Source organism: Primulina eburnea, chromosome 13, assembly GCF_022965805.1.
Source record: "Primulina eburnea isolate SZY01 chromosome 13, ASM2296580v1, whole genome shotgun sequence".
Classification (NCBI taxonomy): Eukaryota; Viridiplantae; Streptophyta; class Magnoliopsida; order Lamiales; family Gesneriaceae; genus Primulina; species Primulina eburnea.
In genome coordinates, this window is record NC_133113.1 from 394,882 (window position 1) to 458,338 (window position 63,457).

The 63,457-nt window shown below is 34.4% G+C and overlaps 5 protein-coding genes across 6 annotated transcripts; 3 read left to right on the forward strand and 2 right to left on the reverse strand.

Annotated features, from left to right (window-relative positions):
• Positions 1-4,034: 4,034 nt before the first annotated feature.
• Positions 4,035-4,697, forward strand: LOC140809805 (dirigent protein 22-like). Its single transcript, XM_073167536.1, has one exon. It carries the CDS (start codon positions 4,039-4,041, stop codon positions 4,621-4,623), a length of 585 nt encoding a protein of 194 aa, XP_073023637.1. The 5' UTR covers positions 4,035-4,038; the 3' UTR covers positions 4,624-4,697.
• A 12,178-nt stretch (positions 4,698-16,875) lies between these two features.
• On the reverse strand, positions 16,876-21,243 carry LOC140809579 (phytochromobilin:ferredoxin oxidoreductase, chloroplastic). The gene is made up of 9 exons (XM_073167257.1): positions 21,184-21,243; positions 20,092-20,280; positions 19,891-20,010; positions 19,613-19,707; positions 18,799-18,892; positions 18,556-18,687; positions 18,167-18,271; positions 17,290-17,340; positions 16,876-17,198 (listed from the first exon to the last, which is right to left on the reverse strand). The coding sequence occupies exons 2-9, from the start codon at positions 20,248-20,250 to the stop codon at positions 17,013-17,015; spliced, it is 942 nt and encodes a 313-aa protein (XP_073023358.1). The 5' UTR covers positions 20,251-20,280; positions 21,184-21,243; the 3' UTR covers positions 16,876-17,012.
• Positions 21,244-22,413: 1,170 nt separating this feature from the next.
• On the reverse strand, positions 22,414-25,920 carry LOC140809687 (PR5-like receptor kinase). 2 transcript variants are annotated; one of them, XR_012113154.1, is made up of 7 exons: positions 25,626-25,920; positions 25,120-25,360; positions 24,901-25,042; positions 24,696-24,817; positions 24,489-24,600; positions 23,547-23,912; positions 22,414-22,518 (listed from the first exon to the last, which is right to left on the reverse strand). XR_012113154.1 is itself a non-coding variant. In XM_073167389.1 (7 exons), exons 1-6 carry the CDS (start codon positions 25,895-25,897, stop codon positions 23,608-23,610), a joined length of 1,194 nt encoding a protein of 397 aa, XP_073023490.1. In that variant the 5' UTR covers positions 25,898-25,920; the 3' UTR covers positions 22,414-22,518; positions 23,564-23,607. The 2 variants fall into 2 exon arrangements, 1 of the variants encoding a protein (XP_073023490.1); XM_073167389.1 differs by having other exon boundaries at positions 23,564-23,912.
• A 2,385-nt stretch (positions 25,921-28,305) lies between these two features.
• Positions 28,306-29,311, forward strand: LOC140809102 (uncharacterized). Its single transcript, XM_073166585.1, has 3 exons — positions 28,306-28,483; positions 28,529-28,635; positions 28,733-29,311. Exons 1-3 carry the CDS (start codon positions 28,306-28,308, stop codon positions 29,309-29,311), a joined length of 864 nt encoding a protein of 287 aa, XP_073022686.1.
• A 9,809-nt stretch (positions 29,312-39,120) lies between these two features.
• Positions 39,121-44,708, forward strand: LOC140810785 (uncharacterized). The gene is made up of 2 exons (XM_073168676.1): positions 39,121-39,959; positions 44,327-44,708. The coding sequence occupies exons 1-2, from the start codon at positions 39,373-39,375 to the stop codon at positions 44,697-44,699; spliced, it is 960 nt and encodes a 319-aa protein (XP_073024777.1). The 5' UTR covers positions 39,121-39,372; the 3' UTR covers positions 44,700-44,708.
• The last annotated feature ends 18,749 nt before the right edge of the window (positions 44,709-63,457 follow it).

The following is a 63,457-nucleotide window of genomic DNA, read 5'->3' on the forward strand; positions in this document are numbered from 1 at the left end:
GCCTCTATAAATAGAGCTCCTCCGTTCATTCTGAAATCATCCCTTCTTCGAGTTTTCTCTCATTCTATAGCATTTGAGTACTTAGTTCTATAATATTTGTTAGATGTTTGTTCTCCTGTATTAAGAGAGTGTGTATTCTCTTTGGAAATACAGTGAGTGAGTTGTACACCACAAAATATTATAGTGGAATTCTTTTCATCTTGCCAGTGATTTTTACTCTAATAATTTTTAGGGGTTTTCCACGTAAATCTCGGTTTCCAGTTTATTCATTATTTTCGGATTTATTATCTCAAATTACCGTAAGTGGGACCAACAAATGGTATCAGAGCCTTGGTTTAAAATTTTCTTAAAATTCTGAGTATGCTATGTGGTTGCAGCCTAGACTGATCTTCCACATCAGAAAATTTTTTTGAGATTTTTTATTTAAGACGGGATTATTTTTTCCAGTCTACTAAAATTGTTATAGACATAATAGCGGGCATGTACGAGATAGCAAAGTTCAATGGAATCAATTTTATGGTGTGGAAAATAAAGATACAAGCAGTTTTAAGAAAGGAGAATTGATTGGCGGCTCTTGGAGATAGACCGGTGGAAATTACGGACGATGGAAAGTGGAATGAGATGAATGATAATGTTGTTGCCAATTTACACTTGACTATAACAGACGAAGTTTTGTCAAGTATCTCTGAGATAAAAACAGCCAAAGTTATCTAGGATACTCTGACAAACATGTACGAGGTCAAATCGCTACACAACATGATTTTCCTAAAGAGAATGCTTTATACTCTTCGGATGGCGGAATCCTCAGTCATTTAACTTATTCTTATCATTTTGGGCTGTCTAAACCATTTTGTTTGATCATTGACTTTAAAAAAGATTTACAAACTACTTTTTTTATTATTAACATATTCTAATTTATAATCATTCATTTTCAAATTGAAATCAATAAGAGCTTATTTAATCTATTGATTTCGTGTTTGAGCTACCGTTGTTTCATATATTATTATCTATTTTTTGGAAATAACTTAGAAACGTTCATGCATGTAAGAAATGGCCGAAAGACCTCATGAACAACCACAACGTACCAGCAATATGCTATTTGCAATAACAATCGCAATGACAATATCAACAACGTGGAGGAAGTATCACCACCTCCACCAACATTAAACCTGAATCAAGCGGATTTAATCACTATAGACATCATTGTGGAAACCATGCTCCAAGGATTGATACCCCAAACACAAATCAGCCACCACCTCGACTCTCGACTCAAAATTGGGATCAAGTATAACTACAAATCCCTAAGTAAGAACCGAGTCCCAGCATTCAGTGGCACCCGAGGACGACACTTCTAATAAGGGAGGAGAGATGTGAAAACCTGAACCAACAAGTATACCATTCGAAATTATCATTACCAAGGGCCAAAGCAAAGTGAAATATTTCAACTACCTTGCAGCTGTGAAATTCGAAAAGTTGGAATACAATTAACAATCTTTTTATTCCTCCCTCATTTATCAGCATTTGATAACACTAAAAGGGCTATTTTGACAGCACAAGTAACAATCATTTTAAGGCTATTCAAGGCCTTAAAGAAGGACTGTAACGGACATGAAAGGCAACCTCTTCATCTCATCTCTCTTAGGCTATATATACATCACTTGATTATACCACGAAGATACATCAAAAGCCACAAATACTCTGAAAGTTCCAGCACTGATTAGATTAATTTCGGCAAAGAAATTCTGCTCATTTTCTAGCCGAATCTCTGTCCTTTTCGGAACCCTCAACATCATCAAAATCGATCACTTGTTGCAAGTTATCGAAGAAATAAAGCTACATTAGTCTACCCAAAAATCGAGCAGCCTTTTCCTCCTCAAAGTTTTGATCAAAGTTCGGTTCCAACTCGAGCAAAACTTCTCCCAAGTTCGAGAAGAGTTTTGCCCAAGTTCGTATTAAGAACAATATCAAGTAAGGGGATTTTCTGTTTTAAAATTGAAATATATGTTTTAATACCGACCAACATATATATATTATATGTGTTTAAAATTTGATTTCTGAAATCTGTATTTCCGAAACACTGGAAATTTGTGAACTAATGATAGGAATATATTCTGAACATTTATGATTTTAGTAGGTCTCATGTGAGACCGTCTCACGGATCTCAATCTGTGAGACGGGTCAACCCCGCCCATATTCACGATAAAAGTAATACTCTTAGCATAAAAAGTAGTACTTTTTCATGGATTATCCAAATAAAGATCCGTCTAACAAAATATGACCCGTGAGACCGTCTCACACAAGTTTTTGCCTTATGATTTATGACCTCACCCCTTAGAGGAGAGAACATATAGATGACTGATATCAGTTAGTCTTGGAATTCATAATTTGTTCAGTGCATAATTCTGATACATTTTATTCATGAAAAATAAAAATATTTCTGTATATGTCTGTTATTATTGTTTTTGTTATAAAAAAAAAATTGATTTTAAATGATATGAGGAATTCTCTTACTTATTTAGTGATGACCATAACATCCATTCACTCTCAGTTATGAGGATAATAAGGAAAGAGAAAATCACTATCAATATTTAATTCGTTATCAGTTTATTTCAAGTTGTATGCTTCCGCATCATAGTTAATATTTTACATTTCGTAGCTTTAAAATATTATGTGATTATTTCGGAGTTGTAAAGATAATATTTTCTATTTACTAGATTGGTTTGAAAATTCCGTACTTCTGAGGTTTGTTGTTTTGCAGTTATGTGATTGCGAGATAACACCAGCGTCATTCACCTCGGTATCAAGGCGTGACATGAGCTACAGCCTAGGACGGGCCTTATGTAGATATATCCCGGATAATATTCATATATATATGTATGTATGTATGTATGTATGTATGCCTTTAGCATTGGAAAAAACTCTTGGTAATGTAAGTGCCCTCAATTTTATGTTGCATAGTCTTAAAAATTCTGAATGTTGACGATATTCATCAAGTTATATGGTCGGAAAAATAAGCAGTGGATAAAGAGTATGGAAAAGTTTTAAGCATGAGATAAAGGCTGGAAAATCCATAATGAGATCAAGCTGATTATTGTATTTTGAAAAGCATGGTGGTGCTATGGAAACGTGTGGCTGCTTTATTTGCATGCGTTTCTTAGCATGTTGGTTGGAGGGGATACATCGATCGATAGTGGCAAAGTGATGACAAAACTCAACCACTACACTACGATCTTCCCCCGATCTAGCCTTTCCATTATAAGTTAATTATGATAAATAGAAACAAGAGCATTCAGATCATAATACCATATCATAATTAGAATTGTATTACATAAACATACACTCCAATAGATATAGAGAAGCCAATTACCCTATTTTTCATTCTTTACTTCATTGCAATGGCAATAAATATATATATTTTAGAAGCTGAAAGAGAGAATATAGAGACCCAAATTTTGTGTAGCAAATTAAATTCATATTTTCCAAGTCCATTATAATATGATTGGGAGACAATAACTCTTGAATTGAACCACTTTATCTATTTGTTTATTTAATTTCCTTTCTTTTTGCGTTTCTTGTTGGGAAAAATTTAGGGAAAGTGATTATCAAGAGTCAACATGTCTTTAAAAATTGTTAGTTTGTTATATGTCACGTCGGAAATTGAATCAAAATAGCCGAAGATTAAAATTTAATGTTTCAAAACCAAACTTTGAAAACTTCATTGATCAAAACTCAAAATTTGAAAGAGTAGGTCTCATTTGAGATCGTCTCACGGATCTCAATCTGTGAGACGGGTCAACCCTACCCATATTCACCATAAAAAGTAATACTCTTAGCATAAAAAGCAATACTTTTTCATGGATTATCCAAATAAAGATCCGTCTCACAAAATATGACCCGTGAGACCGTCTCACACAAGTTTTTGCCAATTTGAAAAGCCAATGGGCATTTTCCTTTAAATAATGGTAAGTTGGTGACATAATTGAGCATTCAGTTTACTATATATATCACAGTATGGTATGTGTAACACACTCGACAAATATGGAGAAGTTTACCACATATTTTATGATGTACTTGATGGCGATGGCCGTAGCCGTGCCCACAGTTTACAGCATGGATACTCCAATAGATCCCCAATCAGTGCAAAAATGGTTCGAAAAACTTGCTAATTCGAAAGAAAAATTAACAAAACTTCACTTCTTCTTCCACGATATAGCAACTGGCAAGAACGAAACTGCTTTTGATGTAGCTCGACTCAACACCTCTCTCCAATCGCCCACGTTTTTCGGTGTAGTCCGAGTGGCGGATGATGCATTGAGAGTGGGCTCACAACCCGATTCCAAGATCATCGGACGAGCCGAAGGAATGTACGGGGCGGCCTCGTTGGAGGAGACTGCTTTGCTGATGACTCTCAACTTAGTGTTCACAGATGGTGACTATAATGGCAGCACGCTTAGTTTATTTGGCCACAATCCCATCGCTCACAAGTATCGCGAGCTAGCCATTGTTGGTGGATCAGGTGTTTTCCGATTGGCGCGGGGGATCGCTACCGTTCGTACCATCTGGTTTAATCTTACCACCTTGTATTTTATAATGGAGTATCATGTCATGGTGTTGCATTATTAATTGAGTAAAACTCTATGTTCTGCAAAGTCATTGTACTAATTAATGCAAGGCAATTGGCGTACCTTTGGCATTTCAAAGAAACGAGAATAAATAGCCCGCATGGGCTTAGCTCAGTTGGTCAGCAGCAGTAAATCTTGGAGCAATGACCAGGGATCGAGTCTCGCAAGCGACAGTGTGGGAGTTAAATTCCCTCCAATGAGGGGGAGCTCCTTGTACGCGGCGTAGCATAAGGTCTAGCTGTTGCTGGTTGGCTGAGTCACCATGATTTACCTCCTCTCACATTCCTGTCGAGCCGGGAGTGAGGAGCGCTTAAGGTGAGCGATTTCACCTTTTAGAGCAAAGAAACGAGAATAAATGTCATCTTTGTAATCATTGCATGTCATGCATAGTTACGGTCTTACGGAAGATACAGTACTTTAATTAGAAACTGAAACTATTATATTGAAATATAAGAAATTAAAATTATTATTATAAAAATTAATAAGCATTTAGTTAAACACAAACCTATTTATTTTATTAGTTGTAACAGAATAAAAAAATCCTCATGATAAAATGTAAAAATGAGAAATTTGTGCGATAAATTCTTTTAAAATTATAGAAATTACAAAAATGTACTCAACTATATCAAAATTTTTCCGTCAATCCTCCTTTTTGTTAATCGGTGTGTTTCATATAAGCATTCCGTGAAAAAACTAGACATGAGAAAAAAAAAAAGCGTAAGTTGGTCGACTAAAATCGTGAATTGACTAATAACGAGATAAAAAAAAATTTAAATATGTAAGTTACAGGATCAAAAATATTATTTACTCTCAAATTTTGTGTAGTAAACTCGGGAAATATTTTTTCTCTTTTATTATTTTAGTCATTTGTATTATCAAATTTCAATTTGATCAGATATTTATCTTTAATTTTTTGGCAAATTTAATCAATTTTCATCGGTATTTGGTAATAATATGGTAATATACGAGTCAGTGTTATATCAACACCACGCCAGCATGGCATAGATGATACATCAACGTCACGTCAAATAAAAATAAAATTTCTAAAAAAATAGATCAAAAGTAGCAAACTAAGTCATGTTGGACAAGTACACGGGAAAGAAAATGGAAAAGTTTTAAGTGGTGAGAAGTAATTATGGCTTAGATTCACTAATTATGTGCATTATAGAATATATATGGATGGGATAACAAGATTGATTGCTCTATGGATGAAACATTTTATAAATATTCAAACACCAAGAAATTAATTCATCTCAAGATATAGTATATTATATATGTCAAGAAATAACAATCAACTATTGAATTTTTTGTAGGAAAAATTGTATTATAGTAACTAAAATCATTAATTCGACTCAGAAATGAATCAATTATGCTTTAAATTATTTTTGTATCTATATTTAATCGTATATAACAATATGCTATAAAATTTACAAATTGAACTCGCCAAAATCCATATATATTTTACAATCTAAAAAATTAATCCATTAAAATATGTATTGGAGACAACAAATTGAAAACTGGATCTACATACTAATTACTTTAATTCAACATAATATTGAAAATTCTATTAAGCTTTCGTGCATGTTTGTTGCTTTAATTGGTATCTTTTAGGCCATTTTCAACTACAAAATCTATTTTTGTGCAAATTTTACATTAAAATAATGCGATTTTTGCACCAAATACAACATCCATCTCTAACTATTTATTTCAAATCTTACATCAAAAAGAATATTCTCGAAATATTCTTCTTATTTTACATATATTAATTATTATATTTTTAATTATGAATAATATTTATATTATACGATCAATATTATATTATTAATAAATTGAAATAATATTTATAGTTTTTAATATAACTATTTGTAATAAAAAAATAAAAAAATTAAATTTATAATTAAAAAAACAAAAAAAAAATGCATACCTCTTCGCCAAATTTGGCGCAGAGGAAGGATGCTGCACTATTTTCCTCCATTGGATGACAAAATATTGCACCAAAATGGTGAATGGTGTTTTACACCATTTTGACGCAGTATTGGAGATGTTCTTAGAGTTTCTTGTTGGTTAAATCAACGTGAGAAAGTGATAGCAATACTCAACTGCATCCGTTAAATCAACAAACCGGGTATTTTAATCCAATGTTTTTATATGGTACAAGAAAATGTGATGTAGCGCAAAATATTTCTTACATGACATTGAAAATTATTGGTTTGTCAGATGTCACTTCAATAATTATATCAAAATAATCAAAAATTAAAAATTAATGTATCAAAACCGAAGTTTTGAAATTTAATTAAACAAATCCAAAATTGAAAAATATAATGGAATTTTTTTTTTCGTTTTTGTTATATAAAGTAGATTTGTTAATTCTTGAGTCTTCCAATTTTCAAAGATATTTTAAATGGTAACATGAGCATTCAATTTACTATATATACCACAACATTGTGTACGTAATACAATGGAAGAAATATGGAGAGGTTTACCATATTTTTAGTGATGTACTTCATGGCGATGGGTGTAGCCTTGCCCACAGTTTTCGGTATGGATCATACTCCAAAAGATCCTCGATCAGTACAAAATTGGTTCGAAAAACATGCTGATTCAAATGAAAAATTAACAAAACTTCACTTCTTCTATCACGATATTGCGATTGGGAGGAATGAAACTGCTGGGGCACCATTTTCTCATACTCAAAAGGCAACGGAAGTTTAAAATTTTAGTTTCGACACTCGAAACTGTCATTGGGCGCCATATGTTTTGTTTAAACATATATAGGATATTTAGTCTGCAGTGTACCTTGTTTGGATTTCACTAAAAATCATTAACAAATTTACATTGAGACTGTGACGTCCGGATATTCAAAATCCGGAGTCGGTGCAGCGTCGGAGGGACACGACGATGGAAGAAGCTTATGGCCGAAATTTTCGACCAATATTTTGTGAAGTGGCCGAGAAATTCTTAGGGAGTGGAAAGGATTTGGTTGAATTATGTGTGCAAAAATTCTCTTGTATATTATGCCTCTTTAGGGTGTATATTTATTGAGTATAATTCCTGATCCCATCAAGAGTCTCCCTCCCACCAAAATTCCTAATCATGGTCTCACGAAGACTCTATTATTTCATTAATTAAATTCTCATATTATTATTATATAATGTGTTTATCAACTTTTGATAATCCATGATATATTAATATTATACATACACATATCCATATAAAATATGTGTGTATATATATATACATGTACATTCAATACATACATAGAAATATTAATTAAATTATATTTAATTTATGTAATTAACTCATTAGTTAATTAATTCTTGGCCCCTCTAAAACATTTTACGAGAATTTGTACATATCAGTAATCACCACTACTAGTACAATCATTTAATCAATAATTTCTCAATCCACTAAATAAATTATTCCGAACTCATTATGACCTCGATCGATGATCCGACAGCATAGATGTGTCGAAGATACAATTTTTGTTCATATAATGAAAATAAAAAATTTTAAACAAACATTTTGAAGGCCAAAATTTTCACTTACCAAATTGGGCAGCTGCTAGTTTAGTGCACTCTTTCACCGAAATAGACTGTTTCACTCTCCTTCTTAAATTAGCAATTAAGCAAACATCCATTTCTTTCATTCTATGGAATCAACTTATAAATTCATTTATAAGTATCATGTTTGATCTCCATCAAATTATAGTCGCTAAATTCAACTCCTTGAACTTTGAGTTTCTCAATGGAAACACAGAATCAGATACTTTGTGACCCTCAAAGGTTCAGAAATACAGCCGTAGGTTCACATCTCCATGTGATTCATAATAATATTTATTCTTATTAGGGCTTACCCTAATTAGCCTAATTCTTTTCATAAACTCTTTGATCAAGAATGTCAGAACTCATTTACGATTGTACCAATCGGATCATGGTAAAAGCGTCTAGTAGCATCGCCCCATGATCCCCTAGGTATCGCTGATAGTGCCTGTAAGAACCTTAAGTCATGGTTAGCGTAAAGTACGGTCCCGTCAACACATATATCTCGATCGAATCTGCAACCATTGGTATATCGAGAGTTGCATATGAATTCGATGACAATATGATTTATCTTTGAGTACTAATAGTGACTTTGTATGTGAAACTAGGAAAACATCTTTTCCTAAAGTACATTTCATGCTCTGGTCAGATACTCATTGTACTATTAACTCATCAGATCACATAGTATATCTTCACTCATAGACAAACAGTGAATCCCTTGCATTTGCTCCTCCTTATTTTGAAACTATACCCAACCTCGCCACCTGATGACCCTCAATAAAATTGGTAAAAGAATCAAAGTGCATGTTACTATGTATAGCCCCTACATTGTCTCGGGTCAAAGGATTAATAAATAGTGTACAACCATAACCACAGACTATTCCACTCGATAAGTGAAAACCAATTGGACAGTCCGATTGAAGGTTGTTCAATACATCATCATATGATCACCTATCTGTATAAATAAACATCTACATGCCACTACCAATGAAATATGACATTTATGTCACATCTGCTAGTCTAAAGTTCAAGAGATTTTTATCCTTATTTTAGGCAACTGATTCGACTATGAACATGTTTAAAATATATGGTGAAATATCTAAATGAGTTTCATGATCTTACGTAGCAAGACATACCTCATGAAACCAATTGTATATTCAAGGACTTTATCTATACAGCTTGCATGAGTATACAGATAAGTGTAATGTCACAATTGAATAATATCGTAAAATATTATTAAAATAAATATCGTTTTACATTAGAGTCAATAAAAACTCAAAACACAAGTTGGCTTTCTGAGCACCTACTCTAACAATCTCTCACTTGCCCTATAGCCAACTACCCATAGATTTTAGATAGGTTGCTTCACGATGCTTCACAAACAATGGTCCTGGCAGGGGCTTCTTCAGTGAGTCAGAAACGTTGTCTGTTGCGACGACTCCCTCTATCGATATGTCTCTTCTTCCCACAATCTCTCGGATTATGTGGAACTTCTTCAGTATATGTTTGGATAGTTGATGAGACCTCGGTTCCTTTGCTTGCACAACGGCAGCGATGTTGTCACAATAAACCGGTACTGGATCAACTATTTGAGGAATGAGACCCAACTCTTGAACGAAATTCATCATCCAAACACCCTCCCTTGCTGCAGCCGATGCAGCTATGTATTTGGCTTTAGTTGTTGAATCCAATGTTGTGTCTTACTTGGAACTCTTCCAAGAGAAAATGCTTCCATTGAGCTTGAATACAAATCCAGAGATTTATTCCGAATCATCCACATCTTATTGGAAGCTAGAATCAGTATAGTCTTCAAATTTTAATTCTCGACTCTCGTAAACCAGGAACAAATTCTTAGTTCTTCTCAAGTACTTAAGAATAACCTTCGCGGCTTTCCAATGCAATGGCCCTGGATTCGACCAATAACTGCTTGCAACACTCAGTGAAAATGCAATAACGAGTTAAGTAGATATCATGTCATACATAATACTGCCTATAGCATATGTATATGGAATGCAAATCATAGTTTCTATCTCTTCATTAGTCTTAGAGCACATAGACTTGGATAGAGTCACACCATGAGACACTTAGAGGTATCCTTTCTTGGACTCCTCCATAGAAAATATCCTCAATATGGTATCAATATATGTGGATTGGGTGAGCCCTAACATCTTTTTCGTTCTATCCCTGTATATGTATTCCTAATATATAAGATGATTCACTCATATCCTTCATGGATTGAAACGTCTACTAATTTAAAATAAGGAATTTTTTTTATAAAGCTCACTTTTAGAAAACAAACATCTAAATGTTTTATAGGCAAGCAACACTACTGAAAAATATATCATTTAAAAATAATCGTAAATAGTTGGCAAGTTAAAATAGTGCAGTTTAAAATGGTCAAGCTACCCTAACAGAATAAACGTAAACATAAAAGAGTAAAAATCATAGTAATCATCAACGTATCAAAACCAGTGTATTAAAATGCTCATGTCCTTTCTAATCTCAAAAATCTTAATGTGCGGAAGAAATGTGGTACTCGGGTCGTGCGCTCACATCCAATCCTGCCTACTCAAAATTCGGCACCTCCAGTCCCCTCGTCGACATGCTCAACTGCATCATTCACATCTAGTGAGTTTAAAAACTCAACACACCTGTACCGGAATAACAAGTACATATACATAGCACACAGCAATGAAAAATATATTGTTATCAACTTACCTTTCATGAACTTAAAAAGTGTAAATGTAAACGTGTCATATGAAATCATAACATGTCAAAACAGCTCATCGTATCATCATATTCTTAAACATTGACTTTAATTGAATCCAGTTCCTTAGTTGTGACCTTCTTATCAGCTTTATCGTTTCATCATTATACGATGTATCCATCAACATAAAACCATGGTATCCGGAGGCTGTCGGACATCAGCGACAGTATCAGTGTATCACTCATCCACTGTGCCTAGACCTCATCATTAGCATTTACATATACATCATAAGCATTTACATATACATTGTTAGTCACAACTAATTCTCATACTTCAAAACATCATCATTTTAATTACTTATCAAAATCATGCACATACGTAAATTTTTCATGGCCCAAATTCTGATTCCATGTATCTAGTTCACTTACCTTCGTGTCTGCAAGCATTTTCTTCTCCCAATTGATATCAGTTATCAGCTGATCTTGTACTTATCATATATTTTTCATGGCCCAACTTCTGATTCCATATATTTTTGTCAAGCTTAACTTGCAAGTCATCATCACATAATTGACCAATGCTTATTAAGTTCAAGTAGTCCTTCGAAATGAAGCACATTGCGAAGCTCGGAGATTCCATCCTCGTTCAGTGTTTCTTTTCCATCAATCATCCCTTTTGCACCACATCCAAGATCCTTCGGCAACCCTTTCATTCAACATAATCAAAGAAGTGGTCTTTCATACTTATCATGTGGTGTGAGCATCCACAATCAAAATATCAGATATCTGCTGAAGGACCTTGTGCGGGGCCGGGCACCTTGAGGTGCTTCAAACACAATATTCTCAATGAGCTGCAATAGCTCGTGTTCTAAGAATATAAACACCGATTAATTAAATCGAGTTTGTTTTTAAACTAAGCGAAAAATACTCGAAATAATATTTCGTTAAGAAGACTGATCGGTTTTATATCTTGTGCAACTGAATAACTGAAATATGGAGAATCGGTTCTGGCTTATATCAGTTTAGTTATGGTAAAATTGAACTGGTATCAGCTGAACTGATCAAATCACTTTAAAACACAGTTATGCAGTTAATACACAAGATATGTTTATGGATGTTCGGAGACTTTAACTTCTCTTACGTCACCCCTTCTACCACCTCGGATAGGATCCACTAGAAGACTTTGATTTATACAAACTCTTGTGCAAACCCACTCAACTTATGACTTACTCTACTGCCTAACTGTACTTCTAGTCTAGACTAAAGACAACACCTTACAGCCAACACTTGTTTAACGTCTATGTGTCAAAGACTACATACACAACTTTTATGTCTTTGTGCAAGACTCACTCACCTTATTTTTTTAAGCTTTATTCTCTGTATATGTGAGTGATTGTGTGTGCGTGTGTGAGAACTGAACAATGAATACAACAAGAATGTGTGCTCTCTCTTGTTCTTCCGCACTTGATCTGTATATATCGGTCTTCACTAATCTTCTATTTATAGGCGCGAGAGCTTGATCGTACAGTGACACTCAATTATTGTATATGTTCAATTTGAATCTATTCTTCGAAATTTGTCTTATACTTTCCGTCAATCATTCTAGAATGTTTTGTCTTTAAGCTCTCATTCAACGTTCATTATTATCCTTTGACTTGAAAAATTTCTTTTGTACCTTTGTGCACAGTTGAAATTCATTTGGATAAGCTTGTCTTGATCTGCAACTGATTGGTTCTAACTGATGTTTTGAACTGTACATCTAAACTGATCTTCAGTTGGGCTGATAAAATCAATTGACTCGTCAATTGAACTGTTTTCACTCTTTCAGTTGAACTGGTCAGCTAGGCTCTTCATCAGATGAACTCTTCATCAGATGGTCAGGCTTCTGAAGGTCTTCTGCTGAACCATCTAACAGCTTGACAATCAGTTGAACTGTTTGTTGACATTTCAGTTCGACTGGTTCAACTGTTCGTTGACATTTCAGTTCGACTGGTTCAGTTGTGCGATCAGTTTGACGTCTTCAGTTTGCGATTTTGACACCTCGTAACTTATATCATCTTTGCGCACATAGGTTAATTTATCTGTAACAAAATAACAAGTTTTGTTAACATCAAAATCAAGATTGCGAACATGAAATGTTCAAACATCTGCAATATTAGTTTTTAAAGAAATATCAATAATAGTGCAATGAATTTCAGTCTTAGGTACTCAAATCTTCTTTATAGAAGTTTTATTGTTGGTGGCATTGCATTTGGTGTTGTGTGACAATTTGTGCAACGTCCGATTAGTCTCCAAGTTCATGTAGTCTTCTCTAAGCTTGAAACATGAAGGCTTGATATAACCAGGTTTAAAACAATTGTGACATACAAAATGACAGTCTCATTCGTTTAGGCTTTTGAGCAGCATCTTCCCTCATGATTTGTAAACTTTTAACAAAAAGAGTGACTTTGGGTGGAATGACAGTATCGACACTTCATTTCATATAGATAGTTGGTTGTGATTTAGAGTTGGATGTGAAACCCAAGATTTGAGCTCAACTCATCCTTTGGCCCAAAAGCCATATCAATATACAAGCTCAATTATATTATTATAAATACTATTATATCAGCTTTCCATATTCACTGTCTACGTACAAAAATGTTTCTACCACAAAAACTCTCTCTAGGAAGATCATGAAGGTTCTTGAGGCGCTCTTGGAATCAACCCTCCATTCAAATTTCATAGTTGATTAAGTAAGTATAACGTGTATTTTTATGACATTTTCACAAAGTTATTTTCGTAGTATCTTAAATTTAAAAACCATGTTGTTCTATTGCATGAAAATGTTTAATAACAAATATTTTTGGTGATTTCATGATCTTGTTTGTGACATTTTCTAGTAGGATAAAACTAGAAAATTATTATCTAGTATGGGGAGGTAAGTGAGACATTCATGATCCAGTCTTGAGAGTTAATCTAGATACTATGATCCAATATCGGAAGTAAAACCATGTATTATAATCTAGTCTGGGGAGTTAAGCTAGACATTCATGATCCAATTTGGGGAGTTAAGCTAGATACTATTATCCAATCTAGGAAGTTATGCCAGATACTTATGATTCAGTCTGAGAGTTAAGACATATATTTGATGTTTATTATTTTTTTAAAGATCTACTTGTGAATAATTTTAATAATATGATCTAGTGATATATAAAATATTATGATGTTTTTAATTTATAATGTATGAAATAAGTGTCATAATATATTGATTTAGTAATGTGAGATTTCTAAATAATTAACGATTTTTAAAAAATAAAATATGACATATTTTTGTCATAAAAAGTCAAAATGATTTGAAATTTGGAGATGACGTAGAAAATTAAAAAATATAGAAGTTTCATATTTTTTTGTTTTGAAAAATTTGATCGTTTGACTGGTCCAAATGGATATATCGGTCTTGAAAATGTTAAATATTATATATTATATTATTTATTAATATAATATTAAAAAAAATTACACATAACAGATAGAGAGTTAAGAGACATAGAAGAGATAATAGAGTTTTGATTTTCTTTTCGATTTTGCAACTTATCGGTTTATCCAATATACCAACCGACTTCAGTTTTGGGATCGTTAACATAAGGTTTTCGATTTGAGGTATAAATTTTATATTTTTTGTGACGTTTGAAATTCTGGAATAAACATTATAAATTGTTAAATCATACCGAAATTGGAAATTGTTGGAGAGTGTATGATTTTACGAAGAAGAGAAGATTATAGTGATGTTATTTTGAATTATTTCTAATTTACTATAATTAGATATTTAATCATTTAATTAAACTTCAGAGTTTTTTGTTGTTTGTTATTAGTTCTAATTATATATTCGGAGTCTTCGAAGCATAATCTATATGTTGATATGAAGTTTTTGTAGTTTGATAGGGATTTTTATATAGCCTATTAATTGTTTAATTTATTAGGATGTATTTAATGTTAGTATTGCTAACTAAATACACCGGAATATTAATTGTTGAACAATGAAGATGTATGATTGATTTTTATATTTTTGTTGAGTTAATTGTTGTTGGCTGGTTGTCCAGAAACAGAAATAGTGAAGGAAGTATTCATGTTATGATTTCAGTTATATCTTATGCAGTTGTTGATATCACTGTTATGTATTACGATGATAATTGTTGTGTATGCTCAGACTTTGGAGACTGTTTTTATTGGACATGTTACATGACTAGTGCTGAGAGATGATATAGGTGAAGGATCAGGCGTGTCTAGTTAAAGAGATCTTGTAGTTGATAGTAGATAGAGACAATATATTTTGTTATCTTATTTGAGTTGTGTGTGTACTTATTATGATGTTTCTGCTACATTAATGTAATGGTGTGGTGGTTGCGTATATCTATTATATTATTACGTCTTCTAAAAAAAATTATGCATATGACGTCACATATTGTATGATTACGTGGCGAGAATTGGTGCACCAAACTTGAAGATATGCTTCCTACAATTACTGAATGACGACCATATCACCCACACCTTACATTTCTTTTCAGATTAGAATGAGATAGAAGATCAAGAACGGGCTGAATTTTGGTGATGGTGATTTGTCTAGGAAAATATTATTTCTTTTGTAGTTTTGACATTTATTTTGAATAAGTTGACCATCTTGTTTGGTTTTTATTGTTGGGTTGTAAGACAATGAATTTATTGAATTAAATTTATTTTAACTTTAAAATATTTGTTAAGGCTTACTGTTTTTGGTTAATTTAATTATTGAATTCCAAGAAAATTGTCGATGTTCACGCCATGCACATCGGGACGTGACATTTTAAGTATATCAGAGCATAAGCTCATGATCTTGACGGGGATATAAGATTTAGCATTTAGCACAAAAAATGTTAAGTATGAATTGACATTTGAGATTTGTTGAAATCTGGATTTACATTTTAGATAATGATTGGATTGACTAGGCCTGAATTTTTGGATTTTATAGTTAGACAAGGATTCATTTCTTTTTAAAAAAAAAAAACAACGAAAATAAAATGGCATGAATTGTAATCTAATGGCAGTTGTAAATATATGATTTTGTATAATTTGTGCTGGATTAGGATAGAGACGTAGGAAAAAATAATAATAAATAAATAAATAAAATGAAATAATATTATAAAATAACAAAGACAAAGTTATGATTTTCTATAATTTGTGCTGGATTAAATCCACCCTAATCTGTATATGTAATAAAAAAATTTAAATATAAATAATCCACCTTTAACTTGTTTCCATAAAATAAATTAACATAGAGGAGCCGCCGTGATCCAAACAGGTTGGCATGGTTCGGCCCGACTTCAAACAGACCACTAAAATCATAACCCAATCCGTCTATCTTTTCATGGCAGACGGACGCAACCCAACCCGTTTTGATGACTCTGAATAGCATTCGGAACTACTTTGAGTGCTCTATAATTTCTTTGAAGGCAAATGAATATTTTACAGTAATCGACAAGGAACAACTTGAAATCCAATTCTTGAATTTTTCAATCACACAAATATTGATCAGCTGTTGCTCTTCAAAAATCCCATCGCTAGTAAAAACTCACGTAAAGCATGCCCACAAATCAAGCTCTTCATATACCCGACAATTTTTCGAAGACACGAAGGAAAAAAAAAAGAACACACGCTACAGTGCATGAATTATTTTCGAGCCCCTAAACCTGATTTTTTGAGAGGAAAACAGAAGGTACAAACGGTTTTGTCGGCCACAACAGATATTTCGAACACAGCTGCGCAATGCAGGAGGCTTTGAAGGCTGTGGAAGCCAAACAAGGAGGCAGAGAGGATTATTGTGTCAGTGGAACAAAGGATTTGGAGGGGAGAGAAAATATAACATGGGGCTTAGAACATGAATACTATCAAGTCCGTTAAATTTAAAGCACGGCTAACGGAAGGGAAGAATTTTGGGTCATAAATCAAAAGTATAAGGATGATTTTGGCACAATGAATACATTGGGGACTAAATCGGGACATCAAGCAAACAATAGGGATGATTTTGTGCATTATCCCTAGCATATATGTACAAACTAACAGTACAAATATTTGTAACATCAACATTACTAGGCAGACACACCGAAGTCTTATATGTCGAAGATGTGTAAAACAAACTTTATCTTAAGGTGTTATTGATGAACTCTCCTCTTGCATCCCATGGACGAATTTCAAATGACTTTCCAATCATACTGCGCTTCTGATTTACTGTCCCATCATCACACTTGTACTCTGGGAAATAATCAAGAAACGTTTTGTTTCCCATGTCATCTACTCCATTGAAGAGAAAACTCCTGATAATTTCCTAAACAGTAAAGTGACTAAGCAAGTTAAGATGTCTCATCTACTAAATAAAAAACATGGAGAATTTGATGCTAATGATCATAAGTTGATACCTTAGCAAGAGTCTCCCCGATTAATCTTCTCAGAACTTGATGACCTGGATCCTGAATTTTCAGAAAGTCATCAGAGTTTCCTTCAAAAAGCACCATCGAACACACATGTTTTGCTTATTTGTTTAAATAATATCGTAAACTTAGGAATTGACACTTTTGTTACAAAACAAATTCAGATGCGTTCTTCACATCTAAGAGCTCATAAAATTTGGGTTGAAAAGTGTCTACAGGCGGTAAAATTATAGGATTTCACGTGCGACTAATCAGGAAATACTCGGCTTTGACTCGTAAGTAAAGGCTTGAAACATTAAATTTATTTTTCCCACAACGTAATGGCAGCCATATATACCATCGACAAAATCTCCCATGCTGGTGAATTTTGAAGTACAGCTGAAGATATTTACTAATAAAGTCTGTTTTTTTCCTTCAGAAAACATCTATTGGAGATTGAGAGTCGAAGTTCATGCATAAAAGTTTCAAATTAACTTAGCCGAATCTAGACGGCATTACAACTGAATCTCTCAACGACACATTTTCTATGCTAACTGAAAAAACTATTCTATCAAAAGCAGTATAAAAATTGATAGCAGATAATAACAATGTAATGACACATTTTCTTTGGTAACTGGAAAAATGATTCTATCAAAAGTAGTACAAAAACTGATAGCTGATAAAAACAATGTAAATCAAATCCTTTAAGTCGTATAGTACAACAAGCGATGAGTTTTGATTGCTTTGCCATATTAACAGCCACAAAAGATAGTGGGGCGATTATTAATGATCAACATGCAACCATCAAACACAATCAACTTTGTCCAAGTCTACAAAAATGGCTAGGAAAAACACGATCGCCTGCAGAAATAACTGTTACACAGACCTTTTCTGCTCTCCAGGTAAGATATCTATGTTGCCATTCAAGATTGATAATAATTTGAGGGATTTCGGTTTCCCCAGATGCCCGCTCCATGAGTTTCAGCCATGACTACGAGGCAAGAAGGAAATAATCACAAAGGCCAACACTTTAAACATCCAAAATTTCAGTTTAACAATGTATACATATATCGTCGTCGTCGTTATCATCAAAACACATTCCCGCTAGTTACAGGATCGGCTATACGGATATTAGTTCTCCAAACTAAGCGATTTTCCCACGTGTCATCGTTCAAACCAAGATCTATGGCATCCTCCTTAACCACCATTATCCAAGTTTTCAATTATATATATATATATATGTCACAAAAATTATTTAAAAACATCGAGAAGTACCGTGAGATAATCCTTGAAAGCGGAATATAAAGCATGGTGCTTGTCTTGGCAATGAGAAAATTTGGTCCATATGACAATTGGTGAGAAAAATTTCAAAGATTCAGGCGTAATCTTTCCTCCCCAGGGTAGTAGCTGCATGAAAACAGTGCTAAATCACCATATTTCATTTTAGGTGGCTGAAAAATATAATACACAAGGAACTTTGCAACTGAATCGTAGCTAGTAAATGTTGAACTTGCCCACCTCAGAATACTCAAGACCAAGAGTAATTAAATTTTTATAGTACTTCTCCTTGTAATCTTTTTGACTAATAACATCATGTAATGGGTTGAGGTCCCTGAAAATGGCCAAGGAATTTGCTAATGCAACAAGATTTTGTCTGATATTCAGAATAAAACTAAATTATCAAACACGTGCAGTCAACATAAACTGAAATTATTTGTTTCTTAAAAAGACCAAAAAACTGCATGTGAAACATATAACATTCTATAATTGCATATATCGCCCATGAAATGAAATCAATTTTGCATAAAATTGCATTCTCTAATTGCATATAATTGAAACATATAATTGCATTCTCTAATTGCAAAAAACTGCATGCGAAACATATAACATTCTCTAAATAAAGCAAGATTTCAGGAATCATTATATGCTTGCCTCTCAGAAAGGTAATTTGATAATTTAAAGAAACTATTCAGACTTCTTACTTTGGGAGTCAGATATTTATGATCCTACTTTCAATTTTGAATCTAGTCGTAGGAAATGCCATATCATAGTGATGAATTAGTTTAATTTAATTAAAGAGCAATAAATTTTACTAGATTTTCAACTTGTAGCAGAGCAGCTCTATTTTTCTACAGATTCAGTAGTACATGATCTAACAAAGTGTCAGTGCGAGTAAATTCCATAATCTCGAAAGCTATAGAGAAAAATATGAATATTAAAATCGAACAAATAAAGCCTTTTGTAGGGATAAAGACAACGAGAGGATGTCTGAAACTTACCGAGAGCATATTGTTATCAATTAAAAAACCACATTTTAAAAAGGACTGCTTACAATACAACTATATTTGTGGTAGCAGTGGTGAAAAAGTTGGCACAAAAAATTGGAAGATCGAACTCTGGTCTGGGGAACACAGCAAAATCCAAGACCTGAAACATTGTTTCAGACAAAACTCAATCATCATCACGAAGGGAGAAATTAATCTTTGAAAACTTAGGAAATGTTTCGGGAATGCAAATGGTAATTTATTTTAACTACCACTCTTCTAATAAAGGAAACTTGCAAAGTGTTGGCTTCAAAGTCCTTGTAAAAATAAAAGCGTTTGAATAAACCTGCAACCCGTCACTGCCTTCAATTGATAAACTCCGGAGTAGTCTAATTTTAGGTGACTCAAATGCGTGCATTTGAAGCTGGGCTTTCCCGTCCACAGCTGTCAACCAATTGAAGTTCTCCTGTAGTAATTAGAATAGACACAGACATAACTCGTAGCCAGAAACTAGAAAAATTTAATCAGCAAAGGGGGTCATCCGCACCTGTAGAATTGAGGGCTTCAAATCGGTGTACTTGTTGGTTTCTTCCAAAGCAAAGTGGATGAATTTCTTGTAAGAAAAAGACTCTCCTGGTCGAACCATACTGTGAACACCCGTGCATTTACGGAAAGCAGAGGTACTTGTACAACTGAAACTTGCCATTTTTTTGCGGTTTTTAGGGTTGATACCGCCCTTAAAAAAGAAGAAAGAATCAGGCGCTCAAGTGTGTGCGGCTGGAAAATGGGGATCGCTTGCTTTTCTGAAAAAACAGAATTCTTGGTTCCGGTTTGGAATCACGGCCCCCGTCAATATATACACCAAAGTTAACCGATCATTTTTGAAAAACATTCCAGCTCACACATTTTATTAAAATTAAAATTTAATGTTGAAATATGTGTTCTATCTTCCAAAAAAATGAGGACAAAAACAAAACACGAAGCCATGATTACCGAAATTGTTCTAGCTCCATATACTTCAAAGAACGGTAATTTTTAAATTAAAACGTAAAATAAAAAAAAGTCAGAAAACCTTTCCTCGACGATTCTCATTCAAAAAACATTGTCACCGAACTTGATCCTTTACAACTTCAAACTTTGTACGTAGCCACCCGTGACAAAAAATGGCTGATGCATTGGGGAACAAAAATTTAGACATTTATCGCAAACCCGAAGTAGAATATCATATTATATTTGTGAAGAAACAACTTTATCAAAAACACCAAATAAATTAAGACAAAACAGCAGGAATTAATTTGATAAAAAAAATATTTATTTTACCTAATTATTTGTTACTTAACAGAGATAAGTGTGGAAAGGGAGAATTTAAATTGACTAACAGAAAGCTCGGTCACACTCCTACTGCTGCAAACCACCGTAATTTTGGTCAAACCCTTTATTTATTATCATAATCTACAAATTTGAAATATTTTCCAATTAAAAAAAATTAATACATGCAATAAAATAAATTAAACTATATATCATAATCTACAAATCTGAAATATTTTCAACACTTAATTAATTGATCTGCGATATAAAAAATAGTAATCTGAACAAGATATATAATAAGATTCAAAATATGAAATCTCGAGTTTGATACCTCAAAAACGGGAAGATGGTAGTCGGAGAAGACACAAACACGGCAAGATAGAAGCGTGACAAGAAATCGTGGCGAAAAAATGAGCAAGAAGTCGTGGATAATAAAGGCATGTCGCGACGATTTCTGACAGAACCGTCGCTACTAGCGACAGATAATAAATACCGGCGCTATTTAGCGACAGCTATGTTGCGACCATTTTTTAAATCGTCGCCGATCTAATTCGCGACGGTTTATTATATCGGTTTAATTTAGTACAAACTTAATCTTTTATTTAGCATGTTATTCAGTTATTAGTATTTTTATTAACCTAATTAACTCCCCTAATTATATCCCTAATCAATACACACACCTACACGTTTCTACCCCCACTCTACCTCACACCACACACTTTGCGTTCTCTTTTCTTTTGAAAAGAAGTAGGGTTCTTAGAGTGCTCCAGCAGCCACCTTTTCCCCATCAAATTATTTCAGCAACCACACGTTGATTTTAGTAGCAAAATCGTGTCTCAAGTCGTCCGGATCGCTTCCCGCACCGCGTAGCTTCGTTGTTCGCCGTATCCTGAGTTTTAAAGATCAAAGACATGTATATTCTTTTGTTTTCGTATCGATCTTGTCATAGTAATTATTTTGATATATATTATATGAAAAACATGTGCATGTTATACAAATGTTTGAGCAAAAATATTTGAAACGATTTTGAATCAAAATTTTGGATCTCAAAAACCGAGTCTGCTGTCTTTTCGAATACTGTGAATTTTCGGTCAATTTATGGAAAAACTTTCAAAATATAAAACGTAGAACTTTTCAATATCTTCGATTTGACAGTAAATTCGTAATTTTCTGATAAGAAACGATGAAGATATGATTTTTATCTTAAAATCGCACAAGCCGTGAAATTTCTGTGTCACAAAATCCGTCACCCTTTCTCAAGTGAGAGATCGAATTCTACAAGATTCGTTGATGTGTCGTAAGGATATTGTGTAGTTTACACAAGGTAAAGTGAATGTAAACAACTATTCTTTATTCCTACATCATATTTGAATTATTTTTTATTTCCATATTTAATACGCCAAGTTGAAGAAGAATTTAGATTTTACCCTCCCGTAGGTGACCTTAACATATATAAACGGTCATATTTTAACCATATTAAATTTAAAAAGACATAAAACACCACCACCAATAAATCAATAACACCGTATCATTAAAAATAAAATCCAAGACACGCCTCGACATAATATAGACTTCCAAAATGACCTAATAGACACGATCCATCATCCACAAGATGCAACAACATACAACACCCACACTCGGCTAGTCTCTCCAGGATGCTGAGTACCTGTTAAAATCCACACATGAATAGCCAAATTAGGATTTTCGAACTGTGACTGTCAGCCAATATCTCCCTGAACACCACCTCGATCTAGAGAAGGAATAATGTAAAAGGCCATAAAGGACCAACTCTCTACGTATTTCAACCCATGCTTCGATGCAACGATTATATATAAAAGAAAGTGCAAACAAAATGTTCTATGGAAGACGCAGCGAGATGCATGCAGCAACCAATTTCACAAAGTCAGTCACATACAAGACACCTAACCAAGCAATCACGGACTGCAACGAATGCCACGACAACTCACTATGAAAATGAAATAAACAAAAAAAAAAATGACTGGTCAAATCGTTTTAGGACTAAAAGTTTCATGCCTCGGAAGTCGGACCAATGAAAGAAATGTTGGAAACCTTGTCATCTTTCTTTATCTCTAATTTATTGTGTTGGACATGAGTATATTCACCTTTTGCAACCATACAAATCAAACAAAGCCTTATCAAAAATAATTAATAATAAAAGTTAGCAGGAATACAAACGGGTCCATGCAAGGTCTTTGCTTGGGTCCATTCTTAATCTAAAATCCAGAAATAATAAAAACAAGTGTCCATGATCGAGCCCGTGTTAGCTCAACGAAAGTTTCGGCAATTCACAGTCCTATCCTGATTTAAAAATATTTGTCATACTAACTTGACAACCTATGGGCTCTTAACAAATGTGAACATATGAACATAAAAGGGTCCTGGGTCACCTTTCTTTAATTTTTCGAAATTTTTTACTTTACAATCCATTTCAAAAGATTTCCAAAAAGAGTTTAAACACGATATTTTAAACGAGGACTTCGGGGATTTACATAACTTAAGATTTAAGGCATGTAAAATTCTATATCAACTTAGAATAATCATTTTCGTATTCCCCGGAATAAGATATAAACAGATTTAGACGATAAAATAATCATTTATAGAAGATTTTGAAAAGGAATCGAACAACCGCAGCTAAAAAGGAAGAACAGCATAAAAAGGGGATAATATGGGCACCTGCAATGCATGCTTACCTCGGTAAAACATACTGATATGATCAACCAGAGATCTTCTGCCATTATTTTGCTGGGCACCGCAGCTTCAAGTCTTTTAACACCCTAATGATGCATTGCATAGTTGGTTGCTCATCCGAATTGACTCCCAAACAATCTACAGCCAACTTAGTGAATTCCATTGCAGTGTCCTCGTCAACACAAAAAGAGTCATCCACGGCTGATGTTTTGGGATCGCTAAGGTTGCAGTTAAAAAATTCTTCTTCCATCAATGTGGACAACTTAAACACAGCGTACAGGTTTTTGTTGATGAGCTCCAGAAGTAGAATACCATAAGCAAATATATCATGCTTCATCGACCAAGGAGGGCCTACAACAATGCCAAATATATTGCAATTGAAACTTTGGTGGATTAACTTGGAAACAACATAAATGTTCATAAATTATCATTTCAATGCTTTAAAAAGTTACAATAATTGTGGACAAATGGAACACGGGTCACAAAGATTAACATGATTTTCCTTGTCAAGAATTATTCCACGGAGGAAATGACGATTACTCTAATAGTCATAAAAAATAAATCAGCAGGAAAAATGCTTCATGCTCAACCTCATCATATTCTCTTACATGCTTTAGTGTCGAGGTCAACTATAATTATGGATCAAAGGCAAGCCAAGAACTCAAGGTTAAAAAACAGAAGACGACGTTTGTGAGTTCAGAATTTGGAATATAACAAACAAAATGTTAGAGCTGACAATAAGGACGAGTGTTCAAAAACACATAACACAACAGGCCATACCTATGTTTCTTTATAAGGCTTGGCATATGCTTCTAAGACTTGACCTTTACATTCCAAAATTTATTGGACATGCAAGGAATATCAACAGAAGATAATCAGCTAGATTCATATATACAGCAAGCATAGAACACAAAAATAGATGCAGACCATCCAGATGTTTGCAATGAAAAGCATAAAGCTTCCCAACATGCTGTTCATATTCCTCCCGGTTTTCGCAATATGAGAGTAACCTAAAGTCAAACACCACCGGACATTTCTCCTACAAAAAGACAAAAACGACCAGAATCATAACAAGACTGACCGGTGTACAAGAGCATTCGTAGAGGAAAAAAGAAATGATAAAAGTAATACAACCTTATCCACCATGATATATTTAGAATTGACACCACCATGGACAAGTCCCTTGTCATGAAATGCTCCCAACATTCTTGCGATATCAGTTGCCACCTTCATTCTATCATCCCAACTAAAGGTATCTAGTAGAAAGCCATGAGGAAACGTGTTATCATAAAAAAATGAACAGATACAGACAATTAGGAATTAGGATTAGCTGGCAGACCAGTAGGAATAATATTTTGCAGAATCTCATCGTGTCTATCCTCATATATGACAGCCAAACGTCTTGCACAATGGAATCCGATCAACTTCACTACATTCCGATGTGATCTGATCTCAGGATCCCTCAATAGGTTGAGTTCATCCTGTGACGAGAAGCAATAGTCAGATATCAAAGACAAAGTTGAAAAAGGTATCATATAGGAAGCCGACAATGTCATACATGGATTCGATGTGTATGATGCAAGACTTGATAATCGCAAAGGATGGGGTAAAAATATTCCCATGTTTTGACAAGCACGTCCAGAGATCCCGATTCTGTCTGGATGGTCCCTCGGTGCAGGGTTCCAAACATGGTATAGCATATACGAGTGCACCGGAAATGACGAGTCATCTGCATTAACTCATCGAAGCTGTAATGTTTGACCCCACCATCCAGATCCCGAGGTTGAACGATTGGATAACTACATTTATGCTCAAAATCAGTTATAAATAGCGGAAGAAAATTAACATTGATTAGCAGTAACAGTAGCGGTTATAGCAATGAGCAAACATTCTTTTTTAAGCAAAAAAAAAAAAAAGGCAAAGCAAAGTGATGGGTCTCATTGGTTTCAGACCTGAAAACTGGTTTCAGACCTGAAAACTCCATATCCATAAAAACAATTATACGGTAGTTGTAGACACAGACACAGGCAAGAGAAAGGATCGATGGGTATCGACAAGTCTAACCTTTGGTTTTCGTAGGAATCGTACTTTCTATGGAACACGTTGTAAACAATACTAGAGCTACAAAAAGGCGGTCGACATCGGATCATATCTTTCTGATAGCAATAGCGCTCCCAATCAGCGGAATACAACTTCTTCATAAACGACAACTCGTCTTCATCCTCCTCGCTTTCGGTCTTGACCATCAGTGTATCGCTACTATCAAACATCCCGCCGCCGCCGCCGGCCGTGAATGGGTCTGAGTTGGGATTTGAATGAGCGGGCGACGATTGCATTTCCGCAATTCCAACTGAATTTTTTGGGATTGCATTTATGTATTGTCGGATTCTATAAACACTCGGTATCACCAATTCATGATACACTTTTGTTTTACACAGAGTGACATTACAACGTTTGAGAATAAAAATGGGTGATTTTTGAGCTGACGTCAACAAAATAATAATAACAATGATGGCTGATTCGCCATTCAATGTGTTTGTTTTCAATTATTTTTTTTCTTCTACTTTTCTCCGTGGCATTACGATTTGCTCTATCTCCAAGATATGTTGACTTTATTGGATCTTCGGAATATAGACCTTAGAAGTCAAAGGATATTGCTTACCCATACATGGGCAGAATTGGGGTCTATCTAAGGTAATTAATGATTTCAATGATTTTATAAAATATTGATTTTCTCTAATCTAAATTTTTTTTTTCCTTCCTCTACATATCTTTTTTTAGGCACTTTCTTTCCTATTCTCTATCATAATCTCTTTTCTCATATTCTAGATTATTTTCTTTCTTATGCTTTCTTCTACATATTTTTTATAACGAAAAAAAAAACAGTCTGATATCATTTACTTATCTCGGGTAACGATTATATGTATAATTTCTGTTATTTGTTTACTTTTGATCATTTATGTTATTTCTGTTCATTTATCTGCAAACTATGTGAAAAAGCGAAAAAAAAGTAGAAGAATGTGAATTGTTTTTTTTTTAAGAATAAGACAAGTAGAGATGTTATAGTAATGAAGGTTCTTGAATTTTAATATTCTATTGATTTAAGACAAATTATTGATTTTTTGACGCCCTCCTTTATTATCATGGCTTATTTGATAATCACTTTCTAACGAAACAGATTTTGGGTGTGGATACGTAATATTCTCTTTGGTTATAATATAATTCAGCTAAATTTTTCTATCATATACTAGAGTTTTTATAAAATGATCCTGGAGTTATACGTGCCTCATTTTTCTATGGAAGTCTGTATTTTTAGTCATATCTATTATAGACATGCTGTAAGAAAAAATTGTAGTGCCGGTCGAATTTTGTGATGAATTTTCAAGAATTGTTCTCAGCAAAATTGCTTCACAAACTACATTAATAGCTGTAAGACGTACAGTAGTCCTTGTTATCGTAAAATTTTTTAAGATATTTTTTTTCAAAATTATCAAATAATAAAATAAATTTTGTATTAGTTTTTTTTTTTAGAAAAAAAATTTCATACATGAAATGCATAGATATTTTTAATTTTGATTTTCACTTTTTTTTATTTTGAGTGATGCATTTTTTTTACTTAATAATATACTTCTTTCTTTTTTTCTACAAGAAAATGACGCAAGTCATTGTATTGTTCCGATATGATGGAAAATGGAAAAATAATGAGCGAGAAGAACATGAATGGAGCTCGGGGTTGAATGGTGGATATGGAGCTATAAATTTTGATGACGCTGAAGTAACCATGTCAATCCTGAAAGATCAAGTATACGTGAATTGTGGCTTGAACAAAAGTGAGCTTGAATTAAAATTCAGTTACACCACACATATTTTTGATCATATTCTTGGTCCGATATATTTAAGAAGTGAAAAGTGTCTATTGACCTATCTATTGCTTGGTGATACACATCATAGGCCTTTACTTCACGTTGAAATTGAGAAGAAAGTTCAAGTTATTTGTGACAATAATGTTGATAATGACTATTCACATGGTTATGATGATTCTGGTGGTTCTAAATTTCATATACACATCGATAACAATTGTCGTGATGATTTTTTTGATTCTGAATTCAGTATACGTCGAGATAATGATCGTGGTAGTAATATTTGTGATGATCTCGGTGATTATGCTAATGGTGAAGAACTTTATAGAGATGAAGACTTTGATGGCGTTTTTATAGTAAGTAATGATGGAAGTGACCATAAAAAAACTGATGATGTGGAAAATATGAACGAGAATGTGAATTGTAGAGTAACACAACGTGTTGAATTGGAGTCTGACAATGATGAACAAGTGGCCAATGATAGCCAAAAATTTATATGACTTGGTTCTAGTAGTGAGCAGGTATATAGTTTTACCGATGAGTCTGATTTGTCAGTTGGTAAAGAGTTCGACAGTAAAATAGATGTTCAAAGAGAATTGTATAGTATTGCGGTGAAAGCTTCATTTGAGATGCGAGTTTTAAAATCCACCACGACTCTGTATTCAGTAATATGTGTATATGATAATTGCAGCTGGAGGGTGCGTGTAGCACAAAAAAAGGGATCATCACGGTTTTCGGTTCGAACTTATTGCAATAAGCATACTTGTGGTCTGACTAATCGAAAAACGAGGCACCGACAAGCAAGTGCAGCTATAGTATCAGATATGTTGGTGGAAAATTTCAGAGGACAACAAAAAATGTCTGCCTTGAAATCAATACAAACAATGATGCAAAATAAGGGCGTCGAGATTAACTACTTTAAAGCTTGGAAGGGGAAGCAACTTGCCAAAAATCAACTGAGGGGAGATCCTGTCAAAAGTTTCAAATTACTTCCTGCATATTTGTACATGATTGAACAAGTGAATCCAGGGTCAACAACACATTTGAAGGTCAACGAAGATGGTAGCTTCAAATATATGTTTTTGGCCTATCGTGCCTGTATTGCAGGATTTAGATATATGAGGAAGGTGATATCAGTTGATGGTACGTATTTGACAAGAAAATATAAAGGTGTTTTACTGATAGCCACAGCACAAGATGGAAACCACCACAGAGTATCCTATTGCTTGGGCAGTTGTTGATTCAGAATGTGAAGAATCTTGGACTTGGTTTTTTGAAAAGTTGCATGAATTGATATCTGATGATGTTTAGTTAGTATTTATTCCTGACAGACATAAAGGAATCATCAATGGTCTTGCCTCTGTATACAAGCAAGCACGACATGGGCATTGCATTTGGCATCTTGGACAAAACATCAAGTTAGGGCCAAAGTCCAAGGTAGGTGGAATTGCGTTGTTTATGCGAGCTGCTAAAGCTTACAAACAGGTTGAGTTTGATGAATTGTATGAAGAGATGAAAAAAAGCTATCCATGTATCACAAAATATCCCGAGGGCAGTATTGATAGAGAAAAATGGGCAAGAGCATACTTTCCTGGTTCTCGGTATAATATTATGACAACAAATGGATCAGAATCAATCAATGCAAAATTGGTGTTTGCACGAGAGCTACCAATGATCGCTTTGTTGGATGCAATTCAAAGTCTTATCTCATCGTGGTTTAATAATCACCGCAAAGCTGTCGTTGCTTCAACACGACATCTTACTCCATGGGCTGAGACGACCTTGCGATCAAGATTTATTGAGTCACAGAAAATGGAAGTTATTCAGATGAATACTTTTGAATATCACGTCACTGGAGTTGGTCATTATGCTTGTCGTAGAGTTAAATAGAAGAACATGTTATTGTCGAGTTTTCGATATTGATAGACTTCCGTGTGCACTTGCTATTGCTGCTGCTGGTCAACATGGTATAGACATATATGAATTGTGCTCACATTATTATACCACGAATGTGTGGGTTTTGGCATATACGGAAACTATTTATCCTATCCCCCCCCCCCCCCCTTGAAGAATGGAACATACCTGCTGGCATTGATTCTCTGATTGTACTCCCTCATAAGGTTAGAGTTAACAAAGGGAGAACAAAGAAAAAGAGGATTCCTTCCGTTGGTGAATTTAAAAGTAGAAAGAAGAAATCAATAGTTTAATATATGTATTTAATTTTTTAATTATTTTTAAGTTGGTATTTTGGAACTTACACGTTCATATTTTTCCTTTGTTTCAATGACATGTTCCTTTGACATTTGAGCTAATGGGGAAGAACATACATGCTGGAAGTTGTTATTTTTTTCAATTTCTTTGGTATTTTTGGCATCTAATTAATAAGTCAACCAAATACTTCATTGCATCCTAATTTTTTTTCTTTTTTTCTCAATTTAAATGAAAACTTGAAAATGAAAATTATCTTATACGTTTTGTATGGCGTAAACAAAAGAACAAAACATCATTTGTGATTATAGTCCGTTTCTTTTCAAAACATATCTGCTGACATTTGTAATTTTTTTAAAATTTTAAACAGAAGCATTCGTTTCTTGTTAGATTTATGTCAAAATGATTTTTTTATTGCATTTATGTGAAAATGGTAAAGAAGTAACAATAACTTAATTAAAAAAAATAAAATCATATATCTTTATTTGGATTTATGTGAAAGGGTAAAGAAGTAACAGACACCTAATTAAAAAAATAAGGTAATATATCTAAGTGAGAATCAAATGGAAGTTATATTTTTAAATATCTCATTTGTATTTTCTCATTGTTGTTCTTAAGTGTCAAATATTTGATCGAAGTTGTTATCTTCGTAAACTTGTTCTGATGAAGGTTGTGAAATTTCATTCTCTGCTCTTTCAGAATGCTACATCATCTTATCTCTTTCATTAATTAAGCATAACTCATGTTTCAACAAAATTTTACATCCTGAGCTTATTTAGCACAAGTACTAATAAATTAACAATTCAAGGTACTTACTAGAATTCAGAGGTACGGAGGAATCGCAGCTAGATCGAAATGGTGGAGAAGAGTTAGAAGCTTCACTTCATTGAAAATTTGAGAGCAATTCGACCCAATCAGTACAGCAAACCACGTAATATACGAAATTGAGGCGGTGCACTAATCCTCAGTCTTGGTTAGTACCAATTCCATCTCCATCTGTCTGTACTTGAGGGAATGCGCCAACTTGATTTCTTTTCAAAACCACCATTTTACCATCATTCATTTAATGTAATATTTTTCCATTTATTTACAAGTTTGCCATCAAATACATAATGTTTCAAATAATTGTGTCGTATTTTTAACTTGTATAGTTTATTTCCATTTGCATAGACTATGTCAACTCCATTTCCAATTACAATTATCTTATGAGTTGATTTACTACTCATAATCTACATAATCAGATCATGGAGTCTCACAAATTGCATAATTAATTATGGTGTGCATGTTAACATGTTTAAAATATATTTTTCTACATGGTTGCATTAAAATCTATTTTTAAAGGTTATTACAGTTACGATCGAGGAGCGGAGATCGAAGGCTGAAAAATAGAAAATGTTTTAATTAAATAATTATTTTTAATTATTTGAAATATGATTGATGCTTTTTTATTTTTGAAAATAATGGGTTTTGAGATGATTTTATACGCCGGGACTTAACTTTCACCGGTGTTGGATTTTCAACAAAAATACAAATGTGTTGGCAAATCCGACTAATAAATTCACAAATTTTTCTACTCAATAAATTTTAATATTTTAATTATACACTAGTGGGCTATATGGGCCTAATTACTATTGTTAATGGGCCTAAGTTAACAATTAGAGTTTGATTATGATTTTGATTAATATTTAAAACTAAAAACATACCCTTAACCATACCAAACCCACGCCCCACTCTCCTAACACCATCAAAACTCTTCTCTCAATTTACAAGACACCGTACACACCAAATATTGAAGGGAAAAAGCATCAAACTTCTTCAAGGTTTTCAAGGGTTCTTCAAGCCGTCATTCTTCGATTCGCCAACATTTATTCGTGCGTAAAATACGCAAAGGCACGCCATATTCTTCCTTCACTCATCATCACACCATATTATGTATTTAATTATGTTTTGCATGAAAACAAGTGAAGCTTTCAAATAATTTCGTTTATGCATCAAAGGTGAATTTTTTTAAAGCATGTTGTTGATCCAAAAATCATGAATTTTATGTCGATAAGGGGCTTCCATGATTAAGAATTGTTATAGGAAGTTTGTACACATTTTTAAAGGGTCCGAGAACACATGAACATGATGCACAAAATTAAAATTAAAAGCTGGTACCACCTTTCTGTTGCTTGTGTTCGAAGGGCTCGGGTTGATGGGGGTTTGTGGCTTGGCTTGGCTGGGGCTGGGCTAGGGTCATGTATGAGTCAAGAGAAGAGTCCAAGCCACGCTAGGACGCGAGACCAGGGGCTGGGGAGGATTCCTAGCCTTGCTAGGACTCCACCCGAGAGCATCAAGAAGTCGCGCAGGTACAGTAGCTTGTGCAGGGAGGAAAGGCTCGGCCAGGGGCTCTAGGCTTGGCTAGGGCTGGGAAAAAAATATAAAAATTTCAGGTATACCGTGTATACCGTATCGAAATATACCGCATATACCGATATTAACGGTATACCGAAAATTTCGATACGGTATTATACCGTACCGAAATTTTCGATATCGGTATCGGTATAAGTTTTTTAAACGTTCGGTAATTCGGTATATACCGATATACCGAAAAATTACTATAATAAAATTATTTGGGCCAAACTTTCAATTGTAAATTTATTATATATTGGGCTTGCTTTTAAATTTGAAAGTGGGCTCAGTAGTTAATTTGAGAAAGAACTATGACTAGCCCAATAAGAAAACTCACTAACTCTACTTTCATCTTTATCGCGACAAGAAAACTTTGAGCGTCACTCTGAAGAAAAAAAAAACCCTAAGCCTTACTTTTGAATCGCAAACAACGGAAAATCTACACAAAGAAACAAGAAATAGTTGATTGTGAGAGGTAAATCCTTTTTATTAAGCCTCTGTTCTGTCTATATTGTGTTGAAAGTGGATGTTTATCCGTTAATCTTGTATTGTATTGCTATCTTTGTTATGATATTCATAAAGAATATCATCATCTTCTCTGCCTAGAACCATATTCCTCACAGCGTCATGTATTGTATTATCAGAATCCAACTTTTTTCCAGCATCATGAATCTGAGAAGTTTCGTCAGAAAAACTCAGATTCAGTGAAGTATCATAAAACTCATCAAGCTTTTGAGCTGGAGATGCCTTTTTGGACTTGTTTTGCAGGGTTTGAATGAAAATACATTTCTCTTGCATTGATTTGGTGGGAAATGCTATATAAGTCCTTGAACTGAAGTTGTAATGCAATTGGAAATTGAATTGCAATTGGAAACTGACGGTTTATTTATTTTTTTATAGGAATTGTGAAATAGAATTTAAGTTGTGGTTCATCTTTTTGTTTTAAAGAATTTGGATATCACTTCTTAATGATTAATTATTTTTATGACTCCACAGAAAGATTAAATTAAGGCTACTCTCAATCATTGCATACAATATATAATATGAATGTATGCATGAATATGAACTGCGAAGTGACCATAGTTCACACATTATAAACCAACTAGAATAAAGATTTCAATCTTAACTGATGGACTAGGCACAAAATATTAGCAAACAATGCCTTAAAAAAAGTTTGTTTGGAAGTGATTCAGCATTTGTTTGATCAACCCTTGACTCATATTGCTTAATTAGAATGCAAACATTTTTATAATTGAGATTTTCTTCATTAGCTTTAAGTTTTTGGCAATCTTCTAACTAATTACCAATTGTTTAAGGCCCTAAAAACTATAGCATTCGAGTCCTGCAGCAGAAAAACAAAAACTATCATAAAAACCTTTGCAGAAATAGCGTAATACTGCAGTGGGTAATTTAACTATAATGCTTTGTTTTTTATTGGTTATTTTTCTTGTCTTGTTTTTGTAGAAATAATAACATTGACCATATCTGCATTTTTTTGTAGGATCAAACAATTATGATATAAACTTCTTGATTTTCTTTCATGATGGAATCTAATACTCTCCTAAGTTCATCTCAAACATCAAATGCAAGGGAACATGAAACATAACAGTCCACGGCTCAAAAACGACCAAGGAAGCCTCCTAAAGTTCCTATGCAATCCAAGAGTATATTTTGGGAGCATTGTATAAAGGGAAGAAGGAAGTTGAGTGATGGGACCGAACAACAAATAGGGATATGCAAATACTGCAAAAATTTGAGATCCCAACAGTGTATGGAAGTACTAGTGGATTAAAAAACCACTTAGTAAGGATGTGTAAGTCAAGTCCGCTCTACAAAACGAGTGGGGAAGATAAAAGTCAAACTATATTGACGAGTGAGTCTATGAGGCAAGGAAGTGCCTTGGTTCCTCATACTTTTAATCAAAAAAATGTGAATTGAAAGTTGCAAGGTACGTGATTGTCGATGAAGTGCCTTTTAGGGCTGTCGAAGGGAAGGGGTTTGTGGAATTATTGCATGAATTACAACCGAGATTCTTAATTCCTTGTCGAAAAAAAGTTGCAGGTATGGTTCATGATCTTTTCTTAGTTGAGAAAGCTAAGATAAAAAGTGTGATCGGTGACAAAAGGGTAAGTATCACTACTGATACTTGGACTTCCATTCAAAACATAAATTACATGGTAGTGACAGCTCACTTCTTGGATAGTGATTGGAAGCTGAATAAAAGAATAATCAACTTCACAAAAATCACTAGTCATTCTGGACAAGAAATTGGGAAGATGGTTGAGGTTTGTCTGAGAGAGTGGAAGATAGAAAAAGTCTTTTCAATTGTAGTTGACAATGCTTCTTCTAATGACACTGCAATTGATTACTTGAAAAGAAGAATGAAAAGTGAAAATTCAATGTTGTTTGAAGGGAAATACTTGCATTTGAGGTGTGCTTGTCATATAATTAACTTAATTGTTAAGGATGGCTTGAAGGAGCTTAATGTTTCAATTAAAGCTATAAGAAATGCAGTTGTTTTTATACATTCTTCCCCATCAAGATTGAATAAATTTAGGGAGTTTGCCATGCTAGCCAAGTTTTCTAGTACATCAACAGTACATATGGATGTCAAAACGAGGTGGAATGCAACTTATAAAATTGATTTATCAAAAAATGATTGCACTACAAGTTGAGATTGAAAGAAAGAGACATGATGATTCAGATCCAATTCTTAAAGAGGTAGCATGTGCAATGAAGTTAAAGTTTGACAAGTATTGGGGAAATTGGAATAGCATGAATCCTTTGATATTTATTGGTAACATTTTAGATCCGAGGAACAAACTTCAAATGATCAAAGTCACCGTCAGAAAATTGGGAGGTACTCCTACAAGGATCAAAGAATTTGTTGATAATGTCAAACAAAACTTGGAAACTTTGTGGTCGGAGTATAACGGAATAAATGATATATTGAATGTCGAGAGTCAAAGTATGCAAATAGAGTGTGACAACAGAGATGAAGGTATTAGTGGTGGTGGTGGTGGTGGTCTTTGTGATGAATTGTTTGATGATTTGGAAGCACAAAACGAAGAAGAACAACTTCAAGTGATATATAATGAAGTGGATAAGTATTTGGCCGATGAGATTGAAAAACGATCTAATCAATCTTTCAATCTTTTGGAGTGGTGGAAAGGAAGTGAAACTAGGTACCCAATCCTTTCATTGATTGCTAAAGATATTTTTTCAATTACATGCTCAACCGTTACTACTGAGTCCGCTTTTAGCTTGGGCAAAAGAGTTGTGGATCCTTTTAGGAGCAGTTTGAGTCCTAAAATGGTAGAGGCATTGGTGTGTACTAGTGATTGGCTAAGAGCAGATGAGTTCTCTTTTTAGAAAGATCCAACAGACGATGATCTTGAACTATACAAGGAAATTGAAGAAATTGAAAAAAGTAATATTTTTTTATTTATTAAGTTGAAATTTATATAATGTCATTGTTAATCTAACATGAATACTAATGTTTCTTTTAACAGCTGCAAATGTCACTCAAGGTCGTGCCAACACTTGATCTTCCTCCTCAACTTTGGACTAACTTGAGAGTAAGACTATAATTATGTTTACTTATTTTAAATATAATATTTGTAACTAAATGTAGTTTTTAACTTTTGCAGGTCCTTCGAGATGGAGGAGTTTCAACAAAATTATAATTAGTAAGACTATATTTATGTTTACTGATTTAAATTCCAATATTTTTAAAATTTAGTTTCTAAATTTTGCAGGTCTTTTGCGATGTTGGAGTTTCAAAACAATTGCAGGACATGACACTATTTTTTGCAACTAACCTCGAACTTTTTAGAATAACAATTTGTGATATATTTGATGTGTCATTTGTTTTGAAAATACTCTTCTATCTTGTAGAATCTTTTCTTGTTGAGTTGCTCTTTTGAAACATATATATTATTAAACTCTATTGTTCGATCTGTGGCGTTTAGTTTCCTTTTAAAGTAGATATAATTTGTGTAGTTGAATCTTTGCCGCATTCGTCCACGAACCTGTTTTGTTTTGAGATATTTATGTTTACTTGGAATGCATTTGGATAAATTATGTTATTTGTGGCTGTCATGTGTAATTTGAGGTATGGTTATGATTTTTGATTGGTAGGACAGATGATTGAAAGTTATTTTGTTGTGATTGTGATGAGATTAACAATTTTTGTAAAAAATTTCGGTATATACGGTATTATACCGATACCGTACCGAAATTGCGGTATACCGAATCTTTTCGGTAAGAACGGTATGTAATTTATGTCATACCGAAATTTTGGTATACCGACATGACGGTATACCGAAATGTCGGTACGGTATCGGTATTCATTTTTCGGTACCGAAATTTTTCGGTACGGTATACGGTATTATTTAAAAAATTCGGTATACCGTACCGAGCCAGGCCTAGGCTTGGCTAGGTCGACTCTTTAGGGTCCTAGGAGGGTGCATGAGGGGCTGGTTCGGGCTGGCTCGTTGGGTAAGTGGCTAAGCAATAAAACAAGAGTTATAGTGCATGTGGGTTTCTCGACCATGACAGGTGCTGAGATGTGGCTTCGGTTTTGGGGCCAGGGTCGAGTCCTATAGGTTCTAAGGGTCCAGGAGTGTTCCTAGATGGGCTGGTCTTGAGTTGGTGCAGGGTGGCACGACATGGCTCGAGCCAAACACAGAAAACGTGAGGGAGGCACTATGGAGTCACACGCAGGTTGTGGCTTTATTCAGGTGGCTTGTGCGCTGGTTCAAGGGCTGGGGCTAGTATGAGCTGGGTATGGGCATGGTCTAGGGATGGTTAGGGTCGTGTGGGCTCGGTGGTTAAGGGCTGGAAGAGTACTAGACTAGTTAGGAGTCCTAATAATCAAAAGAGTCTCACACACACACATGCAGAATATGTTGGCTCAGTTGCAGGGCAGGTGAGCAAGCTAGGGTTAGGTTCAGGGGCTTGCACTTGGTCAGGAGGGTTCCTAGATGGGTTGGCTTGATGTGGCTTTGTCGTGGCTCGAGTATTTTGGGAGATGGCTCGGTGTGTTCGATTAGGTGTCAAAAACGAAAATTAAAGAATTAAAATTGGACCATGGGTCCACGGGTACTGTTCATGGCTCACAAGGGTAGAATAAATAATAAAAATATTAGTTTTAAAATTTGGGATCAAAATAATGAGTTTTAGATTTATTCGAGATTTAATCGTCTTATGAAATGTTAATTACAGAATTAATTGGAACACCTATATTTAAGCATAATAAATTATGAAAAATTGTATTTAAGCTCAAATAATTATTAAAAGTCTAAGTATTTAATTGAGGAATTTTATATTAAGGTTTGGTTTAATTAAGGATTAAAACGCATTAGTAGGTTACATTTAAAGATTAATTTACAAGTCCTCGATTTAGGCCAAATAAAAATATGAAAAAATTAATGTAAGTTTAAATAATTATTTGGGACATGTTAGAGTCAATGTAATTAAAAAATATCAAAAACGTGAACTTTTACGTCTATGGATAAAATGATAATTTTACAGCTAAAACTAGTAAACGTCATGGCAGTGTTCTGAATGATGTTTTATATGCTACTATGATTATTTTAAATGTTTATGAAAGTTTATGATGTTAAAATGTTTATGTTTATATTTATGGATTTTTATGATATTAAAATGTTTTATGATTTAATATGTTAAAATATTGGTTATAAATGTTCATGGATTTTTTATGGTTTATTATTTTAAATGTTCATGGCAATTTTATGATTAACTGATAACGTTAAAAGATATGTTGCATGCTTGTTTTTAAAAGAAAATAATATTAAATGCGTGATTTTTATAAAGTGATGAAAATATGAAACATTGGAGGAGGTGAAGTAATTGTTACTATTATGAGGATATGAATGTGGATATTGTGAGGGAAAATGCCCTAGAGGGAACCATTTACGAGAGAAAGCCCCAGAGGTAGCTCATTCGTGGGAAAAGGCCCCAGAGAGAGTCCGTCTATAGGAGAAGGCCCCAGAGGGAGCCCGACGATCGTATTTTCATATGATAAGGATAGGTCAAAGCTCAGTTGATGGGTGAGAGTGCCGCCGATGTCCCCGCCGCCCGGTACTGTGGTTATATGTAGATGGATCCATCGAATTTATGAGGAAAATGAAAGTCACGACTAACGATCCGAATTCAATAAAAGGAAAAATGTATATGCTCAAGATGAAAGGATATATGATATGAAATGATAAAAAAAAAGGAAAATGTTGATGTTTAAGTTAAGCATGTTCATATGAATATGTTTATGATGATATGAAAATGTTTACGAAAATGTTTATAAAAATAGTTATGAAAATATTTATATTTAAAGTTTAAAGTTTATGCATCATGAAAATGTTCATGTTTAAAATTTATGCATCTCCATACAAACGATTAAGTACAAATATTTATCACTATTGTATGTGTGATTTGTATACGTATTATGTTGTTATCAAGATTATGGTGTTGAGTATTTAGACTCACTATGCGTGATTGATGCATGTGATTATGATTATAATGTTAATGGAAGTCTTGATGGTTGACTTTGCTTGACTGAAGGTGCACATAACCCGAGGACCGGCGTTAGTTTTCCGCACTAGTTGTGATTTATGATTATAAGTGATGTTAGAGATATTTGTACGACGATTTATTTATGGGTGGTTTTTGAGAGGTTATAGTATGGGATATATTTTTCGAATAATGTTTTTAGGTTTGATAAAACGTTGGACGATTTTACGATTTAAACTATTTTCCTTTGATTTTCAAATATTAGTTGGTTGATTTATTTTTAAAATGATGTTAAAAATATTTTATACAAATATGTATGGTTCAGCCGTTGCTAGGGCAAAAAAAAAATCTAGTACTTTTTAAGAAAACGAGTAGTGGACGTTTCAGAAAAATTTCACTAAAAATATATTACTAAACATCATATGTATGTTAATTCAATTTAAATTATACGAGTGTCCAAATATTTTGATTGTTAAAATAAAATTTTAAAAATTCTGCTGTGATTTGGACACGAGAAAAACGATAACCGAACATATAGATGTGGGAGGAAAAAATTTATTTTATTTAAAAAATTAAAGTTTAGCAGTTTTTCATATTCACACACTGGCGTACACGTCTGTCTAGTTGATATCAAAAATAAGCAAGTTGTTTAAAACATCCAACCATGATAACGAAACAAATATAGAAAGAAACACTTGATTTGATGAAAATAACATTCGACTTAATATAAGAAACGTACAAGGCATAATATTCTACTTGAATAAGCAAAATAAAGATTAACATTAATTTTTCAAACCAAAAGAATCCAAGAAGAAGAGAATATGGGAGCTGAGATTTCCAAGCAAATCAAGCGGAGAAAAGCTGTCGCCGGAGAGAAGAAAATCTTGGCTGACATGTTACATGGCCAAGGATCGGAATTTCCGGGTTCCGATTACGTTCCGTCGGACCGTGCAAACTGGATGTCTCTTTTCAACCCGGATGAAATCGAGATCAACCAGATTGTATGGCCCGGAACCCACAATTCCGCCACCAACTATATCGGGATTCCTCTTGTCACACGACCCTTGGCACAATGTCAGTCTCTCTCAGTCTACCAGCAGCTGAGAATCGGCACTCGGGTACTCGATATTCGGGTACAAGAAGATCGCCTGGTGTGCCATGGAATCCTTGTGTCTTACAGCGTTGATGTCGTTTTCAATGATGTTAAGAAGTTTCTAAACGAGACGTGTTCCGAGATCATCATCCTGGAAATCCGAACCGAGTTCGGACACAAAGACCCGCCGGATTTCGATATATATTTGGAAGAACACCTCGGAGAGTTCTTGATCCCTCAAGACGATCAGGTTTTTAGCAAAACGATATCCGAGTTGATGCCGGGACGGGTCATTTGCGTGTGGAAGCCGAGGGAACCATCTGTTGAGAAGTAATTCAACTTGACCAAGTCCTCTGTCTCTTTTATCAGTTTCTAGATGGTTGGCTAGTGCCATAATAATCTCCTATTTAGTTGAGATATCTTAGGAAGTAGTTTTTATTTGTAAGCCTATATATAGGCACGTCATTTTCCTTTTGTATTTTGTAATAAGAAAACAAGTGCAAATAAAGCTTCTTTGCCTTCATTCCTGTTCTCAATTCCTATCAAAGTGGTATCAGAGCCAGGTTCGGTTGTAACTGGGCGTGATTATGGCAAACAACAATGTTGTGAACGTTTCTCAACCAGCAATTCCTCTTTTCAAAGGTGAGTGCTATGAATTCTGGAGTATCAAAATGAAAACTTTGTTTAAATCTCAAGACTTGTGGGATTTAGTTGAAAATGGTTACTCTGAAGAGGATGAGGAAGCGAAGGTAAAGGAGAACAAGAAGAGGGATGCAAAAGCCTTGTTTTTTATTCAGCAGGCTATTCATGAGTCTATCTTTACTAAGATTTCAGCAGCAAACACTGCCAAAGAAGCCTGGACAACATTGCAGACATCTTTCCAGGGCTCCTCAAAAGTAATCACGGTAAAACTCCAATCTCTTCGTCGTGATTTTGAAACCTTACAAATGAAAAATGGAGAATCGGTACAAGACTACTTGACAAGGGTAGACACTGTTGTTAATCAAATGAGGTCTTATGGAGAGGAAATCAAAGACCAAATCGTTGTTGCAAAGGTACTGAGGAGTTTGAATTCAAAGTTTGATTATATAGTAGCTGCTATAGAGGAGTCTAAAGACTTGACAACTTACTCATTTGATGAGTTAATGGGATCTCTACAATCCCATGAAGTAAGACTGAAGAAATATGAACCAGATGAAGAAAAGGCCTTTCATGTGAAGGGAGAAATGTCCAGCAGAGGACGTGGCCGAGGAGGCTATCGTGGAAGAGGCAGAGGACGTGAAAACAACAAAAGCAATATCCAATGCTATTATTGCCAACAATATGGACATGTACAAGCTAACTGTTGGAAAAGAGAAAAGGATATACAAGCAAATTGTGCTGTTCAGGAAGAGGAAGAAGAGGAGGCTAAGTTGCTTATGGCCTATCATGATGATGCAAAGATCATGAGTGATATTTGGTGTTTAGATAGCGGATGCTCTAATCACATGACTAATGAAAAGTCTTTATTCAAGGAACTTGATGATTCTTACAAGCTGAAGGTAAGAATTGGGGACAATAAGCAGATGCAAGTTGAAGGTAAAGGTACTGTGATAATAAAGAATGATCACGGTAATGTCAAGCTTCTCTATGATGTTTATTTCATTCCATCCTTGTCACATAATCTGTTGAGTGTTGGGCAGTTAATGGGAAGTGGTTTTTCTCTTTTGTTTGATGATAATTCTTGTGTGATTAGAGAAAAAACTTCTGGTCATGTTGTAGCTAATGTTTCTATGACTAGAAACAAATTATTTCCTCTTGAACTCTCTAGTGTAGAGAGTTATGCTCTTGCTGTTAAAGAAAAGGATGAATCCACACTATGGCACCTAAGGTATGGACATTTAAATGTCAAGGGTCTGAAATTGTTAAATGAAAAAGAAATGGTGAATGGGCTGCCTCAAATTGATTCACTTGAGCTGTGTGAAGGTTGTGTCTATGGAAAGCAGAGCAAGCGTCCTTTTTCTGTAGGCAGGTCTTGGAGAGCATCTAAAACTCTTGAGTTAGTGCATGCTGACTTATGTGGTCCAATGGAAACTGCATCATTTAGCGGGAGCAAATATTTCTTACTCTTTACTGATGATTACAGCCGCATGAGTTGGGTATATTTTCAAGAACTCAAGTCAGAAACATTCTCAAATTTTAAGAAGTTTAAGGCATGTGTTGAGAAGCAAAGTGGCACACCGATGAAAGTGCTTCGAACCGATAGAGGTGGTGAGTTTTTATCTAAAGAATTCTCTTTATTCTGTGAAGAAAATGGCATTCACAGGGAATTGACGGCTCCTTATACACCACAACAAAATGGTGTGGCAGAACGCAAGAACCGCACGGTAGTAGAGATGGCAAGAAGCATGTTGAAAGCCAAAAGTCTTCCGAATATATTTTGGGCAGAAGCAGTAGCCACATCAATCTATCTTCTAAATTTATCTCCAACAAAAGCTGTTCTGAATCAGATTCCTTATCAAGCGTGGAAAGAAAGAAAGCCTTCGGTAAGCCACTTACGTATCTTTGGTTGTATCGCATATGTCTTAATTGATTCACACAATCGTCGTAAGCTTGATGATAAATCAGTAAAATGTATCTTTGTTGGTTATTGTGATCAATCTAAAGCATATAGGCTATATAACCCAAAGAGTGGCAAAGTGATTATTAGCAGGAATGTTGTTTTTGATGAAAATTCAAGATGGATATGGAATGAAGAATCAGATGGTGTTAATGTTGACACAACTGAGTATGAAGTTCTACACAGCACACCTGAATTTGTCAGCTCAACCTCAACAACGACTTCCATATCCTCTGACTCCAATAGCTCATCAAATGATGAAACTCCACCGAGAAAATTCAGATCACTAGCAGATATTTATGAGAGTACACAAGTCTTATCTGTAGCTGATCCTACAAACTTTGGAGAAGCTGTGAGCAAAGAAGAATGGTGGACAGCAATGAAAGAAGAATTGGAGGCAATTAATAAAAATGCAACTTGGGAATTGGTGGAGCTGCCGGAAGGAAAAAATGTCATTGGAGTAAAATGGGTATTCAGAACTAAGTATAATTCTGATGGAGAAATTCAAAAATACAAGGCAAGACTCGTGGTCAAGGGATACTCACAGCAACAAGGTATCGATTATGAAGATACTTTCTCTCCCGTAGCCCGCTTTGAAACAGTGAGAACTCTTCTAGCCTTAGCTGCTCAATTAAGATTGGTTGTTCATCAATTTGATGTTAAGTCTGCCTTTTTAAATGGTGAGTTGGAAGAAGAAGTTTACGTAACTCAACCTGAAGGCTTTGTTGTTCATGGTGAAGAGAGAAAGGTGTACAGGTTGAAAAAGGCTTTATATGGATTAAAGCAAGCCCCGCGTGCTTGGTACAGCAAGATCGATTCTTACTTTCAAGAAAATGACTTCAAGAGAAGCAAAAATGAACCCACACTTTATTTGAAGAAAGCTGGTAACGATTTTCTCTTTGTTTGCTTATATGTAGATGATATTATCTACATGGGTACTTCCTGTTTTATTAAAGAATTCAAAGATGGTATGAAGAACAAATTTGAGATGTCAGATTTAGGTATATTGAGCTACTGTCTTGGTTTGGAAGTGAATCAAGTTGATGATGGGATTTTTGTCCATCAAAAGAAATATGCCACTGATATTCTAAAGAGGTTCAATATGCTCAATTGTAAGGTTGCAGACACACCAATGAATTCGAATGAGCAATTGCAACTTAACGACGAAACTGAACCAGCTGATGGAACATATTTCAGGAGCTTAGTGGGGGGTTTAATATATTTAACTCACACCAGACCAGACATTGCTTATTCGGTGGGGGTAATTTCAAGATTTATGCATTCTCCGTCAAAGCATCATCTTGGAGCAGCCAAAAGAGTATTGCGTTACATTGCTGGAACAATTGATTTTGGTCTATGGTACAGCCAAGTTGCTAAATTTAAGTTAAGGGGCTTTACTGACAGCGATTGGGCCGGGTGCTTGGATGATCGAAAGAGTACAACAGGTTATACATTCAATCTTGGTTCAGGTGCCATCTCTTGGAGCTCAAAAAAACAAGCAACAGTTGCTTTGTCATCTTCAGAAGGTGAATATGTATCTGCAACTTCAGCAGCATGTCAGGCAGTATGGATGCGAAGAATTCTTGAAGAACTTGGTCAAGAACAAAAAGAAGCAACTGAGATCTTTTGTGATAATAAAGCAGCAATTTTTATGACTAAAAATCCTGCCTTTCATAGCAGGACCAAGCACATCAGTATTCGTGTTCACTTCATCAGAGAACTTGTAGCTGAAGGGAAAGTTGGTTTATCTTATTGCAATACAGAGGAGCAAATTGCAGACATCCTGACAAAGTCTCTTCCTAGAGATAAACATGTTTATCTAAGATCTAAACTTGGTGTCTGCAGGTTTGAATTAAGGGAGGGTGTTGAGAAGTAATTCAACTTGACCAAGTCCTCTGTCTCTTTTATCAGTTTCTAGATGGTTGGCTAGTGCCATAATAATCTCCTATTTAGTTGAGATATCTTAGGAAGTAGTTTTTATTTGTAAGCCTATATATAGGCACGTCATTTTCCTTTTGTATTTTGTAATAAGAAAACAAGTGCAAATAAAGCTTCTTTGCCTTCATTCCTGTTCTCAATTCCTATCACCATCGCAACCGAAGGCCGGCTCCCGGTTATGGGGTTCGAGTTACTTGACCGATAACTGGACCGATACCGATTTGCCGTGGACGAAATTTGAGAGCAACATGAAGTATTTGAAAATGCAGGAGCCGGTGGTGGAGAGGCGACACTTTTATCGAGTCGAGAACACGGCTACGCCACAGGCCGATAACCCTATTATGTGCGTGAAGCCGGTGACAGATCGGATCCACCCGTATTCAAGGTTGTTTATATCTCAGTGTTTCGTGCGAGGGTTAGGCGAGAGGCTGCAGGTCTTCTCGACTGATTTTATTGATGAGGATTTTGTTGATGCATGTGTGGGGCTTACGAGTGCAAGGCTTCAAGGAAAAGCTTGATTTATCAAACTAATTGTGTTTATTGATTTATGTCTATCGTATTAAATTTCTATTTTTTTTTTTAAAATTTATGACATTCTCACATGTCCAAAATTTTATATTAAATATGAATTTTATTCATGATGGATTTGGATTTGATGAAATTAAAGCGATCACACGACTTGTATTTCGAATAAAAATTCAAGTTTTCAATGTCATGACGGTGAATTAATTTTGAGATCTAAAAACTACATAGTTATCCAATACAACTCGTCTAAGAGTCGTGACAATAAATATATATTTTTCGCCAAAAAATAATTTTTTTTTTTATTTTCACTATTAAAATTATGAAATTTTTTCCCTGAATTAATTGAAATAATACGTGAATCTTCTTGAATTGAACTTGTTTAGCTAGTTGACTATTGAGTTCAGTGAGTCATGAATGAAATAACTACTGAGAAAAATTTCAAGTGTTGTATTTCTTGAAACTTTTGAGTTGGTCCAACTTTATTACCAAGTCCAAGTACAAAAAAAAATTATTTTTATCAGTTTGAAAATAATAATACCGTACCAAGTTGTGGCATTTGACAAAAATAATTTAACCACTGATTAAGAAATTATATTTTTTTAACATAACTTTCATTAATTATGTTGATCTGAAATTTCTTGTAATCAAGAAGGAAATGGACATAAAGCCAATTAAAGAGTACTAGTACTAGACATAGCGAATTCAGTTAAAGCATCGTTAGCATTGCATCGCATATGTTGTAGACCTAAGAAATCATTGACCGGAAGAATGTTTTGAATTTTGGTGATCATTGAACACTCTTAGGCCAAAATACTCAATGCCATGATTTATAGCTTTAACTGGGTCCAACGAGTTCCAGTAGATCCAAATATCTGAAAGATTATTTTGTTTGTAGAATTACAGACCAAGTCATATAGCAGGGAGTTCACCTCTAAGAATAATATCAATGTGGGTGGGTCACCCACCCATTTGTACTACGTGATGTGAAAGTTCAAATGTTTGAGTTAACTTCTAACGACACCTACATTGGTGCTCAAACTAATGTGACGTTAATATCAATGTAGGTGGATTATCCACCGACTTGTGACACGTAATGCGGGCGTTCAAATTTCTTATTTTATTATTATTTAGTTAAAGGCTGACGAATGCTTTTGTGTGAGAACCCAAATTTCCAGCAGCATCTAATAATATTCAGCAGTAATGCAAAAATTTCAACAGCTAACAATTCCAGCAACAGAAGAGTTCAGTAGCGCGAGATTCCAGCAGACAACTGCTGATTCTGCTTATGACTTGTAACTGAAATATTTAACATGGAATAAAGGCTATTAATGACACATAATGGCAAATTATGGCCATTAATTGGAAGGCTAACAGTCAGAAATTTGTCTATAAATAATATCATCAAATCTCTGAATCGGTGTTACACAAATTATAAGTTATCACTTGAAATTTGAGATAAGAGAGTACTTTTTTTGAGCAGAAAAATCTAGTAGCGAGAGCAAGCAGATTCCAGACTTCAACCGAAACTTTCTAGCAAATTACACTAAGTGGGCTTGTGTATAACTATCTTGAAACCAGTTTGTAGGACCGAGCGTTTGCCGCTTTATCAAAAGCTATAGCTAGTGGTAATGGTGCAACTCAAATATTTTAAACCTTAAGCATCTCGAGCACCACGATTCGATCGCTCTACCAAGCAGAGACAATTATTGCACCCAACACAGTTTGATAATTTCTATTTTGAAGCAAAGTATATGTATTTTTGATTTATAATATCTGATTTTTTTTTTTGAAGCACTAAAACCTATTGAACTATTGGTAGGAATATATTCTGAAACATTCCTGATTACTGGTACTGGTCTCACCCCTTAGAAGAGAGACTATATAGGGGACTCATATCAGTTTAGTCATGAAATTCACAAACGTGCTCAGTGCTCGCTTGCTAAATTTTGAGTTCTGATTTCTGTTCTGAAACCTGTTATTCCTGGATACCGATTCATGTTCTGAAAATAAGAGCTTTTGTATATTATTTGTATTACTGTTTCTGTTGAAAATGGTTTTGAAAAAACTGGGAATTATTCCCGTCCCCGCTTATTGAGTGGCGACCATATCACTCACCCACCAAACTCATCTCAGATAAGAATAAGGAAGAAATGTTAGAAGAAGAAGAGCAGAATCAGTTCTGAGGCTGATGAAGAAGATTGTTGTCTCTCAGTTCTAATTTATGTTTTTTCGATGTATCTGTTAAGACGTTGTTATGTCTGATGTTTATATTTCCGCTGGTTTCTGAATCAGTTATTTGAGTTTGTATCAGACAATGAAATATTCAGTATATGAATAAAAAAACTGGTTTCTGAATTTTGTACTTCTGAGACTTTTTGTTTTCGAATGTAAATTTAAAAGCAACGCAAGTGTCGACCAACCTCGTCCCTGGGGCGTGACATTGAAGTGGTGGTATCAGAGCCGGTCACCAGCAGGGAACACCGGGAAATAAGTTCTATGCGGGGCAAAGTGCTACGTGCATGGGAGCCACCTCTTGAACCTGCGGGGCAAAGTGCTACATGAAGGGAGCCACCTCTTGAACCTGTAGGAGCCAGCTCTAGATTCTTAGCGTGGGTGGATCGATTGGTCAGGCCGCGACGAGGTCGTCGCATTCTGAAGAAGGGATGATTGCGATATCCTTTATCACACATCTTAAGAATTAAATATTTAAAATGAGTTTTTAATAGGCTTACAATGGACTTCTATAACATTTTGTGTCTGACACGTGGCGTGGGCTCGGGCTCGGACTCAGAGTGTGACATTTTGTGTCTTGCCGCGTGCATGTGAAAAGGGTGGGAGACATTGATTACATATATTATATTATATTATATTTTATATATATATATATATATTATTTAATTTAGCAATTATTTAAATGATTAAAATAAAGATTATTTATTTTTAAAAATACTAAAATAGTTACGTTTAACTTTATTTAAAAAATTATTTGAACGGTTACTTGAATAAAAAAAAATCAAATATTCATCTATAAATACTCACACATTCCACAAGATGAATGATAGGACAGCGAAACTCACAAATAATGAATGCTAATGTTAAAATGAATGTGAGAGAATAAATGTGTTAATATAATGTTATATGACTTATGGATCCCACGATTTTTTTTATGAGGTGATGAATGTTGTAAGAATAAGGAACGGAGATGTCCTAATAACAATCAAATCCGGGATGCCTAACTTTGTTGCAATTGCATCTTTGATCGATCTATGTCCATCTGGAATGATTGCTCCCACTGAAAATCAGCCTTTTGTATGGTTGAACTCCGCATCAACATCCAATCTAAGTTGTCCTAATTGTGGCTTTATCCATCCATGTAGAATTCTGATTAGTGGCTTTATCCATAGATTAAGGCCGGGAGTTGAGTTGTTCAAATATTACGCTATCATGTTCTCTTTCAAATTTCACCCCATATATTATATATAGCCCAAGTAATGGCACAAAACAACTCCAATTCATCAACTCGTCCAAGGTTCGTGGCAACAAATATTTCTCGTCAAAAAGTAATATTTTTATCTTCACTTTTAAAATTATGAAATTTTTGCCCTTAATTATATGAAATAAAACTTGAATCTTCTCGAATATTTGAAATGCAAATATGTTTTGTCTGATGCTTATTTGATATTAATGTTCTCGTCTTTTATATTATGACATATAATTTGTTTATCTTGTTACCATATATGTTTATCTCATATACCGGTAACTAATAAATCTTTTAATCTAGTAAAAGCTTTTCATTTTATTTAAATTCACTTGTTTGCATATTTTAATCAAAAAATTATACTTTTAGGCATAGTTTGGTACATGGGATAAGGGAGGGATTAATAAATAATCCTCCTTATCCATGTTTGGTACATTTTTAAAAAGCTCATGATAATATCATGGGCCCTTGATAAATAATATTTTAGAATGATAAATTGTCACTTCTATTTGGTGTGATAATTTTAGTCTAATGATAAAATACACTACAAATGACTTAACTACCCTCAATTTATAAATGATTTTTAGAAATCTATGCTAGTAGGTAGAAATTAAAATCAAATAAATATTTTTATTTATTTTTATATATTATAAAATATGATAATTATATAAATGAATTCGAGATAATTATATAAATAATTTTTATAAATCTCTATAAAATTATTAGTATCACTCGATTAACCTTAAAAATTGATATTTGACTTGACTCACAAAATCAAGATCTCAATTATCATATTTTATAATATATAAAATTAGGTAAAAATAAATAAATCATGCAAGCACATTAACAGATAAAAAATATGACTCAAGCAACAACTTTGAAATTATAAAATTTATTATGATAAGGTTAATTTTGTCATTACAATCTAATATATAAATTTAATCACTCTTATTAAAATCATACCAAACATTAAATATCATATCCTACATCTTATTTATCCTTAACTTATCCTTATATTATATATCACATGTTTATCCTATCATGTGTACCAAACTATGCCTTATTGGACTATATTGTGGCCTTTGTCTTTCGAGGTCCTGTAGTATAGAGGGGATTTTTTTAAAAAAATAATATAAATTTTAAAAATATTTAGTAAACTATTGCAAGAGTGAAAGATTTATGAAAATAATGCAATCCGGTTAAACTGTTCCGGATTCTAATTTTATTTTAAAAAAATTAAAAAAAAAATTAGATAATAGTGCAATCCGTGATAGTCTGTGTCATGGATTCAAAATCCGTGCACTATTTCCTCTATAAATTGCATTTCTTCCTACTCATTTGTGCAAAATTGTTAAAGGCTTTCACGGATTCTCGTTTTCGGTTGTGTTTTTCGATTACCATACGTTGGTTTATCGAACATCATTAATTTTGAAGTATTTTACATGTATTAATTTTATTTTTGTTATTATTGAAATAATTTGGTTTTTATAATATTATTTTTTGATAAAAATGTTTAACATTGTTAGATGATAATAATGTTCGTTGATTTTGTCATTTCATACGATCGATTCTTCAAAGGTAGATTTTTGTTGATAATATTGAAATTTTTGTTGTTGTTGTTATTATTAGAGTAATAAAAAATTTTGTTTAGACAGTTATTAGTTGTACAAGTTAACTTAGCATTTTTTGAGAAATAATTAATTATGAATTATTATTTTGTTTAGCAAAAAGTACTAATTTTAAAATAGCATATTTATATACAGTATAATAATTATTTTTTTAAAAAAAATGACTTTTACTATATTTGTCAATCATAATTAGGAATAAACATATATATATATGAATTAGATTAATTTTAATATCTATATTATTTTTGAACATATTATTATCTAATACCAATTTTTAAAAATATGATTGACTGAATTTAATTTTGCAAAGGATAATTATAATAAAAATATTAAATTTCTTTTATTTTTTAAATTCTTTAGTTAATTTTAGTATGAGCATGATATATTACAATAATATTTTAAAACTAATATTTTTAAATTAATATTAGTTAAAATTAGTATGTTTTAAAGTTGAATAATTAATATTTTCATATATTATTTAAAAATGTGATTGAAACAATTAATATTATTAATATTTGCTTAATATAATAATAATAATAATAATAATAATAATAATAATAATAATAATAATAATAAAACTAAATTTTTTTAGTATTTATTTATTATTCGTTAAATAATATTATTTAATACTAGCCATCGAAGCACACGCGTTGCGTATGTCATGAATATATGAGTCTAATATAATAAACCTTTATGATTTTACAATACCATGACAGTAAAAAAAAATTTTACTTGATCCATGAGAAGCAAAAGAGATCTCAAAGCTTAAATATATGTTGAGAATCGAAGTTGAGTTTAGAGGGGGGTGAATAAACTCTACTCGTTTTTCCTTCTCTTTGTATGAGGTACTAAAATCCTGTTAGAGATAGTAGTATATCTTGTTGCGTATACCTTCACCTAGATTACAATAATACGTGCGGAAACAATCTGATGAAGTAAGTGAAAGACAATAATGACAGTAGGCAGTAGTTGTTTATGGAAGTTCGAAGATGAAATCTTCTACGTCTCCCCTTCTTCTGTTTCCAGAAGGTATAACTAAAAGACTTTGGATATTACAGTACAACTCTTGTACACACCCACTTCAGAAGGACTTACACCTCAGCCTACTGAAACTCTTAGTTACTCAACTCAAAAAGAATGTGATACACAAGGTTCTGAAAAGACTCTTTTCAGATTACAATCTCTTCCTGATAAAGTATAAGTGTTGTAAAAGATTGTGAAGAGAGTAAGAATCAGTAGCACATGATGATCTTCAAAAGATCAGATATTTGCTATGAAGCGTGTGCTACTTTTCTTTGTATTGAGCTCTAAGTAATCAAGGAATTTCGAGGTTGTCTCGTTGAGTGAAAATAGCTTTGATCCTTGAAAAGATATTATGCGTAGCGTCGGTGTTGTGTAAGGGTTTGTTCCATGTATATATACGACTGAGTTCAACGATCATAAACAGAAGATGTTTTCAGATCTCTGATAGAGTCAGCTTTATTACCAAAAGTGGTTCTATAAAACAATCAGTTCTGTTTTATACTAAACCTGGTAAAGTGCATTAAATGACTCCGTATAGTATTTAATGCTGCAACTAATACTGATACTTGGTAACCTTAACGGTAATATGTAAAGTAGTCACGTTAGGCAACATCTTCTACTGATTATGTTTTTCTATCCTTTCTACTGCTTTTGTTTTACTAGACCAGTAGCTTCTGATTTCTTGTTGTCTACTGTTTTCTTAAGGAGTGCTACTGGTCTGATGGTTTTTATTTACATCGCCACAATTAAATTCATGTCTATCAATTTTCCCCTTTGTGGTGATGCCAAAACCTAAACAGTAAGAAAGCGTTAAATAACAGATAATCAGTTGGCAAAAGGATAATGCCAATAAAGTAACAAAGTAAATTATCAATCAGTTCCAATGTCCCTGTAAATGACTTCTTCATCTTGAGGATCCTGAAATCTTCTATCTGAAGGTTCAGCTTCAGCTTCTGATTGCCTTAGTTCTGCTTCAGATGGATCTCTTCGTTTTTCTTCCCCCTTTTTGGCATCAGCGGCAATCACATGGGCTATAAGATCATTCATTCTTCCAGACAAGTTTTGAATGCCATTAGTTAACATCTCCAGATACGGAGCTTGAGTAGAGATACGATCATTGAGAGTAGTGAGAGATTGAGTTTGAGAATCAATCTTGGCATCCATTACTTCCAAGGAGGTGGAAAATGATCGAATGAGATCATCATGCTCGGTGAGTCGATTGAGTATATCAGTTTGAACAAGCACGATGTGACTATGATTTCTCGTTACAGCTTGTCTGAAAACAATGGTTTCAGCATACATTTTCTCCATGGTTTCCGCCGTGTTATATATGTGTTTGCTCATTCGTTCTCTGAAGGACTGAGCACCACTAAATTCTGATATGCTCTCACAGGACATCCGCTTGACTAAATATGACAGGTTATTGAGTTCCCTTTGAATAACATCAATCTGAAACTCCAAATTGAATATTTCTGATTGAGGTGAGGGGGTTCGTGCAAGCATGTGTTGCCTCATTTCAGCAGCACGAGTGTTCGTGAGAGTTTGAACAGGATCAGTGACAATCAGTGCAGTAGAGACTTGATTGGTGGTGAGGGAAGTGGTGTCCATCACAGCAGTAGAAGGACCAGGGTCAGCAAAGGTTTCATCTGGAATAGCAGAGACATTTGGTTCGGCAGCAATTATGGTAGGAACAATCTCTTCATCAGGAGCAACCAAGTTGGAGACCAAGTTCTCTTCTGTTGGAGCAATGGCAGTAGGTGAAGCTGATTGTTCTGCAGTTATGGGTTCAGATTGCTGGTTCAGAAGAACTTTCATTTCAGCTTGATGAGCATCAGAAAAGTTCTCTAGATTTGGCAAAAGAGATACATCATCTGATTCTGCCATATGTTGTTCTGTGGATGGAGAGGATGATGGTGGCAATGAAGTAGCTGGTACTGCTTCCTGAGTAGTAGGGAACGTGGGAACAATCGACTCAATGACTTCTTCAACAAAAGCCAGTTCAGGCACAGACAAAAGAGATGATGACGGAATAGGCCTTGTTGGAGATGCAGGAGTACTGAGAACAGAAGCCTTTGGTGAGGCTATAGTCCGTTCCTCAACTGTCTGGATCTGTTGAAATTCTGGAACAAGGCCGACTTGATATATAATTGGCTCGCCAAAGCCCTTTTCTTGATCACGAATTTGCTCATTCATCTGTTTCAATTTGTCAGAGAGAATCAAAATGACGTTTTGATCCTAAACGGCAGTAGGAATAGCATGATCAAAATTTGATTCAAGAACTTTCAGAACCGATTCCAACTTCTGACATTTCAGCTGTTCGAGGATGTAACTTCTTCTGCGCAAGGCCTCGATTACATTTTCTGTTTTGGCTAGCTGAAAGACCCTCTTCTCAGCATTCATTATTTTCCCATAGGCTCCTTTCGTCTTGAAGTAAGCAAAAGAATGAAAAATTCTGACCTTGTGCCATTCGTCAAAGAAATTCATGTCATCATTGGCAGAGCTTTCTATTTCTGCCAGATGAAGATCAACACATGTGGTCACAGTTGTTTTGAGTCCAAAAACTTGTGGTTCTTCAATCATCTTTCCTTTGCCTTTGTCGGTTGATGAGATAGGCAAAATGGGTCGAAATGCAGAAGACCCACTTGTTGGTTCTCGAATCACTATTCCAGACGTCGGTATGAAAGTAGAAGCAGTAGATGTTGCTGGAACAGATGCAACATCTAGCTCTAAAGTAGGAGCAGTGGATCGTGCAGATGGAACCACTTCTGGAAACACCAGTCTGAGTGGCACTTTCTCAATTTCAGAAATTGCTGCTGTCTTCTTGATTTTGAGAACAGTATGTGCTTTCTTTTTTATTGGAGTTGGTAAGGATGGTTGAACATCAGCAGCAGACTCTTCTGATACTGTTTTATCAGAATCAGTAGAGACTATCACTCTTTTCCTTTTAATCTTTCGTTGAGGTTTCTGAGCCTCAGAAAGAGTCTCTCCAATCTCCTTTTTCAAAGCAACAAATTCAGCCACGGTTGGCTTGGGCCTTGAAGCGAGTACATTCTCAGCATCAATCATTGTTACGGAAACATCATCATGTTCACTTGTAGAAGCGAAACCAGCATCCTTTAGCATTGTGCTGATCTGAATAGCAAATCTAGAACTTTTCTTGATGAGCATGTCTTTCATGATTCTGAATATGAAATGACTCCAATCCACTTTAGTTCCCTTAGTGATGGCAGCCATCACTTGAACTCTCTCCTTTGTTAAATTGTCGAACGTGCCAGCTTTGACTAATATAGATTTTGCCACAATATCAGCCAGAATTTGATATTCCATTCAGGGACGGATCCAGGAATAAAAGTTGGGGGGGGGGGGGGCTTGAACTCAATATGATAGATTATATATTATTTAAAAAAAAATTACATTATATCGTTCAACGAAGTTGTGCCCTACGAGATTTTAAAACATAAAATTCATCAATAATAGAATTTACATCAATATGTTTAGCTAAATCTCGTTCAATATAGAGTGTCAAACAATCGGCAAGAAAGTCATCCTCCATTTTATAGCAAAGTCCCGTCTTCACATGCTTCATTGCTGAAAAAGCCCGCTCAGTAGACACAGGTATTGTCAAAACAAGATGAATCAATCTAGCCAACATAACATAAACACTTGATCGTCCACTCTCGGTCAATTGCTGACACAACTCAACAAGTGTAGAAACCTTTAAATTCTGCATCACATCAAGTTTATAATGTATCAATTCATACTACAAAGAAACAATTTCTTGATCTGTGAAATCTCCAGGATAAAACTTCTTCGCAAGCTTGCAAATATCATCACTGTTAAATGAGTCAAATGAATTTTTAGGATCTAAAACTGTACTAAGAGAAAGAAGTTTCACCGATGACTCATTGAACCGAGTATTTAACTCCATCAAAATTAAATCTATTGCTGCATTAAAAACATCAAAGTGGTAATGATAGCGACTGTTATTAGCTGTACTAATAGCGACTGTTATTAGCGACTGTTTGAATAAACCGTCGCTAGTAGCGACGGTGTAATTAAAACTGTCGCCGATGTTTATTTGCGACTGTTTGAATAAACCGTCACTAGTAGCGACGGTGTAATTAAAACCGTCGTCGATCTACATCGGCGACGGTTTTACTAAAACTTTCTCCCATATTAGCGACGGTTGTTGAAAAACCGTCGCTAAATTATTAAAAAAAAAAGTGGGCTCGGCTACAGCCCAGTACAGCCCTAGAATACATCCGTCTCTGATTCCATTTTAAGTAACTTTTTGTGGTAAGAAGGAGACAATTCTTCTCCAGTGGCTGAGAAGGTGCTGAGAGCAATAGACATTTCAAGCTTGGAAATATTAGATAGTTCAGAAATACCTGAAAGTGGGAGGAGGAAATTTGCTCCCAATAGTGCGGCATCAATGGATATGGATGCATCTCCTTGAGAGTGAACGATATTTCCTTCATGCACAGTTGCCTTAGCGTAGAAATCCAGAAGAGCATTTTTGTATATCATAGCTGGTGCTTCCAAGAATTTTCGAAGTCCAGATTTCTCAAGGGCTTGAAACATTTTAACAAGGTTCTCATATTTGACATTGAGAACTGAAGCAAAGTTGACATGATATGCATTAAGAGTGTATGCTCCGGCCATTTCTGTACGAAGAAAAGATCAGATAAAATTTTCAGTAGATAGAGATGATGAAGAGAAAGCAGTAGCTGAATAACAACAGTTATGAAACAGTAAAGGTGAAAAGGTTATATTTAAAATAAATGTACAGCCGTCAAGTAAACATAAAGACACGTGTCAGTATGTTTATGGTTGAGTGTTTGAAAAGACTTGCAGAAATTGTTAGAGACGCGAATGATTTTAAAATTTTGAAATAGGCGGGCTGTCCAGACGGTTACTAAGAATAATCAGAATAGGATTTGTCGTTTTATGATAACGTCTGCTAAAAGTTTCAGAGTGCTGAAATATTTGAGCACTTTGACAAAACCAGCAGACTCGTTGTTTTATCGAAAAGACAAATATTTTATCTGTAGTCTGAAAAAAGTGTAAAAATCTTAGTCTGACTAAGATACTGTTCCCCCTCGGTAAATGCAACTAATAAGTGGTTATTAAAACGACAAGTGACTCTTGGCAATCTCTCAATCTAAAGCGTCGAAAATGAACAGTCGCAAAAGTCTTTGTTTCTTCTATAAATACCTGCATAACTTAAACGAAGTTAGACATTCATAATCTAAAATGAAAGCTCAAGTTAAAGAAGAGTTAGAGTCTGATCCAGGAGCCGAAGAAATGTTCAGAAGGAAGTTTGGGGATATCATTCTTTACGTAATGATCCTTAAAACAAACTCCTGGAGTGTAATATCAACAATCAAAAAGATTTGTTGCTTCCATTGATATTGATATGTAGCATTGATTCCTTCTAGAAGCATGCTAATGAAATAAGAGAGTGATGGTGGATCGATATCATCTATGATGCCCTGTAAGGTAGCTGATTATACATTAGTACTAACAAGACCCAAGCTTGCTAGATTCTTACTAGACTCAAGCTTGCTGGAATTTCTTCGAAGAAAACCATCCTTCTCCTGCTGAAGATACTACAATCTGCTGATATTACTGAATGCAAAAGATTAATGTAAAGCTTCTGGTTAAAGAGCATTTGTAGATCTACTGCTTTTACTTCTGCATTGTTTAATGTACTGGAATGGTTTCTAATAAAGTTTCAGTTTAAGTACTTGATATTCCCTTCTGCTTTTCTGCAAATAACTCACTGTTAGCTAAATACGATAAATAACTGAATAAACACAGAGGAAAAGTTAAGCCAAAATAACAGATGAAGATAAATAATCAAGTTAAATCTATCAATCCAAGTGAGTTTCGAAAATAAGAAAATTTTTTTTTTGACAAAGGCTTAGTGAAGATATCTGCTGTTTGTTGATCAGTAGAAATATATTCCAGACGAATGTTCTTCTTCTGCACAAGATCTCTGATGAAATGATGTCTGATGTCTATGTGCTTCATTCTGGAATGAAGTACTGGATTTCGTGTGATTGCAATGGCACTGGTATTGTCACAGAAAATAGGTGATTTAGAGGCTTGAATTCCATAGTCTTTTAACTGTTGCTGAATCCATAATATTTGAGAACAGCAGCTTCCAGCAGCCAGATATTCTGCTTCTGCAGTAGATGTGGCTATGGAGGTCTGCTTCTTACTAAACCAGGATATCAGCCTATCACCAAGAAATTGACAAAAACCACTTGTGCTTTTTCTGTCTAGTTTGCAACCTGCGTAATCAGCATCTGAATATCCAATAAGATTTAACGATGAATCATTGGGATACCATAAACCGACATTTTGAGTTCCTTTCAAGTACTTCAAAATACGTTTAGCAGCCATATAATGAGATTGTTTGGGGTTAGATTGAAATCTAGCACAAATACAAACAGCAAACATGATATCTGGTCTACTGGAAGTCAGATATAATAATGAACAAATAAGACCGCGATACTGAGTTACCTCTACTGGAATTCCACTTTCATCTTTATCAAGTTTAATAGATGAGCTCATTGGAGTAGAAACAGCAGAGCATGCTTCCATTCCGAACTTTTTCAGAAGCTCCTTGGTGTACTTGGCTTGATTTATAAAAATTCCAGTATCCAGTTGTTTAATCTGTAATCCTAAGAAGAATGTTAATTCTCTCATCATGCTCATTTCGAATTTATCCTGCATCAATTTTCCAAACTTTGCACACAATTTGGGGTTAGTTTATCCAAAAATAATATCATCAACATAGATCTGTACTAAAAGTATATGCTTATTCTTGACTAAAGTAAACAGAGTTTTGTCTACTGCTCCAATTGTGTGGGGCCCTTAGCTCCTAATCGTTATTACAATGCAATCTGATTAGGGTTAATTAATCACAGCGGAAAACGAGTTTAAATTTTCTTTACAATGAGCCCAAGTCATTTTATTTTAATACTAAAAATAGTATCTCATCTCACGTCATAATCATGCCCACACGTAATCACAACCAATCACATACAAACATCTCATATCATCGGGACATGCCCCGGTATATAGATACATATACAATATATACTGGGAACAAGACATAAACATAAACCTCAGCCCAAGCTGTGGCTCCCACCAGAAGTACCCTCTCCGGTCTCCTGATATCCTGGAGTACCTGCCATTGTCCACACACAAAGACAGCAACAGCCCCCCTTGGGGGTGAGCAAAGCTCCGTATGGAACAACCAATCATATATACCACAGATATCTAAACAATGATATATGGTATGCAATGCATGTAAGTCGTGGAGGTATCAGGTCAAATGCCCATCCACTGAGCACATGTCAGAATCAATCGAATCGCTATCAAATCAAATCATTGCTCGAGCTGGCACACTGGCCGATATGGGAATACACATATGATAGCGTCGACGAAGCGCCATCAATCCCACATCTCATATCCAATCATATGGGGCCACAATTTCTATGCTTTACGGGTCATATAATACCGGCATAGCGATTGTGTTCACAAACCCCGGAATCCAATCCAATCATATCAGGGTATCCAAGGATCATAGGTCAACGTGCATGTCATGTATCGATGTATGCATAAAATGATGTGTGTTAACAAAACATTTATTTTGTACATCGATACTCAAATCTCAATGTCATGTATGCCACATCAAATCATCAAATAGGCACATAGACACGTATTCCAATCCAATCAATCCAATCAAACCGACATATATCATATAATACAGAAACCTGTCGTATGTTATCCGGTCGCAACATACCTCAATTCTTCATTCCAGTTGATGTAGCTTGAAGATACCAATATAATAATCTATCTACATCAATAACATATCCATTTCAATCAATAACATAATTCAATATCAACAATATAAGTTTCAAATATCTTTTGAAACTTTGAAATTTCATATCAAATCGAAATCATAATATAATTCAATTTCGACTTTGAATACAAGTTCTTGCCGATTATTCTACCGCATATATAACCGACAAATAATTCTTCAATCTCAATCAAATGATTAAAATTCTCTAATTATAATAAATTGAGAATAATTTAAAATAACATCAATGTAATCATTTCTTCTTCGTTAAAAATCATACACTATTCAACAATCTTCAATTCCAGTATGATTTAATAATTTATCGGATTTATTCCAAAAATCGATGAATTTCAAACATCACCAAAACTATGAAATTTATACCTCAAATCGAAGACTTTGTGTCAACGATCCCAGATCTGAAGTCGGTTGTCGATTGGATAAACCGATAAGTCGCACAAATCGAAAAGAAAAAAAAAATCCAAAACTCTCGTCTCACTCTCGATCACCTCTCTGTCAAATTGTGAATGAATTTCAATTCATTCACGTAAAGTTAAGTTGAGTTTATCTCTTTTTTTATATTTTATTTTTTATAATATTTAATAATAATATAATATAATATAATATATACTATTAACATTTTAACTTCGTTACGTCCCTTTGGACCAGTCAAACGATCAAATTTTCCAAAACTCAAAACGTGAAACTTCTATATCTTTGAGTTTTCTACGTCATATCCAAATCTCAAATCATTTGGGCTTCATATGAAAAAGATATGTCACTATTTACCATTTTGCCCTTAAAATTAATTCATTATTTTTCAACTTATCTACGAAAATGCCATCAAAAATAAATTGAATATTTTTCAACTTATTTACCAAAATGCCATCAAAGCTATTTTAGTCTCGGGGTCTCACAAATTGTAAAGTCACGTTCGATAAGAAATTGCGATAAGGTGTCATACCACGCTCTAGGTGCCTGTTTTAGACCATATAAAGCTTTGTGTAATTTAAATACATGGTGAGGTGAGAAATGATCGATAAAACCTAGAGGTTGTTCGACGTAGACTTCTTCTTGTAAAAGACCATTCAGAAAAGCACTTTTCACATCCATTTGATATACTTTGAAATTTTTGAAGCAGCAAAGGCCAAAATATTCTGATTGCTTCGAGCCTTGCTACTGGTGCGTAGGTCTCATCAAAGTCTATTCCTTCTTCTTGTCTGAAACCTTGAGCTACCAATCTTGTTTTATTTCTGATCACTGTGCCTTCTTCATTGAGTTTGTTTTTTGAATACCCACCGAGTTCCAATGACAGCTTGGTGAGATGGTCTAGTACTAGAAACCAAACTTCGTTTTGTTTGAATTGATTCAGCTCTTCTTGCATAACTTCAATCCAACTAGGATCCAGAAGAGCTTCTTCAATTTTCTTTTTGTTCGTCCTGAGAGATAAAAGCAGCATGCATATATTCATTAATCATTTGCCTTCTGGTTCTCAAAGCCGCTGCTGGATTACCAATAACCAATGATGGAAGATGAGATTTTCTCCAAATAAAAGGATTTTAAAAGGGTATCTTCCTGATTTGATATGTTGAGATTGTTCTCGACGGAACCAGTAGTAGGTTCTTGAGTGTCTTCTGCTGGTATTATAGATCTAATTTCTGTACTTCTGGTTCCACTATCGTAAAGTCTGGTTCTGGATTTTGAAGATACTTGATGTTTGCTTCTACAGCATCTTCACTATCCAGTTCCAAGTGGATCATGTCTAACATGTTACTTAAATCAGACGTGTTAGATATTTCAGGAGCACTGTTGTCTTCATCAAAGACAACATGAATCGACTCTTTCAACATTAAGAGTTCTATTGTTGAAAATTATAAAGGCTTTGCTTAGAGTAGAGTAACCAAAATAGTCCAGCATCTGATTTTGAGTCAAATGCAGTTAAATGATTTTTGCCATTATTTAGTACAAAACATTTGCAACCAAATACATGAAAATAAGATATGTTGGGCTTTTTCCCTTTCCATATTTCATAAGGAGTCTGATTGTGCCTTTTTTGACCATAGATCTGTTTTGGCGTGTAACAAGCAGTGTTAATTGCTTCAGCCTAGAAGCGCTGTGAGATGTCTGCATCTGCTAGCATGTTCTAGTTGCTTCTTTTATAGTTCTATTTTCTCTCAGCTACTCCGTTTGTTGAGGAGTTCTGGCAGCTGAATATTCATGATGAATCTCATGTTCATCCAAAAATAACTCAAGATATTTGTTAGTGAACTCAGTCAACCCCGATCACTTCTGATTTTAATGATGGAAGTAGATTTTTCATTTTGATCATTTTCAGAAGCTTGATCAGGAGGCTACTGGTTTGATCTTTTCCTGCGAGAAATATTACCTAAGTGAATCTAGAAAAATCATCAATAACAACAAGAGTATATTTCATTCCCCCTAAGCTCATGATAGGGATTGGACCAAATAGATCCATATTCAATTCCAGATATCTTGAAGTTGATTTGCTATCTTTGTTCTTGAAACTAGATCTTATCTGTTTCCCAAGCTGACAAGCAGAACAAACATGATTTTAACAAAATTAATATCAGGTAGGCCATCAACTATATTCTGCTTTTGAGATGATTGATTGACTTGAAATTCAGATGATTCAATTTCTTGTGCCATAGCCAGTGTTTATTACTAAGAGAGGCAACCAAGCATGTAGGAGTGTTGACATGATTTGAGTTCCAAGAGACTCTGTAGGTGTTGCCTTCTCTCTTTCTAGTTAATACAGTAGTTTCAGCAGAATATCTAACTACACTGAGTGCTTCTGAAAAGCTACGTAATACCATTATCACATAGTTGACTAATGCTAATTAGATTGCAACAAAGATTGTCAACTAATAACACATCATTAATAGTTATGTTACCATGGATAATCTTACTTTTACCCACGGTTTTACCTTTTGAGTTGTCTCAAAAAGTTATCTTTGGTCCAGTGCAACTAGGGGTGGGCATAAAACCCGAAAACCGAAAAAACCGACCGAACCGAATAATTCGGTTTAAATGGTTCGGTTTTATCGGGTTTTCGGTCGGTTATGGTTTTAAAATTACGAAATTCGGTTTTTCGGTTCGGTTTTCGGTTTTAATCCCCGAAAAAACCGAAAAACCGAACCGGCCATATTATTGTTAATTATAAGGTTTTTATATATAAGGGTCATATTATTGTTTAGTATAAGGCTTTTTATGTATAATAGACCTATTAAGATTTAAGAACCTAATATCATTAACTCTCAATGATGTGAATCTAGCCAACCACTATGCGTTCCAAGAACCAATCCCGAGAGGACGCTTGAAGATGTTGAATGTTGGCCTTCATCCAACCAATGAAAGCTTGGAAACAAGACTCGAAGGGTTCGGGTTGCATCACAATCAAGTAGATGCTGACCGAGTCTACACGGACGTGTACACGGACCTGTACACGGGGTCCGTGTCTCATACATTCGAGATTGAGATTTACAGAGCCTACACGGACCCGAGCACGGAGGCATACACGGGGTCCGTGCCCTTTACGTTTGGACGAGAATATTTTCTTAGTTAGTGTTTTAATTATTTTGGCAAGTAGATTTGATATCTTTAAATATGCAATTTCTAGGTTTAGATTTTTCTTATCTATATATATGCTAGAAGACTATGTAAACTTTTAACTTTTGTTCATTATTGATTTGATATCAAATTGTGATATTTTTCTCTCAACCAAAAAGCGAAAGCTTTTATACACTTCGGTGTTTTCAAAATCAAACTTATCAAAAGATTTATCTTTTGTGGCGTTTGTCGATCGTTGTTTGTGCGGATTGTCGTAGGCAAAGTTCTTCGAAGGTTCGTATAGTTTTCGATTGTTTATCCTCGTGTTTATTTGTTGCTAAACTCTTGCTAGTTTAGAGGTGAATCACACAATACTTGAATCAAAAGATCGGGAAAACACACGGATCTTAATATCGTAATTGAATAGAGGGTGCGATTTATTTTTAATCGTGTTTGCTATTTATTCGTGTCAAGATTCACGTCACTCAATTTTCAATCCGATCGTTTTTCTTCTTTCTCATCATTCACCAGTCGATGTTTTCTTTTCTTTTCTGTATATATATTTCTTTATTTTTTATATAAAAATTAAGTCTCACAAATTAAATGTTTGAAAAATACTATGATTTAGATTTTAAAGGCATAAAGTGACGTATAATTTTATTTTGTAACAAATTTTAGCTAACCGTATATAACCGGCCGTATAAACCGAACCGTACTACAAAAAACCCGAACCGAACCGTAATAAAATGGTTCGGTTTTGGACTAGAGATATTCAAAACCGAAAATCGAAAAACCGAACCACTGTAGAGTAAAACCGGACCGAACCGACCGTTGCCCACCCCTAAGTGCAACTCATTATCTCGGAAAGTAGGTTTTTCTGTCCAGTCATGTCTCTAAACATCCACTGTCCAGATACCATGTAGAGTTACTGATTTCTGTTTTCTTCTGTTGTTCCTGCAAACACAAATTTTAGTATCTGGTACCCAAATCTATTTGGGTCCAAGCCTTATCAGTCCTTTGGGGACCCACATTTGTACAATTTTTGGTGACCTTGTACTTCGGGTATCCAAAGATGTGTGTGCAACAGAAGGTCTGTTACTTCTAACAGTATGCATGTTAAAATGTTGTTCCTCCCTTCTGTTTCTGTTGTCCAGCCTGTATCTCTTCTGAACAGGTTTAGAGTTG

What these genes read in the sequence shown, in the direction of transcription:
- LOC140809805 (XM_073167536.1), top strand. Translation starts at nt 4,039, where the DNA reads ATGGAGAAGTTTACCACATATTTTATGATGTACTTGATGGCGATGGCC.
- LOC140809579 (XM_073167257.1), bottom strand. Translation starts at nt 20,250, where the DNA reads ATGGCAAGTTTCAGTTGTACAAGTACCTCTGCTTTCCGTAAATGCACG. An exon ending in ACCACAAATATAGTTGTATT is followed by an intron (nt 18,893 to 19,612) that starts GTAAGCAGTCCT and finishes GGCCATTTTCAG; the next exon opens with GGACCTCAACCCATTACATG. An exon ending in TTGGTCTTGAGTATTCTGAG is followed by an intron (nt 18,688 to 18,798) that starts GTGGGCAAGTTC and finishes GTTTTCATGCAG; the next exon opens with CTACTACCCTGGGGAGGAAA.
- LOC140809687 (XM_073167389.1), bottom strand. Translation starts at nt 25,897, where the DNA reads ATGCAATCGTCGCCCGCTCATTCAAATCCCAACTCAGACCCATTCACG. An exon ending in GATTCCTACGAAAACCAAAG is followed by an intron (nt 25,361 to 25,625) that starts GTTAGACTTGTC and finishes GCATAAATGTAG; the next exon opens with TTATCCAATCGTTCAACCTC. An exon ending in GCAAAATATTATTCCTACTG is followed by an intron (nt 24,818 to 24,900) that starts GTCTGCCAGCTA and finishes GCTTTCTACTAG; the next exon opens with ATACCTTTAGTTGGGATGAT.
- LOC140809102 (XM_073166585.1), top strand. Translation starts at nt 28,306, where the DNA reads ATGATGCAAAATAAGGGCGTCGAGATTAACTACTTTAAAGCTTGGAAG. An exon ending in TTTGAAGGTCAACGAAGATG is followed by an intron (nt 28,484 to 28,528) that starts GTAGCTTCAAAT and finishes CCTGTATTGCAG; the next exon opens with GATTTAGATATATGAGGAAG. An exon ending in AAGATGGAAACCACCACAGA is followed by an intron (nt 28,636 to 28,732) that starts GTATCCTATTGC and finishes GATGATGTTTAG; the next exon opens with TTAGTATTTATTCCTGACAG.
- LOC140810785 (XM_073168676.1), top strand. Translation starts at nt 39,373, where the DNA reads ATGGGAGCTGAGATTTCCAAGCAAATCAAGCGGAGAAAAGCTGTCGCC. An exon ending in TGCGTGTGGAAGCCGAGGGA is followed by an intron (nt 39,960 to 44,326) that starts ACCATCTGTTGA and finishes TTCTCAATTCCT; the next exon opens with ATCACCATCGCAACCGAAGG.